Source organism: Helianthus annuus, chromosome 13 (genome assembly GCF_002127325.2).
Source record: "Helianthus annuus cultivar XRQ/B chromosome 13, HanXRQr2.0-SUNRISE, whole genome shotgun sequence".
In the NCBI taxonomy this organism is placed as follows: Eukaryota; Viridiplantae; Streptophyta; class Magnoliopsida; order Asterales; family Asteraceae; genus Helianthus; species Helianthus annuus.
The window spans coordinates 104,995,322-105,067,410 of NC_035445.2; the positions used below are offsets into that span (position 1 = coordinate 104,995,322).

The window sequence follows — 72,089 nt, forward strand, 5'->3', positions numbered from 1 at the left end:
GCAAAGGTAAATACTTTTAACTTATTTTCCGTTATACGGGCTTGGGTTACGGTATTTAAAATACCGCTTGGTCGGGCAATTGACCCCAACTCATTAGTAGTTGGGTATTATCAATGTGACCCGTTTAAAAACTTGTTTTGTTGGCTTGACGCCTTTGGGGGCTTAATGACCATGTCCCGGATATCCTTGGCAGCATTTATGAATGGCCACGACCTTGACATCCCGGTGTAGGCATACACCCGGCATTATGTCTATAACTATAAAAGTGTAGCTGTTGGTTACCCGCCACGGTTTTACACTATGTGGTGTGTCTATTAAACTTTAACCCGATATGACTCGGGCGACCGAACGCATAGTAACATGTAATTCTTTACAAGATTTGATTATAAATTATCCCAAGTTATAAAGAGTTTGTGCCTTGAGCATTTAAACCAATTTTATTAAACATTTTACAAAAGTGTCAGTTGAATGTATTTACCAGTGTAAACTGACGTATTTTCCCCAAAAAGACTAAATGCAGGTACTATGCGTAATTGGCTGGGATTTCTCCTTAGCATCATTAGAAGTCTCGCAAGCTTAAGATGCCTGAAGTCTGTTGAACAATACTTTTGTTATCATTACTTGACCCCTGTGGATTATTATTTCAACAATGGTGATACATTGATATTACACTTAATGTTGAAATATATTTATCTTTATGCTTCCGCTGTGCATTCATATATATTGTGTGGTTTGACTATAATGTTGCCAACTACGTCACGGTAATCCCCCACCGGGCCCACCGGTGAGACACGTGGAAATCGGGGTGTGACACTCGTTTGGACATTGAACATGTCTGAAGGTGCTCTCTAAACTCTCGAACCATTGCAGAAATGCAGTCGCTCCTTGAGACCCAGAAAACTTTGATCGCTTAGCTGAGTTGAACGTCTTGAAGCTGCAGGGGGCATTATTGTTGTTGAGGGCTTGGTTACATTGGGCAACGATGTTCGGGATTGCAGCAGTTATTTGCTGTGTAATGACAGCTGCCAGATCTTCAATAGATACCGGATTTTCGCGTCGTGGAGGCATTCTACAAAGGGGAAACAAGAGAGAAAACAAATGAAATGGCATGGGTGATGGTCATTTGTTTGAACCACGAAGCAAATAAGCGACACACAAAGGCTGAATCAAAGCAAATAGATCCTCATAATGCATCGCGAAGACATGCTCGCCTATAAGTGGACACTCACCCCAAGAGTTCCCAGGTAAGAGTGACTGGTCCGATTATGTGGATTTATACGAACACTCTAGCCTTGGACAGAAAACTCAGGGTACAGGCATTCACTCTTCCAGTTTGCACGTGTTCACACTATTTAGGACCAAAAACCTTGACGAGAGTTTTGAAAACTCAAAGGGGTTCAAAACCTTATAATAGAGGGTTCAAAACCTAGTAATCAATCATCCTAGAACAGATGATTAGTTTTCAAAGCGGTTTTGAAATTTATGTTCTTGTTGTGGTCGTCGCCTAAGGATAGGTGACGGTATTGTTTTATGACTAAACGCAAGTAAACTCGCGTTAGAGTCCTAGGAAGGTTATAGACTAGGTCAAAGCATTACTAATAACCTAATTCCCTATAACCATTGGCTCTGATACCAACTTTTCTGTCACACCCCGACCACGTAAAACATACAAAACGTGGCGGAAACGTCGGGGAGTGTTGTAACAGAATCAATTGTTTCAAATCCATGGCAATTGAAATTTCATTTTATTAATCAAACATGAATGTTTACTTTGTTTAAACAAGAACCAAAGAGTACATAACATAAATTATCTAGTTCTTGTCTCGTTTTAAGGCACTAAGGCACAGGTCCGCCTAAGTATGTCTTGATAAGTCCTATGCATCATCTCCTGAAAACACATGTGAAAATAGGTACGTCAGCATAAAAATGCCTGTGAGATACATTGGTTTTGTGAAAACGGAATTCATGACTTATGTTTGAGAAAATGTTTAGTCATGAACCTTGTAATTTGCTTTGTCTTGTAAATCATTTGAAAAACGATATGATCAGATGATATGTATAAATAAGAGAACACTGTATGGTTAAACGGATAACCATGTAAAATGTGTTTGTATAAGATAGGTCGTTTGTGAATCAATGTCTCATGAAAAGTGTGTTATTTGTATAAAATGTTATATGTCTCAAATTGTAATGATTCAAATAACGCTGCGATATGTAATACCATACAAACACTTATATATAGGAAGTACCAGCGACGTATCCACCATGCTTGTATCATATTACACACGCCTCGTTACTTAATCACTTACTCAAACCAAACCATCAAGTTGAAATGTTTAACAATTGTGGAAATGTTTATGTATAGTCAAATGTCTATTGTCAAATGTAAATCATGTCAACGGATACAACTGGTTTACACGGTTCAATGGTTACAAACGGTTCATATAATCGAAGGGTTAAGACGGTTCACATAGTCAAATGGTTACAACGGTTCAAAATGTAGTATAATGTGTTCATATGCTGGATGAGCATATGCAACAGAAATGCAATGTAAAGCAATGTACTAAGTACGCACACAATGGGCATACATAGCATGTAATGTAATGTAAAACAATGTACTAAGTACACACACAATGGGCATACATAGCATGAAATGTATTGTAAAGTTATGTGCTAAGTATGCACACGATGGACATACATAGCATAAACACAATGAAATCATGTACTATATATGTACTATCGAACATAGCAAGTATATGATGTGAAAACCGGAAAGCATGAAAGTAACAAGTAGGCACATGTGTTTCACCCCAAAACAGTTTGGTAAAAAGTAAAAGATGGGGTTCAATGTACTCACCTGAGATTGCTTTGAAGTTCTTGTGTAATAATCACACAATGTTAGAGATCACGGAATATCAAACGGCACCTAATAGGTAGCTATATTAATATACCGGATCTAAATCGGAAGGATCGGATAGTATGCGGGTTCGTAAACCAAACGAGTATGGAGACTCGTGTAATATGGTTTAACAAAGCCTACATACTAAAATGAAACCTAACCTAGGTGCTTATGACCCATTACGACCCGTTTAGGTAGCTTATGTTACCTTAACGCGACGTTTACGTAGAACGCGTTGGAACGCCTAACATCATGACCACGAGGTATAACCTCGGAAGGTTACAGCTATGGTCACCTATTGTGTTTGGTCGGATCCTAATGATCGACCAAATGGGTCGGGTTCGAAAGTATAAGCGATTGTTTAGATCGCTTACCTTACGACCCTGTATATGCACTAAACTAAAAGTGACGAGCTAAGCATGTTAGAACATGCTTAACTAAGTTTAGAAAACAGGTTTGGCATCAAAACAAACGGCTTTGATGCTCACGAGTAGTTTGGTTACAAAATACGCAAGAATGCGCATTTTGGCCGAAACTACGACTCGTCACTGAGCCTAGATAACGTGGTAATCAGTAGGTATAGTCACTATGGACTATAACCATCGTGATCACGCTCACGTTATGAAGTTCCAACGAACTTCGTGTTGACCATAGGATGCTCAACACAGAAAGTCAAACAAAACGTTGACTTTCGGACTCGAAAAGCGAATAAAAGAACGAAAGAACACTTACGAAGGGTCCCCGAAAGCTAATCTCGATCCAGGAGCTCAGGTATGAAGCAAAGGCCTCAACTTAGAGCTTTAGATCAGATTTTGTGGGTTTTTAGCCAAAAGGGGGGGTATTTATAGGAAAAGCAAACCCGTTAGGATCATTTCTTGAATAACGTGCCACAATCTAACCCGTACACTTGTCGAAATGTTGTGGTGGCTTATTTTGCCCCCACCATAGGGTTTTGACACGTGTCGTTGCCCTTTGGGTGTTCGAAAGGTCGCTGCAAGTGGATCAGAAAACATTGAATCTGGTATGTATGTCTGACGCGGCCCGCGTGAGGGTGCAGGCCAAACTAATGCGGGCCGCCTGAAGGTGCAGATCAGACAACAAGTTTCAGAATTTACAGTTTAGGTCCCTATTGCATGTTTAAGCCATTTCCGACACTTCTAAGGCCCGTAAAGCCAACTTTAAGGCCCTAAAATGATGCCTAAACATTGTGGACATGAAACATGCTCAAAAAAGTTCCGGATGTTGGTTCGATTGGCCGTACGATCGCGATGTTCGCTTAATTACGACGGAATGCGCATAAGCGCGAAAGACGATCCAAATGACGCGACGAATGGATTTTTCTCATGCCAAACACTAAGGCATAATATAAGGATGCTTACATAAATTTTTGGATGTCCGGATGTATTCAGAACGTAAGTTATGCGCGAAAGTGCAAACTTGTGCACTTTTTGACGCTTTTAGCCCCTGAATGATCCAAAAGTTTATTTTAGCATACCAAACCCCTCAAAGCCTATTTCTAAGCTATGTAAAGGATATTTAGGGTATGTTTAACTTATGGACATGTTCCGGAATGTCTGTTTTAGTACGAATCGTCATACTTTCGCAGTTTGTCAAGTTTAGTCCCTGTAAAGGTTCTTTAAGGTATGTTATTTAAGGTATGTTAAGTATATGTTGATGTTCCGGAGTATTTTTCGCATTTAAACTGAGTACGGTTACGCACCAGTTTGCGTATAATTCTCCAGAAAGCGATATAAAGTTTGAAATTGAACAAGAATTGATATGTGCAAAAGATACACATATTTATACAAGATCACAAGTATGAAATACAATATTTCATCGGCTTGGTATTTGTTTGATGGTCGCGGTGACACAGGTGTCACATAATGATTGTCGGGTGGTATCAAACTTGAATGCTCGTAACTGTGGAAATTCTGATATAAAATAAGAGATGGCAAGTATCGTTAAGAAATGCTAACTTTGATGCTCGGCTTGTTGGCCATGTTCATTTGACCAAGATATAGTAGAAAAGATACGCATGGCATAAATGACAATAGTAACCATGGAAATAATGCTTAGTCTTCGTGATTTAAGTGCGGATAAGTAAGTTTAAGATGGGTGATTATAGTTGTAATAATAAGTCCCTGAATGATTAAAGTATGCGTCTGGTAATATATCGAACCCTCCTATAAGCTTAGAGGTAAATGGAAGTAATGATAGTAATGGAATGTTTAGGATGGCTCATAGCGAACAAAATGAAAGATAGCATACGGTGTATGAGTAGAATGAAGTAAATCGATTTGTTTCGATTAGTAAATATATGAATGTAATATGCTTAAATAGGAAGTTAGAAACAAGCCTTAGACTTGGGTTAGCACGATTAATAATCGTATACATTTGAAATAAGTTCAATGAATGAAATGCTAGTGATAGTATGTACTAGAAACTAGCAATATAAAGTGAAAGACACTAATAAGAGCTCTGGATCAGACCCTGACCCTCGTGTGATTATGAAAGTAAATTACTAATTTAAAAAGATAAGGACAATGCCTACGATCATATTTATTCATGGTTAAGACTTTTGCTAAGACCCCGAATGAATTATGTTGTAATGAGCCCATTGAATGAGAACAATAGAAAGGTAAGAGTAGGAACGAAAAAGGTTTCAGGGACGAAACCTTCTTTAAGGGGGTAGACTTGTAACGCCCCAAAAACCGAATTATTAAATTTGTTACCATGTTACCATGTTTGTAAATGATATACAATAACTAAGTTAATAAACCTAGTTAAATGCCTATTAGATAAGCTAAGGGATGAAACTTGTGGCAATTATGATAATATGTTATACTTGAGGGACTTAGGGTGCCAAAATGGAAATATGATTTATTAAAAAACAAAATATCACACACAAGGTGTGTGTGCGTGACAACGATCAGAGGAGAAGGAGGGAAGGGTGCAAACCCTAACCCTCAAGAAACCATCAAATTGGGAAGAAATCTGGAGGAAGATCGGATGCATGAACCTGAAATATTGACCATTTAAGTGTCTCTAACACAAGGTAAGTCGAATTAAGTGTTTTGGTGATGTTTGGTTAAGTGGGTTATATGTAATCCGTGAATGTCTATTGAAATTGAGAAGGAATTCTAAACAATATGAGTATATAGAGGCAATAGCATGCTTGATTTCGATTATGTTGATGTTTTGGGAAAAACCCGTTTGTAGTAGTAGTAGAATGAGGTTGATGATGTCTATATGTGTTATGTTCTATAGAATTTTGATGGGTGAAGTTAGATGTTGTACAATGTTGTTGAATGAACCTAATTATAATGAAAATTTTGTGGTAATTGTTGAATCAATGATTTTGATTTGAGATAGTAAGCTTATGTACAAGATATTTGTACATTGAGCTTAGATAGTAGTACGCTCACAAGGTGTTTGATGAAATGTCTAAGTGATGTTATGATATGAGAGTTATATGAAACATCTTGAGAATTATGAATGAATTATAGAAAGACGAGGTTAGTAGTAAACTAAGTTGAATAATGTGCCTTGGATAGAATTCGTAGGAGTATTCGGAGGAACTATGCATAAGATTAGAAGAATATGAATAAATTAGTTGTACACTATGCTTAGGAGGTAGTAAATACGCCAAGTGAATGATGAAATGTATGTAGTGTTGTCACAATTATAAGATTAAAGTAAATTATACGGTGCGTGTTAGACGTAAGTGTGTTTAATGCGATGACGTGATGGATTACACGAGATGGAAATGATATGAAATTGGTTACATGTATTATGCTTGTTAGAAGTGACTAATGAAAGTCAACCGTGAATTATACGATCGGTATGATCATTAACATGTACAATTGTGTATGCTAATAAGAATGTGATTTCGATGACATGGAAGTATAGGAATCATGTCAAGACGGAATCAAGCACGGGAGGCTAACGGGTCAAGAAGTAGCGAGGAAACGGATATGAACACGGATGTATGAGGTAAGTGATCTCCGTAATCACTTCTTGGTTTGTTTTAAGTAATATAATGTTTTAATCAATTAAACATAACGTTTGAGGTCAAATATGTGTTGAAGTCTTTCATCGTAAATGATGGGGCAAAGTTGACAAAAACGCCCCGTGCATTTTTCAAGTTTGCCCGACGCCTTAAGTTGCTGTCTACGCGAAGCCGTCCGACGCGAGGTATCGCACGGTCGTGCGGTTGGACGCATGGCCGTGCGTTTCCGAGTAAACCAGTGCACTAGCTTGTGCACTACCAGTACCCCCGACGACTTAGGATCCGCACGGTCTATGGGATGCGGTGAGCGGTTTTACCTACATGATTAGTAAAGGGAATCCATAGGCAAATATGTCTAGGAATGTATGTACGTGAGTAGGTATGTGTGTATGTTGGTATGTTCATATGTATGGGTGTATGTACGCATGTAAGAATGTATGTATGCATGAAACGATATGTTAGAGTTTTAATGTTACTAATTATGCGTTTGAGGTTGGTATGTAATGTAGGAATGAGTACATCGGATTCTTATGAAATTTAAGCCGAACCCGGAACAAGAGAATGAGAAAGGATAGTTGAATGAACTAATGTTACATTATCGAACGTTATTCAATCTTTAATGATATGAGATTAATGTTATATGATGTTGTCGTTGACTAATGGCTAAGTTGTATGTGATGCCCACAGGTGATACACGGACTTCTTCTGCTACTAAGGAAGTGAAGCGGATGTAGATCGAGTCAGGAGCAAGGATTGTACGGAAAGATCGGTCACATAGTTGAAGTATATAACATCTAGAAGTCTAAATTTTAGTACGAATGTTGTGAATTCTTTTTTTATAGAACGTTTGACATTTTGAATTTGGAACCTTCTTGTAAATAATGTCGTTAATAAGCGAAGAAATTTTAAGGCACTTTTTCCGCTGCGTTATTTTTAAGGTTAAACGTGTTAGGGTGTTACAGTAGTCTTGCTGAGTCGACGAAATTGTAAAATTCGATTTTGACAGCTTTTTATTTGGATAATCGTAACTAGGGTTTACCCCCCCCCCCCCCCGAGTTTTAGGGGCCCTGATCCTGATTCTGATTATTATGAAAATTTTAGGGTTTATGCAGAATTACTTGGGTTTCTCAATTAGGGTTTCCTTATTGGACAATTAACATAATAAGTAATTAGTTTAGTGAGAGTTGTTTCATCCTCCCCACCTTAAGAAAAATCTCATCCTCGAGATTTACTGGAATAGATGAGGATATTTTCGCTTCATTTCTGATTCCAGCTCCCAAGTGTATTCTTGTCCTCTTTTTGAATCCCACTTGACTTTGACTAATACTAGTCGTTTGTGTTTAAGAAACTTGATCTTTCTATCTTCTATTTGTAGTGGTTTCTCCACAAATTTCAACTTTTCATTCACCTCTATATCTTGAAGAGGTACTACCAGGGATTCATCCGATAGACATTTCTTGAGGTTGGATACATGAAATACGTCATGTACTCCAGCTAATTCTTCTGGTAGTTGTAAACGATAAGCAACTGGTCCTATTCGTTGGATTACTAAGAATGGTTCTACGTATCTTGGACTCAATTTTCCTTTCTTACCGAATCGTACTACTCCTTTCCAAGGAGAAACTTTCAAAAGTACTTTGTTTCCGACTTGAAACTCTAGCGGTTTGCGGCGATTGTCTGCATAGCTTTTCTGACGATCTCGAGCCGTTTTCAGTCTTTCCTTGATTTGAGTTATCTTGTCAGTGGTTTCTTGCACAATTTCAGGACCTGATAATTGACTTTCTCCTATTTCTGCCCAACAAACTAGAGTTTTACACTTACGTCCATATAGTGCTTCAAATGGGGCAGCTTCAATGCTTGAATGATAACTATTTTTATAGGAGAATTCAATTAAGGGTAAGTGGTTATCCCAATTACCACCAAAATCTATCACACATGCTTGGAGCATGTCTTCCAGGGTTTGTATCGTCCTTTCACTTTGTCCGTCTGTTTGAGGATGATATGCAGTACTTAAATTTAGTCGGGTTGCCATTGCTTCCTGAAAACTAGTCCAGAAATGGGAAGTGAAACGACTATCCCTGTCCGATACAATGGAGAGCGGAAATCCATGTAAGGATACTACTTCGTCTACATACAACTTTTCTAACCTTTCCATGCTAAAGGTTTCTTTCATGGGTAGAAAATGAGCTGCTTTGGTTAATCGATCCACAATTACCCAAATCGCATCATTACCTTTTCTGGTTTTGGGTAACTTAGTAACAAAGTCCATTGTTATGAGTTCCCATTTCCATACAGGCATTTCTAGTTGTTGAAGTAGACCTGAAGGTTTCTGGTGTTCTGCCTTTACTTGCGAACAAGTAAGACATTTAGATACATATTCAGCTATATCCTTTTTCATTCCTATCCACCAAAAATTATTCCTTAAATCTTGGTACATTTTATTGTTACCTGGATGCATGGTATACCTAGATTTATGGGCTTCTTCTAAAATCTTATTTCTTAATTCTCCTTGCTTAGGTACCCAAATTCTTTTCTTATGGAATCTCCAAATTCTATTATTTCCTTGTTCTAACTCTTTTATTCGTCCTTTCATTCCTTCAGCATCGTCTTCGATTGTTGTTTCTTGAATTTTCTTTAGTTGTTCCATTAAATCTAACTGCAGATTTAATCTAAGAGCATGGACTTGCTTTTTCTTTTCATGATACTTACGACTTAGAGCATCAGCGACTACATTTGCTTTCCCTTCGTGATATTGAATATCACAGTCGTAGTCACTTAGGATTTCCATCCATCTTCTTTGTCTCATATTCAACTCTTTTTGCCCAAATATGTACCTTAGACTTTTATGATCTGTATAAACAGTAAACTTACTTCCATACAGATAATGTCTCCAAATCTTAAGGGCAAAAATTATAGCGCCTAATTCTAAATCATGAGTCGTATAATTTTCCTCGTGTTTCTTCAATTGCCTAGAGGCATACACAATTACCTTCTTGTGTTGCATCAACACACATCCAAATCCAAATTTTGAAGCATCACAATATACTTCAAAATCTTCAGTTCCTTCTGGCAAAGCTAAAATTGGAGCATTTGTCAACCTTTGTTTTAATATCTTAAAAGCTTCTTCTTGTCTAGGTCCCCATTCAAACTTAACTGCTTTACAGGTTAGCTTAGTCAAGGGTACATCTATCTTAGAAAAATCCTTAATAAATCGTCTGTAGTATCCAGCTAAGCCTAGAAAGCTTCTAATTTCCATAGCTGTTTGCGGAACCTTCCATTTGGTAAGTGCTTCTATTTTAGAAGGATCTACGTGAATACCTTCATGATTTACCATATGTCCTAAGAATTGCACTTCTTGCAGGCAGAATTCACACTTCGAGAATTTAGCGTAAAGCTTTTCCTTTCTTAACAAAGTTAAGAGTGCATGCAGGTGCTCACAATGTTCTTCTTGACTTTTGGAATAAATAATTATATCGTCGATAAAGACAATTACGAATTTATCCAAGTATGGTTTACAAATCCGATTCATCATATCCATGAATGCTGCAGGAGCATTTGTTAGTCCAAAGGGCATGACTGTAAACTCATAATGACCATACCTAGTTCTGAAAGCAGTTTTAGGTATGTCTTCCTCCTGTACTTTCAATTGACGATATCCGAAGCGTAAGTCTATCTTAGAAAAATACCTAGCTCCCTGGAGTTGATCAAAAAGATCATCAATCCTAGGTAATGGGTATCGATTCTTAATTGTAACCTTATTCAGTTCCCTATAATCGATACACATTCTCATCGATCCATATTTCTTTTTCACAAACAACACTAGTGCTCCCCAAGGGGATGAACTAGGTTGTATAAATCCTTTGCTTAGTAATTCATCTAACTGCTTTTTCAATTCTAGCATTTCAGTGGGTGCTAGCCGGTAAGGTGCTTTGGCTATTGGCGTAGTTCCAGGAATTAGATGAATCCTAAACTCTACTTCTCTATCAGGTGGTAACCCGGGTAATTCTTCTGGGAATACATCGGAATATTCTGAGACTACTGGGATTTCCTGAAGTTCCTTATTCTTAGTGTTAATGATTACTGAAATCATGTACATTACTTCTTGTTTTCTTGAATAACTAGCTAACTTCATTACTGAAATGAATTTCAGTGGTTTTCGAGGTTTATTTCCTATGATTGAAATTACTTCTCCTGTAGGTGTCTGGATTTCTATGGAATTTTTATCACAGAGAATTCTAGCATGGTTGGCTACTAACCAATCCATTCCTAATACCACATCGAATCCGGCTAACTTCATAGGTAACAGGTTTGCAGAAAATTTATGTCCTAATAGTTCTATCTTTCCTTCTTGCAAAACCTTATCTATGTTAATAGAATTTCCATCTGCCGTTTCGATTGTAAAAATCTGCTTAAGGGTGGTTAAGGGTAAATCAAGAGCTTGGCAGAATGAGGTATTAATAAAACTTTGGTTTGCACCAGAGTCAAATAATACTTTTGCAAACACGTCGTGAACTAAGAACGTACCAGCTATCACATCTGGAATGAGTTCTGCTTCTTGAGTGGTCAGCTGGAATGCTCTGGCATTCTTTTTGGTAGTTCCGTCGGTCGTTTTAGCTTTGTTGTCTGCTGGTTTAACCAGTTTAGGGCATTCTGTCTTGAAATGTCCGGTTTCTCTGCAGTTGAAACAGACTGTTGTCTTCTTTCTGCAATGTTCTTCACGATGTCCTGCAGCTTTGCAAAAGTTACAGGTTTCATTACATCTTCCAAAATGCTTCTTTCTGTAATTCCTGCAAAAAGGCGGATTTGAGGATTGTCATGTTCCTCTCTTCTTAGCATTGCTATTATTACCCATACGGAATCCTTGGGTAATTTTCTGAGCCAAATCCTTCTTCCGGTTTTCTTCTCTTGTACGTACCAGTTCGTCAGTTAGGGTGTTAGCTAATTCTACCGCATCGTCAATAGTGCTAGGTCTCGCAGCCTTAACGATATTACGGATTTCGCCAATCAATCCCCAAATATAACGGGAAATAAGCACCGGTTCTGGCGAAGCCAGGGTTGGTACCACTCTCGCATATTCGAAGAATGTTGAAGTATATCCTCGACAGTCTACACCCACCATACGATGGCTCAAGAACTTATTTGCCATTTGTTCCTTTTCATACTCGGGACAGAATTTTCTTTCCACTAACTGCTTAAATTCTTCCCATTTCATGGCATATACCATATTTCTTCCTTTGGCTTGGAGCACCGTATTCCACCATTCTAGTGCTCCTTCTTTAAAAAGATGCGAAGTATACATAACCTTGTCTTCTTCAGCACATTTACTTATCATAATTACTGCTTCGGTTTTTTCTAACCAACGCAGTGTCACAGTCGCCCTTTCATTGCCTGCAAATTCAGCTGGTTTACAAGCAAGAAATTCTTTGTAAGTGCAACCAAGCGTTGCAGCTTTCATTTTCTTAGGGAGTGGGGCCTGCAGTGGATTATTGTTATGATTATTATGATTGCCGCCTCCGTTTACGCTATTACTGAAATTAACTTCCTGAGTACGTTTACTAGGAATGATTTGTTGAGGTTCAGCAGGTTTTTGGGCAGCAGCCAGGATTGCTGGAATAGCATTGGCTTATCCCTTGAGCAACGATATTCTCAATATCTTGTCTAGTCATAAATTGATTTTCATGATTTTGCTCACATTGATTCACTTTATTAATTGGTTCATTACCAGCGTTTTCCATCTGATAATTATTATAGGTGTAAATTATTAGAGTCAAATAATCAATATGCAAATATACAATTTAATTACACATAATCACACAAACTTTTACAACACATGTATAGCCAAAATTGTCGATTTCTCGACTTCCATTTTTATAGATTATATTAGGCATCCATACACACTGTTTATCTTACAAGGTTTTATTCCTGAGCTATTTTACAGAGTTATATTTTTTTGCTACTATTGTTATTATACAAACATAACCTCCCAACCCCACTATTCCTTTGTCAACTGGCATTTTAGTAGCGATGTTCCCTCTCTTCGTATTTCCAGGAGATTTGTTCTCCCATTTCCCGGATCCTATTCCCTGTACCTATCAGTTCTTCGCCAAAATGGCGGAGTTCGGCTAGGTTCTCATTACTCATCGGTGGGTTTGGTATAGGTTCTGGGTCGAACTGAGGGAAAAAGTCATAAGGATTATTAAGAAGGTTTTGAAATTCCCAGTCGTTAGTCCACCACTCATCCATTTGTCCTAAAGGTCGGGTATGGATTAGAGGGTCTGGAATAGCTGGTTCCAAATTCATTGGAAGTTGGGTTACAACAGGATAAGGTAGAGATTGTTGGTAATAGGTCTAATGACATCACAGCTTGTCAGTAGATGATCTAATTCCTCCTGGAATGTAATTTCTTCAGTTTGCTTAGAACTTTCCCTGATTTCTATTCTCATTTGCCTAGAATTTTCCCTGATTTCTATCCCTGCTGGCCTAGAACTCTCTCCGATCTCGATTCCTTTTCCTTTATCCATAGGATTTTCTATTTTGGGGATTTTCCTAGTTGCTGGTTTCCTCCTGCGTACTTTCCTCCATCCTACATATCTTCTTCTTTTCTTAAGCTTTGCTTTCTCCGGAGGTGGAGCTTGAAATTCCATAAGTTCCTCCAAATCAGCAATGTAACCACTGAAGTCGTTGGAAACTTCTATTGGTACAGGATAGAGATTGAGATTCTGAAGGGCTTCAGATAACTCATTCATGTTGTTTAGCATATATGCAAAATGCACACAAAATGCTAAGTTAAAATTTTATAACAAAATTTCACAAATAACATTTAAGTATTATTGCATACCGTGTAATTATTTTAATACAAAGAACAACTGAAATTTAAACACACTAGGATTTATTGTAACTTATTTATTTACGGGATAATTTTTCTTTAGAGCTTCTGGCTTGTAGGTACTATAGGTACTAATACTGATTTAAAGGTTTGCATTCACTGCTACAGTGGCTAACATGTAAAGATCTGCCCATTTTTCATCTAATTTGTCTTCCCAACGTGGATTATTGCCTATTTCCTAGGTTTCCGGATTAAACCTCACTTTCTTTGGTTGGGATTTCTTTCCTTTCTCTTGACTTTTCCTAATAATCTGTTGGACCGATCCGATGACCTTAAATGTCAGTTAAGGTAGTTCATCTTAGTTTACAGAGGCGGAATCAAAGTAAACCAAGTCAAAACAGCTTGTTCCTTTCAATTTTTCTTTCTATTACTGATTGCGAGCCTTTACAATGAATTTGACAGAAATCCGGCAGCACCTTCGCTCACACACACATACATGCATCCTTGACCGTTTGAAATGAACACCTATTTATAGACCCAAGCCCTTTCGTTTGAACGTGACATGTCTTGTTCAAACGGACACTCCTCAAACGACCAGACATGTTCAAACGGTCAACACTAGTTCAAACGGCCAGGGTGTCTTTCAAATGGATTACTCTCCTAAAACCTATACAAACCCTAATCTAATCACTATTGTTCACTCGTTTAACCTATCTAGACATAAGACTCGATAAGACATAGTCAGCAGACACTCAGTGCACCAACAGACTCCCCCTTGGATGTTGACGAAGTCTTCGGCGTCGAGTCTTCAGTCTTGGTCTTTTCTCCAACTCTTTCTTCACAGGTTCAAAATCACAACTTAGCTCTATCTTCAAACTCCATTTGATTGTTGATCCAGACTCCCCCTTTCACAGACTCCCCCTCTCGATATGCTAGAATCTGAGATATCTGGCTCAAGCTTTTGACAATTTGATTCCGTTGGGAATAGCGAAGTCCAAACCTGTTACTCAACCAATAACATTACAATTCTATCTTTTCAACAATAAATCACAAACTCAATCAGCTTTAGAAATCCACTCAAGTATTCAGGTCCAAATTAATGACCCTGATTACTCAATTAATCTATCAAGTTCAATTTAATGACCTTGGTTGATCATTTGACGAATCAAACTGATTTTGTAAAAACATTTTCACTTTTTCTAAAATCAATGTAACAAGCATCAACTCAATGAACTTGTTTTATCTTCGAAATCATCTCAATCTCTGACAAAGTAAGCTCTCCTCATTCTTCAGCTCAGAACTATCCTGCATCTGCTTCAAACTTCAAGAATCCAATAATCAACTCTCTACTTTGGTTTGTCAAAAATAAAACAGAATTGAAAAATATTTTTGGATTTTTAATGTATTCTAAACTAAAAAATGAAATACAGAAAACTTAAATTTCAGAAAAATAAAGAAATTGAACTATATACAAACTTATTTTTGGCGAGCGTGTCAGGGAATCATATCAGCTTTTCAGACAAATTACTAGTACCGTTAAGCTTAATTACATGCTCAGACTTAAACAATTCACCTCGATTGTCGATATACTGATCCATCTTAAATTCTCATACAGATTTCAACCTATTCAGGATACGATTTATATGTCTTATGAACTTAGCTCAATTCATGTGTCCCACCTCTTGAATATACTCCCGTATCTAGAATCCCAGATATTCAGTCTTACAGGTGAGTATACCACAGATGATATCTGTTAGGAGTTAAATGCGAGGGCCATGAGAGCTCAGGTCGATACTTCCGTATACACAGAGAGATGACGGCTTCGACTTTCTGGTGTGTCCCCTTTAGAGGATCTTTTAGTTACAACAGCAGCGACTATCAATTTTATTGTTTCATCAGCTTGCTGAGGGCGATGCTATGTTTCAAGCATTTGCAGAAAGTATTATTCGGGGACTAGGTCAGTACTTCCATACAGCAGAAGTCCCGGAATAATACCCCAGATATCATTGAGTATAAAGACCTAGTATCTCAGAATATGGGACCTTTCAAACGAGATTTCAGGGGTTACCTATATATCCAAGTAGTGTTCCCCACGAATTTCACAAGTTTGAAATTTTAGGTTTATATCCCAAATAAATCTACTAAATGTGTGAAAACCTATCGACACATCATCAGTGAGATTGTTTAACTCATTTAGACTTTACAAACCTTTAGCATACTGTAATTGTCTAGCCGATGTACTATAATTTTCCCTATATACACAAGCTCTTTTTCAATTTTATCATGTTTTTGTACTTTTTTTCATTTTTTTACTGTTTTTGTATTTTTCTGAAAATATATCTATTTACAACTATCTACTCCCCCTAAATACCAAAACACGTAAAAAAGCAACAAACCATTGCAGATTGTTTCTCGTCTTCATCCGCAACAGTACTCTCATCAACGCTCACAATTCCATCCGACACCGAAAGCAATTTCATACCATTAAGTTTTAACAAATATTCAAACCGATTTTTATCAAAAGCTTTGGTATGCAAATCAGCTTTTTGTTCGTCAGTGTGGATTTTCTCAATTCGTATCAACTTTTTCTCGAAGCAATCGCGAATAAAGTGATGACGAATTTCTATATGTTTAGTTTTAGCGTGATGTACTAGATTTTTTGTTATATTTATTGCGGCCTCATTATCAACAAACAGAGGTGTGTTAAGAAAGTGCAAACCGTAGTCGCGCATCTGTTGCTGTATCCACAGGATCTGAGAGCAGCAACTGCTAGCAGAAACGTACTCCGCTTCACATGTAGATAATGCCACAGACGTTTGTTTCTTACACTGCCAGGTAACCAATCTAGGTCCAAAGAACTGGCATCCTGCAGTTGTTGATTTGGTATTGACTTTGCAGCATCCGAAATCCGAATCGGAATACCCTTTGAGCGTAAAATCGCCTTTTCTAGGATACCACAACCCCAATGTGGGTGTTCCTTTCAAGTAGCGTAATATCCTCTTGACAATGATCATGTGCGAAGCTCTCGGGTTAGATTGATATCTTGCTGCGAGGCACGTTGGGTACATGATATCAGGACGTGAAGCAGTTAGATACATCAAAGAACCTATCATGGAATGGTAGAACGTTTCATCAGCCCTGTCTCCGATGAGATCTGGGTGAATCCCATGATTAGTCGCAAGTGGGGTAGCAGCTGGAGTAGAACTTGACATTCCAAATTTCTCTAGAATATCATGCACGTACTTCGTCTGGTGAATGAAAATTCCCTCAGGTAGTTGTTCAACTTATAAACCCAGAAAGAATTTCATCTCCCCCATTGATGACATTTCGAATTTCTGCTTCATCACCTGTTCGAAATCTTTGCACAATTTCTCATTCGTTGACCCAAAAATTATATCGTCTACATAAATCTGAACGATCAGAAGATGTCCGTTGACCTCTTTAGTGAAGAGAGTGGCATCCACTTTTCCACGAATAAACTTGTTAGCGAGTAGGTGTTGAGATAAAGTCTCGTACCAGGCTCTCGGGGCCTGGTGTAAACCATACAATGCTTTGTCCAGCAGATAAACTTTGTTCTTCTGGATTGGGTCAGTAAAGCCTGGCGGCTGACCGACATAAACCTCCTCTTTGACCTTACCATAAAGAAACGCCGATTTTACATCCAACTGATAAACTTTGAAGTTCTTCCAAGACGCAAATGCTAGGAAAATTCTGATAGCCTCTAGTCGTGCTACAGGAGCATAGACTTCTGTAAAATCAATCCCCTCCTGTTGACTAAAGCCCTGAACAACGAGTCGAGCTTTGTTCCTTACAACCACTCCTCTGTCGTCTCTCTTACACTTGAATACCCATTTCGTATTGATTTTCCTTTGACCATCCGGCAAATCCACTAACTTCCACACTCCTAACTTTTCAAACTGACTTAACTCTTCTTGCATTGCTATGACCCAAGAGTCTTCAGTAAGCGCCTCTTTGTAAGTTCTCAGTTCGACCTGCGAGATAAAACAACTTAATGAAAATTCGGTTTGTAAAGGTGCTACTGTAGAATAAAAACATGTTAAGCCCTGGTCTATTTGACGTCTTGTGCGAACGCCGGAATGCAGTTCTCCTATGATCAACTCCTCTGGATGATAAGAAACAGTTCGCGGCATCACTTCGCTTGGAACATCTACATTTCCCTCCAGATTAGTAACATTCTGTTCTGCATCTTGTTCACCAACTTGGTTTGTTTGACTTGAAAACTGGATCTGCTCCCCCTCAGAGTCTGAATCACCATGATCAAAAACTGGCATGTTGTCAGCTTCTTGATTATCATTCACCTCCGACTGATTACTAGGAGCAACTTCATCATCATTTTCACCAGCATGACTAGGACCTGCTTCATCATCATTTGAAGTTTCCTGAGGTCTTCTAGAATACTCCGCTGGGAACCTGAGCTGCGACTCATACTCTCGCAAAATATCCAGCTCATCAAAGAAATCTTCATCTTCCTCTGATTCTTCTCTCATGTGAAACGAATCCCAAAGTTTGTCATAATGATAACGCCATGAATCACCAAGATTCTGTGGCGGCATAGTGTAACCTTGACATTCAACATTTGCTGCTTCAATAATCCGCTTCTCACTTGGAACGAAGACACGTCGCAATGGATTGGCATAACCAACAAAGATTCCCTCGATGCTCTTCGGACCAAACTTTCCATGAGGCTCTATAACTATACAGGGTGACCCGAACGGTTCTAGATACTTCAAATTCGGTTTGCGGTTATTGATTAGCTCAAAACACGTCTTGTTGAACTTCTTAACAGTAAGAACCCTGTTGAGAGTATAGCATGCGGCGGAAACAGCTTCAGCCCAGAAATTAATTGGTAATTTTGAATCTGCGAGCATAGTTCTAGCCGTCTCGATTAGCGTCCGGTTTTTGCGTTCTGCGACTCCGTTCTGCTGCGGAGTGTACGGAGCACTAAACTCATGCAGTATACCTCTTTCATCACAAAATTCTTCCATCTTACTGTTTTTGAATTCAGTACCATTATCACTTCTAATTCTACTGATAGGCCTTTGGTACAGATTCTCAATCCTTTTAAACAACGCCATTAAACTGTCAAATGTTTCGTCTTTCGTTTTCAAGAATGAAACCCACGAAAATTTGGAATAATCATCAGTTACGACCAAACAGTAGTAATCTCCTGTTATGCTCTTGACATTCACCGGACCAAACAAATCCATATGAAGTCTTTCCAATGGCCTTGAAACTGAATTGACTTGCTTTGTAGGGTGTGACTTTTTCTTCTGCTTGCCTTTAACACAACTTATGCACTCCCCTTCCAGATGAAAACCTTTGACATGAACTCTTGTCACCAAATCATTATGCACCAAGTGATTCATCTTCCTTAGGTGAATATGCCCCATCTTTCGGTGCCACAATCTTGATTCTTTCTCAGTTGCTCTGGACACAAAACAATGAGCCTGACCCGTGGTTGTAGTAGCTACGCTCATGTCCAACATGTACAGATCATTGACTCTTGGTGCCCTCATGATGATCCATTCCTCAGGTATCACAAATCCCGGTTTCAAGATCAAACATTCTTTGTCAGTGAAGTGAGTAGTATACATCCTGTCACATATCTGGGAGATACTCAGCAGATTATTCTCCAGCTCAGCGATGTAGTTAACTCTCTCAAACGTTACGATTCCGTTGGATAACGTTCCTTCACCTATAATCTTTCCTCCTTGATTACCCGCAAAACCAACGTAACCACCATTAATGTTTCTCACATCATACAGTAACGCGGTCTTCCCTGTCATATGTCTCGAAGCTCCACTATCCATGATCCATCTGGATACAAGTTTTGGAAGATCCTGCACATAACAAATTTTGATTTAAACAACTTCAAGAAAAATGCCGATTCATGTTTCGCAATCCAAGAAGCTCCGACAATTCAAACTGCTTAGTCAAACATCGAGTCCACCCAGGCCTCATCAGCCTTAGGTGTAACCTTGACTCTTGCAATTTGAATTTTGAAATTTTCAGCCTTAAGAGGTGGAAAATTTGCATCATAATCAACCGTAATTGATTCTTCAGCCTTTTTCACCTCAGAAGTTGAAATTTTCTTCTCAACTTTTGGTTTCCAAACTTGTTGAGATATTGCAACCCTTTTGTAAAATTTGTCGTTTTGAGTTACCAACTTCTTTACGGGTTCATTTTTCACATTCTTTTTCTCAACAACAATTGGTGTTTTACCCTTCACATCAACTTTCTTCTGTTGAGTCTTCACAGTTTCAGTCTTAGGCTTCACATTGGTAAACTTTCGTGCAATGTGACCAACTTGATTACATCTAAAGCAAGTTCGAGTATCAGCCACTCGACTTGTGCCTTCAGACTGAGACTGAGAAGCTCTTTTCTCAAAAAATTCTTTGTTTGATTTTGAAAAAATTTCTTTCTCTTCATCAGCAAGCGAACTCGAACTATTGATAAACTTTTTCTTCTCGACAAACCTCTTGTTTGTAACATTTCTTTTCTGATACGATTTACCCCCTGATAACCACCCGACCAGTTTTTTCTGTTGTTATTATAAACACGTGGTGGATTAACAGATTTCTTGTTGTAAACCTTTTCTTTCTCAAATCTCATTTTACTTTTCTTTTGACTCAGATTGTTCACTGCTGACAACTCCACTTCGACCAATTTGAAAACATTTGTCAATTTGTTCATATTTACATTCTCGATCGGAAACTCTGAATCCGAAAATAACTTATCCAATCCTGACATCTTGTACATGACAAAAGTAGGTTCATCATTTAAGTTGTTCTTAGACTTTTGTTTCGGAATGTATTTGTCCAAGAAACACCCATCTTCCTCAGTAGTGTCACTATCTGTTTTAAGCACATTTTCAACAACACCTTTTACATTATCATTTTGGATACTATCGTCATTGGAAGATGTGAACGTGACATCAATGTTCTCTGGAAGTTTAACTTCACTTTCTTCCTCAAGTTCAACCAACCCAGATTGTTTTTTCGTGTAGTTATCAAGAACAGGTGGTGGAACTCTATGAAAACCCACCCCGGTTCCATCAGAATACACGTCTTCGCCAGCTTTGTTTTTCCCGATGGGTTTAGGAACAATGTGCTGCAACACAAAGCTTGCGGAGCTATAGCTGTTAAGCTTCAACTGGATTCGCTCGTTTTCAATTTCAGCTTCTTGAACTTTAAGTTTCAAATTAGCGATTTCATCCAGTTGTTTGTTGATTGATTCTTCTTTTATTCTCAGCACTGCTTTTAGATGCTCGTTTTCTTTAAAAGTTTTATCATTTCGATCATCACTATCTTTCACTGTGCTTTTGAGTTTTTCAAACTTTTCAGACATTTGACGGTGTTCAAGAATTAACTTTTCATTTTCATTTTTAACTTTTTCATGTTCAATTTGAGTAGTTAATTCTTTAATCCGTTCAGTTGAAGCTTTAACGGTTTTGTCACGCCCAAGAATCTGATTCTCAACGCTTCTGACCTTTGCTGTCAGATCTTTAATTTTCTCACCGTTGAGATACGTGACAGTGTTACAAAATTTGCACTCTTTGTTGAAATTTTTGCAATCAGCATTTCCTTCGAACTTTTTACCTGACGCATTTGTTGACGAGTTTGGACTGACCTGGCCTTTTGACTCAGACACGGAGTTAGAGTCTACCTCAAGTGCTTTAGCAGCTAGCACTTTGTCAGCCATTTTTTCCCAGGTTCTCTGCCGTCAACTCATGCGTTGTATCGATAATGCCGGTATCAATCTGTTTTGCTTTCTCGATCTCTTCTTTCTCCTTTTTCTCTTTCTCTTCTTTCTCTTTCTCTTCTTCCTTCATTTTCTCGGTTGGAGTTCCCCACCATTTGTGTTGCCAATACTCATCATCTTCTTTTATCTCCTTGATGATGGCTTCCAGATCAAGCGTTTTGTCATCAATCGCAATATTTCCATACTCATCAAGATAACACTCCCTGTCCGGATCCCATCTTCTCGCTCTTCTAGCTTCCAGATAGATACGAGAAATTCTGATGATTCTGTTTTCAGCAATCATTTTCCGATAGCTATACTTCTGCTCTTCAGTACGATCATCTTTCCACGGAATAGGTTCATCGTTTTTCGCCATGAATGCGTAACCAACCGCATCTTCTTCCGGTAAAACATCTTTACTCCAATCATACCCCTCATCATCGTAGATCACTGCAAGAGCTCTAGATTTCTCTCTGTTATCTTCAGACTGCTTCAATCTAGGCGGCTTAGATTTATTCTGGTGATAAATCGCCTTCTTGTAATAATCATCTCTGAAAGGGTTTTCCGACTCATCAGCATAAGCATTTCTGCATTCTCGTTTAAAGTGACCCTTCTACTTACACTTGAAGCATGTCACCTTGGATTTGTCGAACCCCAGCTTAATAGATGGACCACCAATCGTCTTCCTGCCGGTAATTTCCATGAAGCGCTGAGCACAACGAACAGCACTAGCCATAGCCCAACGAATATCGATTAGCTCCATTTCTTCAGGATCTATTTGGTCATTCCTCTTTCGTTAGGTTGGTGTTGCCGATCTTCCCAGCTACTAACCCTTCATATGATTCCAACACTGACGCCAAGAAGACCATTTGTTGCTTGGCCGACTCCTCGTCAAAATTCTGAGCATTCTTCAAATCTATTGCAATGTTGCACTGAAACTTTGCATCAGAATGACTTGCAGATGATGAAGATCCACTGTGATAACCACTGTGACTTCCACTGCTTTGACTGCTTTGACTTTCTTTGCTTGCTGTCGACACATTCTCAGCAGAAAATGCAGTTTTTGGAGAAGTTGCTTTTGGCATCATGCTTTTCGGATAATAAAGATCCAAATTTTGCTGGTAAGATGAGTGATTGACTTTGTACGTCTTCTTCAGCTCTAACTCGTGACTCTCGAGTTTTTCAATCAACAAATCTAACGTCCACTTTTCTGGTGCCTTGATGGTATTCTTCAACATCAGCGCATAGTATGTCCAATCCATCTCGTCCGGTAACGAATCGAACAATTTGTCGATAAGCTCATCCTCAGGATATGTAATGTCATGTCGTGCTAATTCCAGCTTCAGATGACCAAATCTTTCTATCATTTTACAAACCGACTCGTTCTTTAGACATCCAAAAAGATCAAATTCTTTTCTAAGAAGTTTTCGTTTGTTTTTCACAATTTCCTCGCTTCCTAAACATTTTGCTTTAAGTTTGTTCCACAGATCTTTTGCGTTTGAATAATCGATCAACGCAATGATGTCTTCCCGAACAGATTGAAACAACAAAGCTACACACTTTTGCTCGGCTACAAACGCATCAATCTCTTCAGCCGATCTTAATGCTTCACCCTTTTTGTTTCCATTGGCATAACCGTTCTTCAAACTTTTCCAGCTGGGAAATGCGAATGCCATCGGCCAATCTTCAAACTTCCTAGACCACCGACTGTACTCCTCGATAGCCATAAGCTTTGGGGGTCTATTGAATGTTCCGAAGGCACTTTCCGATTCCCAAGCTTCCTTTTTCTTCTCTTTCGGCGGATTCTAATTTTCTTTGCTTGACGATGTATCATCGTTTCCGGTATTTCCTGCAAACGCGTACATATCGCTGAATGGGTTCAAAAATATATCATCCATCGTGAATGTACCTGCAAAATCAGCCAACACTTAGAAAATTTTCGAAGGTTTGAACAATAACAAATTCAAACAGAATAATTTCAAACGGAATGGTTTCAAACGGTAGTCTTTCAAACGAAATGGCTTTCAAACGAAATGGCTTTCAAACGAAACTGTTTGAGATAACACTAGTTTCAAACGAAACCCCTTCAAATAATACACTTTCAAACGGAAACCACTTTCAAACGGACAACAGTTTACAAACGAAATAGCTAGCTTCAAACGACATCCTCAAACGGAATGCATGTTTTAAACGATTGTTCAAACGAAAGTAACAATTTCAAACGAAATGGGTCAGTTTTCAAACGGACCACCTATGTTTCTTTCAAACGGAACCCTGTTTTTAGTCCATTTTTACCAATTTTATGTCGAATTTTGATTCCAAACTTTCAAGGATTCGTTAATAGTGTATTTCGTTTGATATGTGAACGTTTCAAGCCATTTTAACCGTGACAACTAGTTCAAATCAGAAAAGAAAGGTAGAAGTGAGATAATCCGGTGATTTCAAGCTGAATTTTGTATGAACTCCTCGTCCTGAGCTCTGATACCACTTGTTGGACCGATCCGATGACCTTAAATGTCAGTTAAGGTAGTTCATCTTAGTTTACAGAGGCGGAATCAAAGTAAACCAAGTCAAAACAACTTGTTCCTTTCAATTTTTCTTTTTATTACTGATTGCGAGCCTTTACAATGAATTTGACAGAAATCCGGCAGCACCTTCGCTCACACACACATACATGCATCCCTGACCGTTTGAAATGAACACCTATTTATAGACCCAAGCCCTTCCGTTTGAACGTGACATGTCTTGTTCAAACGGACACTCCTCAAGCGACCAGACATGTTCAAACGGCCAACACTAGTTCAAACGGTCAGGGTGTCTTTCAAACGGACTGCTCTCCTAAAACCTATACAAACCCTAATCTAATCACTATTGTTCACTCGTTTAACCTATCTAGACATAAGACTCGATAAGACATAGTCAGCAGACACTCAATGCACCAACATAATCAAATTTCTTTTACTGGGAGAAAGTGGCTTTTTCAAACTGGGCTTTACGGACAAATATTCCTTCATCCATATCTGCTGGGTATTTTGAGGAAATTCCTTTTTCTTTAGGTGAAGTATCTAATTTATGATAGATAGCCGAAAGTCTTTGTTTACCCATACCATAACTAACAAATAATCAGTTAATAAAACACATAATCACAGAATGAAAATCAGAAATTTAAGTATTTCCCCAAATACTTTAATAGGCTTAAATCAGTGGCTCTGATACCACCTTTTCCTGTCACGGCCCTAGCCCCGGTTTGACCCGGTCAAGAGCCGCGGGACAGGAACCCCGTGGTACTTAATTTAGGCGACATCGGAAGTCTTTAATACAAGATCTTTTAATACTAAAAATGCCCGTTTACTTTATTACATAAGTTGGGGATAAAACCCTGTAATTTACAATAAAGGGATTTCACTGGGAAATCTTTATTTTACAAAACATGTTTCTTTATTTATTTATATTGAGCCACTTCCTTAAGCTTGTAGTGCTTCACGACACTTTTCCTGGATCACAACAGATCACCTGAAACATGTTTGAAAAAGGTTTTGTCAGCGGTGAAATACTGAGTGAATCATTCTTTTTGTTTAAAACAATGTTTGGTTATAATTTACAGTATTAAGAGCGATTACAATGTTTATATGTCAATCAACTACCCACAGTATTTGTCACTCGACTCGTTTCTGTGACTGTGGTCATATCACTGTTGGGTTCGTTCACCCACAAGTGACGTGTATCACTATTTAGGTCCGTTCACCTAAAAGTGATATGTATCATGATTTAGGTACGCCCACCTAAACTGATAAAAACAATAGTAATGTGCACAATACCCCACATACCGGCTGTAATTGAAGACTACAAAGACTTAATCCCTGTAATTACAACTTTGGAAAATAATTTGGAGTATTATAAAACAATTGATAAAAAGAGAATGACTCACATTGCAGATTTATGCGGGCAGAGTTTAATCTATTGATTAGCCTGTTTAACCTAATTTAAATAACAACGCACACGAACTGGGTTAGTAACTAATACAACATTTACGACAATTCACGAGATTAAACCCTCACAACAAATGACAAAGTGCAATACTTAAACATCCATCGAATTAACGACGAATGACAAAGTATAAACTCAATTTGAGCGGCACTTAAACATTCGTTGGATAGTTTCAATCGATCGGACGTTGAATCGTAATAGCGATCGAGTTGTTACCCTGTTACTACGGCAGCGTTTCGTGATTTGTGTGTGCTATGAAGTATTCGGACTATAACTCAGCGTATATTTGGAATTTGAGCGTCGTTCCAGCTCCAGAATTCAAGTCCCAAACACCCCTATTTATACATAAAATTTGACCCGCCTCGCGTGACGCGAGAGGTACCCCTGTGGGCGTCGCGTGGCGCAAGGGGTCACTACCTACCATATGGTAGCCCCGTGTGTTTGTAGGCTTGTTGAGTCGATGAAACTGTAAAATTCGATTTTGATAGCTTTTTATTTGGATAATCGTAACTAGGGTTTACCCCCCCCCCCCCTGAGTTTTAGGGGCCCTGATCCTGATTCTGATTGTTATGAAAATTTTAGGGTTTATGCAGAATTACTTGGGTTTCTCAATTAGGGTTTCCTTATTGGACAATTAACATAATAAGTAATTATTTTAGTGAGAGTTGTTACAAGTTCCATATGATGATCAATCATCATATTACTAGTAATCACCAAGTAACATCATACATACTCAATATAACATCATTCTAGCATTATTTCATCTATGTAAAGCTTATGTTCAAGTTTTATGTTTATGATCTTTAGTGTTCATATGCTTTCATCAAGATATAGCTATTAACCACTAAAAACATGAAGTATCAAGAGTGTATAAGAAGCTTACTACTAGCTTGCAGCTAGGGGAAGAAACAAGTGAAAATGTGGAGGATAAAAGCTTGTGAAGGAGGTCCTTCAAGTTCCAAGAACACCAAGCCTCCTAAAACACCTCCTAGCACCTTGAAGTACACTTGGATTGGAAGATGGATGATTGAAAAATTGTGGTGGTGTAAGGGGGTGCTCGGCCGAAGCTTGTAGAAAGGGAGAGAGTGGGATGTGGTGTTGTGATAAGTGTTGAAGATAATGGTTAATATAAACACACTTTCTTTTATCCAATGGTCATAGTGTTCATGGAAGTACATACAAGATCTACATAATCCAAGAAGAAGATATTATATGGGAATTAGGGAGATCATCAAATCTTGGTGGTGATTATGGTGGGGCCACTCTTGGGCCGGTTCTAACCAAGGGGGGGGGGTTTATTTGTAAATTATTGGTAAGTAGGTGATTAGTAGGGTGTTAAGTGTTATATCTAGTGTTTAGTGTGTAACAAGTTTTATGTAGTGTGTTATAGTGCTCGGGAACCATAACTAGCTCAGAAAGATAAAAACAATATTTCTTGCAATATTTTAGTGTGCCGGGTAATGTCCGGTTGTTCGGTTAGATACCGGTTCGTTAAAGTGCTAAGTTGTTCCGTATAGTGTCTTTTATGTAACTTTTTGTAACACTTTCAATTCCCAACACTTAGGAAAACATACAGGACCATTTAGTCAATTTTCTGCACAAGACTAGTATGTTAAAAAGCACGTGTAAGTATGACACAGTAATCAGAAAGCAGTTAAGTAATTCAGCACAGTCATCAAGCACTTTAATTAACATTAATAAATCGTACGGATACATGTAATTATGAGGGTTGTCACATTCTCCCCCTGTTAAGAGAATTTCGTCCCGAAATTTAGCGCGTGGTTACTGAGGAAGCTAATTAAGTTGCGTGGTTTCTTGGTTCTCCTGGGGTGTCACAGTCACTCCGGTCGCCGGTCAGAATCGAGAGAGCCGAGGGGGTTTGGGGTTGTTGGAATCGGGATTGTGTGCATTTAAGAGTGTTGGATTTTGGTGATTTGAATGTGTAGATTGATTAGGTCTTGGTTGGGGATGATGATGATAAATGGGTTGCTGAATCTGTGTGTGGGTATTTATAATGAATCTTATAACGTTTCACGATATATGTATATCACATAATACAATACATCATCAAATCATAGTTAGCTCAAGTGGTCAGTGTGTATTTAATGGGTTCTTAGTTATACGGACGCGGGTTCGAGTCTTGTTAGTCCCATTTTATAGTTTTTTGGATCCATCAGCATGTTACGTCAGCAAATTTGGATCCATCGGCATGCCACATCAGCAAATGTTGGCCATGTCAGCAAAAAGAACTAACTCAGTTAGTGTTTATTTAACGACGGGGTGACACGACAACCCAAGTGTTAAGTAGAGAGTGGTGTGAGGCAAAGTCAAAGTTGAGAGTGCCAGCGGCCAAATGGCAATAGTTGGGGATGTTTAAATCCATTAACCCTTATAAAAATTATATTATAAAAAGTGGTTGTGTGTAGATGAGAAAGAAAAGAGTAAATTACAAAAATCGTCCTTTATGTATGTTGCTTATTGCAAAGTGTGTCCTTTGTCTTCAATAATTACAGAAAATGTACTCGATGTTTGCAAACCCTTGTATGTTACGTCCTTTAGTCCTAACACAGTTAGTTTTCATGGTTAAATTTGACTAAGTCAACCCTACATAAGGGTATTTTGATCAGTTTATCCTAAATGTTAAAATAAATAATTATAAAAACAATAAATAAAACAATTTTAAAATTATATATGTATATATAGTTATAAATATACACAGATACGTAATATCTTACCCTTCTCTCTCTAACTATCCTACCCCCACCACCACAACCTACCTGCCACCACCGATCTGCCACCACCACCACTTCACCTGCCACCACCACCACCACCGATTTGTCTCCTCTCTCTTATCTCTTCACACACAGAGCACCACACTCACAAACAAACAAACAAACCTTGATCATATCGTCACCGGTTGAAGAAGTGATGAAAACATTGTCATGTACGTCCGTCAACACAGGATTACCAAACACATTGAGCTTCTGATCAATTACAGATATACCTGCTCCAACTGTCATTGTTATTCAACCGAATTGAATGTAACAGAAAGCTGTTATGAACTGGAAATCTATTGTGAACTGAACTGATGAAGTGAAAATGTCAGATCAGATCAAATCCCTCGAATCAGTTTTCTGGCTCGTTGCTGCTACACCACCCTAAGAAACTCAAAACCAAATCGAAACCCCCAAATATGATGATGCTGAACTCTGTTTCAAACCCCTAAATCTGTGCAATAAATTATGTTTCGAAATCCCTGAATGATGTTAGTTATCGTCGGTGCGGCAGCGTACAACGGAGAGGCGGCGGCGTACAGCGGAGGCGAGGAAGAAAGTGGCCGGTGCAATGGAGGTGATGCAGCCGGCGGCACGGTGGCTTTGAGGAGTAAAACCCATGTGAGTTGTTTGGCCTTTTTGTTGTGACCCTTTGAAACGCTGTCGTTTAAGAAGTCATCTTCTGTTGGGGATTGGAGCTCCACCATTGAGTAGTTGTTAGGGTTTTCCATTTTGACCACGACCGGAGTTTCATGGTGGTTGTCGCTCCGCCACCGGTCGTCGTCATGGGTTTGTTAAATCTTTAAGGAAAGGTGAAAACTTTGAAGCAGAAGATCAAAGATCATAGATCAAAGTTTGATGTTTGTTAAATGTTAAAGAACTAGAGAGATAGAGAGAGTTAAGAGAGAGAGAAAGATAGTCTAGGGAGGTGAGAGATTAACTTATCTACTTATGTATTTTTAATACATCACAAATATTTTTTTTTGTTTTATTCATTAAATAGATTTTAAATAAATGAGTAAAATTACCAATCTACCATGATTTAACAATGAAATAACTAAGTTAGTGATACATGACATAATGTGAAGGGATTTGCAAATATCGAATACGTTTTCTGTAATTAATGAAGACAAATGACACATTTTGCAATAAATGACATATATAAAGGACAAGTTTTGTAATTTACTCGAAAGAAAATGTTAATTTCGTTTGTATATCTTATATTTGAGAGACACCTTTTCACACTCTATAATTTGAAAGTGATTGTGAGGTGAGGAGAAAAAAAGGTAATAATAAATGTATAAAACTATTATTTAATTGAAAAAAAAAAGAAAATTTAATTGTTTATGGTGAAAAGGATGATGAATGCTTTAGATGTTTCAATATGTTATTATTATTATTAAATATTTAGAATCTTATGGGTATAACTCAATCTTCATTTTCTTTATAAACAAAATTAACAAAATGATTTTCTCCAAATTGGTTAGTTGTTCATTTTTTTTGTTGACGTCGATGATACTAAAGTATGGCCTTCTAAGATAACAAGATTTCTTCAAAGAGTAAAATGCCGGCCACTTTTGTCACTTTAACTAAAAAATGAAACTTTTTGTATTTGAATTCCTTAGGTTTTATTTTTGTTGTCAGTTTCATCCAATTGACAAATTAGGTTAGAATTTTTTGTTAACTTCTCTTTACGACAAAAAGGGGAGAAGTTAATAGAAAATTCTAACCCAGTTTACCAATTGAATAAAAATGACAACAAAAATGAAACCTCAGGAACCCAGATACAATATGTTTCATTTTTTAACTAAAGTGACAAAAATAGCCTAAACTCATAGACATTTTTACATTTTACTTAGAGTAAATTGTCATTTTAGTCCCCGAGTTTTGTCTAAATTTGCCATTTTAGTCCAAATAGCTTTTTTTTGCCTCTGGGTCCCTGACTTTTCCCTTTTTTGCCATTTTGATCACATACACTAACTCCATCCAAAAACTCAATCTTTAACCAGGGGTATTTTGGGGATTTTCATTTTAAATGTTTTCAATTGCCATTTTGATCCAATTCCAAAAAATCAAAAAAATTCCAAAAAGTAATAAAAATTCTAAAAAATCATAAAAATTCTAAAAAAATCCGTTTCGGCGCGAACCGTTTCAACGAACCGTTTCAAGCCGAACCGTTTCGAGCTGAACCGTTTCGACGCGAACCGTTTCGACCCATACCGTTTCGACCCGAACCGTTTCGAGCTGAACCGTTTTGACGCGAACCGTTTCGACGCGAACCGTTTCGAGCCGAACCGTTTCGACGCGAACCGTTTCGACCCGTACCGTTTCGAGCTGAACCGTTTCGACGCGAACCGTTTCGACCGAACCGTTTCGAGCTGAACCGTTTCGAACCGAACCGTTTCGAGCTGAACCGTTTCGACGCGAACCGTTTCGACCCGTACCGTTTCGAGCTGAATCATTTCGACGCGAACCGTGCCTTATCGACGCGAACCGTTTCGAACCGTACCGTTTCGATGCGAACCGTTTCGAACCGAACCCTTTCGAACCGAACCGTTTCGACCCGAACCGTCGAAACGGTTCGGTTCAATAAGGCACGGTTTGGTTCGAAACGGTACGGGTTGAAACAGTTCGGCTTCGAAACGGTACGGGTTGAAACGGTTCGACTTGAAACGGTTCGGCTTCGAAACGGTACGGGTCGAAACGGTTCGCGTCGAAACGGTTTAGCTCGAAATGGTATGGGTCGAAACGGTTCGCGTCGAAACGGTTCAGCTCGAAACGGTTCGGGTTCGAAACGGTTCGCGCCGAAACGGATTTTTTAGAATTTTTATGATTTTTTAGAATTTTTATGATTTTTTAGAATTTTTATGATTTTTTAGATTTTTTATTATTTTTTGGAATTTTTTTGATTTTTTGGAATTGGATCAAAATAGCAATTGAAATCATTTAAAATGAAATCCCCAAAATATCCCTGGTTAAAGATGGAGTTTTTAGATGGAGTTAGTGTATGTGATCAAAATGGTAACAAAAGGGAAAAGTCAGGGGCCCAGAGGCAAAAAAAAACTATTTAGACTAAAATGACAAATTCAGACAAAACTCAAGGACTAAAATGACAATTTACTCTGTTACTTAATCTTCTACTTTTGCAAGTAAGATCCCAATATAGAGTCATATAGAAACTTTTGTTAGAATTTGGAGGCCCATGTCTTGTGGGTGCCTTAGACAGTGGCCTAGTTTCATAAAACAATGGGTTTGCCCGTATTGTTAGCCTCACTAAAGTGATATATGAGTAAATTTTAGCGTCATGGGAAGTATGTATTTGAGAGATATCAGAGATAAAAGTAGAGTGGTTATAACATTTCTCCTAGATTGCAAAATATATATTGTTATTCAGGGCACAACCAACAAAAAACCGTCAAAGACTATGGGGTATGGGGCTTGGGTTGGGGCGTGGGTTGGGGAAAAACGCCCAAGCCACCACCCCGGGTGGGCTTGGGTTAAGGCGTGGCCCTTGGGGCTTGGGTTTGAAGCCGGGCATTGTCATAGCGGGGTGTTTGAGTTTGAATTTTAAATTGTAACCGTTTGAGGCTTGGGTTGGGGGAAAACGCCCAAGCCACCACCCCGGGTGGGCTTGGGTTGAGGCGTGGCCCCTAGGGCTTGGGTTTGAAGCCGGGCGTGGGGCGGGCTAGCGGTCCGATGTGCCGGTCTCCTATTCGCTTTGTTGGCCATGTCATAGCGGGGTGTTTGAGTTTGAATTTTAAATTGTAACCGTTTGGCCAAGCCAAGCGGTCACCCCAACCCCCAACAGTCAACATCCCCTATAAATACAACCCCAACCCCACCGGCTACCCCAACCCAAACCATCACTGTCCAACCCCAACCCCACTTGATCCCACGAACCCGCTACCCCAACCCGAAGAAGATGGCCTCTTGGACCCATGAAGAAGAATTAGCTCTCGTCACAAGCGTCTTGACGCAATGAAAGGGCGACAACCCGGTCAAACACGATATTGGCCGAAGCCTTCACAAGCTACCGACATAACGTCGGACACGACCGGCACAACTTAAACGCGTGCCAACATAAATGGCGCGAGCTACGGCCGAAGCTTGATCATTTCAAGACCTACTACGAAGCCGTTCCGAGCGGTGAGTTAAGCCACAAGGACCGGGTGGCTGTGGCGAACATTGAGTTTCGAGGCAAGGAGCGAAAGGCATTCGACAAGTTCGTGCTTTTTGAAATTTACCTAACGCTCTAGATTTTTTTTATTTTGTAATCGTTTTTAGGTTTTTTTTTTGTAATTTTTAGGGTTTTTTTTTATTTTGTAATCGTTTTTAGTTTTTTTTTTTATTTTGTAATCGTTTTTAGAATTTAATAAAATTTTAGGCTTTTTTTTTAATATTGTGTGTATTTTTTTAATAAACTGCCAAGCCGGACACGTCATACCCCAACTCAAGCCCCGCCATACCTCACGGACACGTCACTCAGCGGTGGAAGAGCTCAAACTACACGTGTCAACTTATGCACCTAACCCAAGCCACACCATACCCCACGATCTAAATATGTCTCGTAGCTACCATCCCAACGGTGTATCTAAGTTGGGAGTACGGGTGTGGGCGTACCATTTTTTTCTTTTTTTAATTTTGTAGTATATGCAATTTAATTAGTCATGAACGACGAGAGTCCTGAAAAATTGATACTGACTCTCAAACTTTTATTACTTAAGAATAAAGTTATACAAACATAGCTGTATAAACATATTATAAACTAATTAACAAATATATAACAGCTAAGCACATTTTGTACAACTAAACAAATAAGCCTATATGAAATTAAACCCTTGATAATTAAACCCAAATATCTAATAACGAGTTTAAACAAGTAAGCCCTAACACCATTTAGTTCACCTATTTTTTACAATAAAAACTAAACATACTTAAAAAGTGAGATAGCGATATTTTTTTATTAACTAAAAACTCAATCGACAATTCTATCAAAACACTTACTAGTATCAGTTAGGGGTGTTCAGAATTCGTTTCGAATTCGAAAAATTCGAAATTCGTTTAAATTCGATTCGATTATCAAAAATTCGTTTCGACTAAAAGAATTCGAATTCGAATTCGATTCAATTCGAGACAAGTAAATCGAATACGAATCGAATACGAATTTATAATTTCAAATTCGATTCGATTCGAAAATCGAATAAAAATTATACATTTTTATTTATTATTTTTATATATAATGCATATATAACTTTTATTAAGCTATACTATATTATTATAGATTATTTTCAGTTTTTTTTTTCCAAGTATTAAAATTACCCATTACCAAACCCACTACATGACCCATAACTAAAACCTAAGTAACAAATCTATCAATAGATTTATAACCCTATAAATATTAACTTTCAATGTGGTGTGGTTATTCCCGACTTCTCGTTTTGAATTTTAGACTTATGATATTTTATTTGGAACTTTTTAATGTGATATCGTACTTTATGGCTCCTTTAAAATTTATGTTTCATTTTGATAGGTTTTATATGTTTTAAAAGAATCTGAATTAAATCGAATTTATTCAAATTCGATTCGAATTCGAATTTTTAATCGAATACGAATCGAATACGAATTGAGTTTTTTATTCGAATACGAATTCGAATCGAATTTGGTAAGTTTTAATCGAATTCGAATCAAATACGAATTCATGGGAAAATAAAAATTATTCGAATAATTTGATTCGAATAATTCGAAAATTCGCTATTCGATTCGATGAACACCTTTAGACTGTCAGTTGTAGGGTGTGTATGGGTTGGTTCGATTGATTTTGGGCTTAGACTGAAGCAAAATCCAAAAATTTGGTTTTTAGTTTTTAAAAAACCATTCGGTTTCAGTTTCAGTTTTCATGAAAAGTTTAGTTCGGCTTTGTTTTGATTTTGGCATTACCACTTGAGCTTAATTTTTTTTACGCCAAAAAATCTTAATCTTATCTTTTTTATTTATGTAATCCTACCCAAACAAAGGAAAAACATATAGTAATAGACAACTAACATTTAGGTGCTGTTTGTTTTTTCTGCAGGAAAACCTCTTCTGCTGCAGGCCACATCTGCAGACATCTGCAGGAGAAGAGGTGGACCAAACATATAAACCATATTTAACGGATTACACTAATAACATAAATAATTTATTTAATAGAGAAGCTGAATTTATTTATTACCTAAATAATTTATCTCTTGTTTCTTCTTCTTCACAACAGAAACAAAAGAGAGTATATACAATGGAGCTTTTATGCACAGCCCACTCCGATGGAAAACTAGAACTTTAGCTAACAAATTCTTCTTTTTCTTCTTTTTTCTTTTGAAATTATATTAAAGAAATGAAACTCATAAATGAAATCGCAGAAGATGAACAAAGGAGTTCAAAAAAATAAAGAATGAAACTTACCTGGTGGCGGAGGGAGGAGGAGGAGGGAGCCGGCGGTCTTGGTGGCGGAGGGAGGAGGAGGGAGCCGGCGGTCTTGATGGCCTTGGTGGCGGAAGGTGTGGTGGCTGCTTTTGGAGAGGATGAACCCTAGCAAAAAGGGGGGAATAGAAATATGACGGGAAGAGGTAAAAAGAAGTGGTTTATCTCTTCCTCAAAAAGAGGGTGGGGAGAGGTAAAAAGTACTTCTCAAAAAAAAAAAACAAACAATCTTCTGAGGGTAAACCTCTTCTCACGTCTGCACGGTGCAGACAGAAGAGGCCAAGAAGCTCTTTTTGTAAAAAACAAACACCACCTTAGGTGCTGTTTGTTTTTTCTGCAGGAAAACCTCTTCTGCTGCAGGCCACATCTGCAGACATCTGCAGGAGAAGAGGTGGACCAAACATATAAACCATATTTAACGGATTACACTAATAACATAAATAATTTATTTAATAGAGAAGCTGAATTTATTTATTACCTAAATAATTTATCTCTTGTTTCTTCTTCTTCACAACAGAAACAAAAGAGAGTATATACAATGGAGCTTTTATGCACAGCCCACTCCGATGGAAAACTAGAACTTTAGCTAACAAATTCTTCTTTTTCTTCTTTTTTCTTTTGAAATTATATTAAAGAAATGAAACTCATAAATGAAATCGCAGAAGATGAACAAAGGAGTTCAAAAAAATAAAGAATGAAACTTACCTGGTGGCGGAGGGAGGAGGAGGAGGGAGCCGGCGGTCTTGGTGGCGGAGGGAGGAGGAGGGAGCCGGCGGTCTTGATGGCCTTGGTGGCGGAAGGTGTGGTGGCTGCTTTTGGAGAGGATGAACCCTAGCAAAAAGGGGGGAATAGAAATATGACGGGAAGAGGTAAAAAGAAGTGGTTTATCTCTTCCTCAAAAAGAGGGTGGGGAGAGGTAAAAAGTACTTCTCAAAAAAAAAAAACAAACAATCTTCTGAGGGTAAACCTCTTCTCACGTCTGCACGGTGCAGACAGAAGAGGCCAAGAAGCTCTTTTTGTAAAAAACAAACACCACCTTAGATCATAATTGCGTACCCATAAAAATTAAAGAAACGGCATGTGATGTTTTTATTATTTATTTATTTATTTTTATTATGTAAAGGAAGTATAGTCATGAACAAATTTTATGTAATTATTTTGTATTTATACATTGAAGGAATGTGTTATCAAATATTATTTTATACTTGATTCGGAATGACAAGTCGGATCCTAGTCCGACCCATTATATATCTGCCACGAGATATAGCTAGTGCCATTTGAGATATAGCTGGTGAATGGTGATGGGCTCAAGAATTTTCTATGTAGGTGTCAGAAGTGTTTAAGGTGGTGTTTGTTTTTTACAAAAAGAGCTTCTTGGCCTCTTCTGTCTGCACCGTGCAGACGTGAGAAGAGGTTTACCCTCAGAAGATTGTTTGTTTTTTTTTTTTGAGAAGTACTTTTTACCTCTCCCCACCCTCTTTTTGAGGAAGAGATAAACCACTTCTTTTTACCTCTTCCCGTCATATTTCTATTCCCCCCTTTTTGCTAGGGTTCATCCTCTCCAAAAGCAGCCACCACACCTTCCGCCACCAAGGCCATCAAGACCGCCGGCTCCCTCCTCCTCCCTCCGCCACCAAGACCGCCGGCTCCCTCCTCCTCCTCCCTCCGCCACCAGGTAAGTTTCATTCTTTATTTTTTTGAACTCCTTTGTTCATCTTCTGCGATTTCATTTATGAGTTTCATTTCTTTAATATAATTTCAAAAGAAAAAAGAAGAAAAAGAAGAATTTGTTAGCTAAAGTTCTAGTTTTCCATCGGAGTGGGCTGTGCATAAAAGCTCCATTGTATATACTCTCTTTTGTTTCTGTTGTGAAGAAGAAGAAACAAGAGATAAATTATTTAGGTAATAAATAAATTCAGCTTCTCTATTAAATAAATTATTTATGTTATTAGTGTAATCCGTTAAATATGGTTTATATGTTTGGTCCACCTCTTCTCCTGCAGATGTCTGCAGATGTGGCCTGCAGCAGAAGAGGTTTTCCTGCAGAAAAAACAAACAGCACCTAAATCAGATCCCAACGGAAATTTCATGTTACCCCCACCCCACCCCGCCACTACCACCAACCTGAATATATTCAAAATTTCCCTTTAAGCAACAAACAAACAAATCATGTTTTGTCCCTTTTTCCTTATTTTTCTCAAACCCCCCATTTTTCAAATCACCCCATCTTGTTTTCTCACCACATAATTCCCATTTCCCCCCTTTAATCCTCCTTTTCTTCCTCTCTTTCTCACCCTAATCCATCTTTCTTCTTATGTTTCTTCAAGTTTCTTGTTTCAAGACTGCAAATTTTACTCATTTAGTCCCGTTTTAGCACACAACCCACTCATCATTTTGCTTGTTTTTTGAAGATTCGTTATGTTTGGGTTCATATAGAAACATGGGTTATGATTGCATCTGTCTTTTATAGCTCATGCTTTTGTTTATTGTTGGTTAAGTTTGCTTACATTCCGAATTATTATTTGCCCCCAAATTGTTAGGGTTAGGGCTTCTTTTTGGTAAAGTTTTGATTTTTTTTTTGTATGGATTGGGTGAAATTTGAATTTGATGTTTTTGGAACATGGGTTTTGGAAATCTTGAATTTTTGATGTGATTTGGATTAGGGTTTTGATTCGGGTGGTGATAAATTTGGGGAAGATGATATCGGTTTCTTCGCCTTCGGTTGTCCGGAGTTCGTTGGAGGAAATGCTGGAGTCTCTCCAGCGGAGAGACGAGATCAAGAAGCCGTCGGACTTGCCTCCGGCGTTGCCTGCACGCCCGGCTTCCAAGGCGCGGTTAGGAAGGCGTCTGCTGCCCGCCGTGTTTGGCATGTCGTCGGAGGATGGTAACCGTAAGATGCAAGATGTCGGTAATAGTAGTTTTGGCAGGAGGAAAGTTTTGGAAACAGAGGAATGTGTTGAGTCACCCTACACCATGGCAGCTGTGCATGAACATCGATTGGCGGAGAACGGTGGGGCCGGTCTTGCCACTGCCCCTTCCCCTGCATCGTCGGGTTCGGGATGGGATACTAGCATCGATTATTACATCAAGAAGGTTCAAGTTCATAACTTTTTAGTCCATAAGTCACCTATTACATTTAGTAATTTTGAGCATCAAATGGATGATGATCTTATCTTTAAGATTGATTAAAGTTGCTGGAAAAAGTTGTGGTCATGTTACTTCTAAAAAGCAAAGTTATATAAAGTTGCAGGAGAAATCATTACACACATAAGTTGTATTGGTAACTGCACACACAATTAGTAGGTTTGTTGTTCAACATTATTACAGCATACATTAAAAATGGATTAGCTTATTTTTTAATAGGGTTGTTGGTTTTATACATTACCGCTTTTCGTGAGCGAGACGCAAAATTTTTGTGTAATTGTTATATATATATTTTTCATACCTTTCTAGCATCGCTTACCTTAAATTTAGACAAAATTAAACTCTATATATATATATATACACCTATATGTACAACCTAAAAAAGTATATGTACAACGTCTTGATGCACAAAACGTTCCCCGTAAAAGAGGTACCTCAAGCTGCATGCGCCTCGCTCGCCTTTTACTATGAACATATATGTAAAATTACCAAACTACCACTGAAATTTGTTTTGTTTCAGCAACTTCGAGTGTGGTGTCGGCTCCCGACGGGGCAGTGGGAATTGGGAAATATACAATCAGCTGTTAACGGAAAAGCATCTGTTACACTGTTGGACGGAACGGTGAGTTCTGTTGAATCGAAAAAATTGCTTCGCTTCAAGCTAACATCTGTCGAAATTTGAATAAGGCGTATATAATAATATAAGTAATATTACTGTTTGTAATTGCAGGTCATGACGGTGTCTACAGGAGAGCTGGTACCTGCAAATTCTGAAATCCTTGATGGTGTTGATAATCTTGTCGCGCTTGGTTATGTAAACGAGCCGTCAGTTCTATGTAATCTCCAGTATAGATATAACCGCGATGTAATTTATGTATGTATATCTTCCATGTCTTAACTCTTAATCCATGTCTATATAATAATATTCGTTTCCGGATTATTTTTACCTGTAATCTTGCCTACAGACTATGGCGGGGCCCGTTCTGTTAGTGATCAACCCCTTTAAAGATGGCTTGATTATTGGAAGTGACGTTATCACGGCTTACAAAAAGAAGATTTTGGATAGCCCGCACGTATATTACGTGGCTGACACTGCCTATAGTGATATGATGAGAGGTGAGGTATATGTATATGTATATGTATATGTATATGTATATGTATATGTATATGTATATGTATATGTATATGTATATGTATATGTATATGTATATGTATATGTATATGTATATGTATATGTATATGTATATGTATATGTATATGTATATGTATATGTATATGTATATGTATATGTATATGTATATGTATATGTATATGTATATGTATATGTATATGTTTGGAAAATGTCTATATCTATATTTAGTCATTCAACCAAAGTTTGATCACTTTCATGATGATACTTACAGATGGTCTAAATCGGTCTATTATTATCAGGTTAGTTAACTTTAATGCAGTCATAAGCTCATTTGTTGCTTCTTCGTAAATACACCACATCAATTTTTTCGTCTTTTTAACTTTTTCTTTTGATTTAGTGGGGAAAGTGGATCGGGAAAGAGTGTAACGGCAAAATTAGCGATAGAGTATTTGGTAGATGTTGGCAGTGACAATAGTGAGATAGCATGCAGAATACGTGAATCGGGATTTATACTGGAAGCTTTCGGGAATGCAAAAACGTCAAGAAACAAAAATTCTAGCCGATATGTGCGTTCGGAAATTTTTTAGCAGATAACGAATTTGATGTTCATGCAAGATGTCTAACTTGGATTAAAATGTGGTGCAGGGAAAATTAATTGATTTTAATTATAATGCAAAGGGTATGCTTCACGGGGCTTGTATCCATACACGTAAGAATTTTTACTTTTGAAATAGATAATTTATATTGGGAAAATATTATTTGCTTTTTGTGTTACTGACTGACTTTATTTGTTCATGGTAAATGTCAACTTCTATGGGATTGTGAACAGTTCTTCTTGAAAAGGTACTTCATTTTCGTATTAGTGTATTTTATTTGTCGCATTTTAAGAGTGACACAAATTGAAGTGATTTTTGATGTTCTGAGCAGTCGAGGATATCGCAACTCAGTCGAAGTGAAAGGTCATACCATGTCTTTTATCAATTGTGTGCTGGGGCGTCCTCTGATATGAGAGGTTTGTTTTACACAATTAACACACATACGTATACATATACATACAAATTTTATTTACATATATTTTTATATTTAGAACTCCTAATAAACAATCATTATATTTATATATTTTTATATTTAGGGCACTTTTATCATTTATTATATGTATTTTTATGATTACATACATGCTAAGAGTAGTTTACATATGTGTAATAATCAAATTATATATATATGTGTCATAATTAATTTACATGTATGCAGTGTTGCAATAATCACTAGTCGGTAGTCGGGCGGTGGGATGGGGACTAGCGATTAATCAGGATTAATTGGAATTAGTTGGAATTAATTGGGATTAATCGGTGCCTAGTCGGGATTTTTACAACCATGCATATATGTAAAAAAACTAATTTAAATATGCGTAATCATAAAATCACATATAAAAAAATGATTAAACTACTCTTAACATGTATGTAATCATAAGAATACATATAATAAATGATAAAAATACCCTAAATATTAAATATATAAATAAAAAAATTGTTTCTTAGGAGTTTTGAAAGTTCGGCAATTATTTATAGTTTTGAAATGAAATCCACCCTACATATACATATACATATAGGTAAACATTTATTATTTAATATTTATAGTTCTAAAATGAACCCCGCCCTACATATACATTTAGGTACACATTCATTATAGAACCATTTTTAAGTAATGAACTTTATAATGCACTTATAGCGGTTAAAGTACAAGTGTTTATGCGGTTCTCGTAGTTCTCTACTTAAAACCGGTTCCGTAATGAACGTGCCCCTATATGTATGTACATTAATCGCACGCTTGGCAAAACTTAATTACCTAAAGCTATATATTTTTTTTTATTTCACAGATAAACTCAATCTAAGAATGGCGAGCGAGTACAAGTTCCTTAATCAAAGTGGATGCTTAAAAATCCATGATGTCGATGATGCCCACAATTTAAAAAAACTGATGGTAAACTTGAAACCATAATTATATCGTGTATTATTATTAGTTGAATCAAGAACGAAGTACTTTAACAAGAATATATACTGGACCAGGAAGCCATGGATGCCCTTCAAATTTCTCATGAAGATCAAGAGCGTATATTCAAATTACTTGCCGCAATTTTATGGCTAGGGAATATTTCATTTGAAGTAACCGACAATGAAAATCATGTCACGGTTGTTGTTGATGAAGGTATGTCACGGTTGGTAGCTATGCAGTTAATATCGGTGATATATCGGTTATCGGTACTTACGTAAAATATCAGTGTCAAATATGGGTCAAGATATCAGCACTAGAGGTGCACAAACTGGTTATTTTGTCTAACCGGTTCGGTTAAGCGATTCCGTCGGTTATTTTCTCATTTATGCTTTAACTGGTTTGGTTAATAATTGGTTATTTTTGGTTAATTAACCGGTTATTTTATTTTATTTCTTTTCATTTTTTTTTCGGTTTTTTTCTCGGTACGTCGGTTAAAAATAACCGGTTATTTCTATAAAAATCCCTTACCGGTTCCTAATTTACGGTTAAAAATAACCACTAATTGGTTACTCCTCGATCGGTTATTAACCGGCTACGGTTTCGGTTAACAACCGTTTATTTTGTGCGATTATTGACCGATATATCACCGATTTTCCTGATATCAGTACCTTTCTTCTTAGTTCTACCATTCATCCAATCGTTCTTGGCTTGCGTTAAAGTTTTAATCTTTTGACCCGTTATGTTATCACTTTAAATAATTCAATGATTATGAAAGTTATGTGGTTTGACAGCTAGTCGAAGTGCGGCTAGGTTGATGGGTTGTAAGATTAACGACCTCACAGTGGCTCTATCTACGCGTGAAAATCAAACGTTGACGCTGCAGCAGGTAACACGAAGAACTCATATAGCACAAACCGCACGTTCTTGGTTGAAAAAATTGAATGTTTATTTATTATTATTATTATTATTAATATTATTTATATCAGGCAATTGATACAAGAGACGCGTTGGCAAAGTTTGTTTACACAAGCTTGTTCAGTTGGCTTGTAGAAACGATTAATAGATCACTCAAGGGGGACAAAGAGGTTACCGGAAGGTCTGTAAGCGTTCTTGACATCTATGGATTTGAGTCGTTTCAGGTATACAAGTGATTTGACGTTAAATATTTTTATTTTTATTTTATAAAACTTCAGCATCCTTTATATTTAATTTTTCAGAAAAATAGCTTTGAACAACTGTTAATAAATTATGCTAATGAGAGGCTTCACCAGCACTTCATTCGACACCTATTTAAGCTTGAACAAGAGGTGAGAACCACAACTCTATTTTATGTTTTCCCCTACAAAATCATGCTCATAATTTCTAGGGCTGCAAACGGACACAAACAAGATGTCAATATTTTATGTTCGTGTTCGTTTGTTAGTTTTAAGTAACGAACGCGAAAGCAAACGAACACAAACAAATGCTCATACACAAATGAAAACAAACAAACAAACACAAGTGTTCATGAACATAATATACAACACACCGATGCTTCTTAAATATTTTATTTGTTGAGATTTGAATAAAAAATATAAATTAAAAATGCTAATGGACTATCGAAGTCGAACACAAACGAACATGTTACCGCACGTTCACGAACATAAATGAACGAACGCGGCCTCCGTTCATGTTCGTTCATCTAACTAAATGAACGGAATTTCTTGTTTTTTTTCGTTCATTCATTAAACAAATGAACTTCCCGCCAAATGGTTCACAAACTGTTCGCTGAATGCTCAGTTCGTTTGCAGCAATTTATTTCTCTCTAATGCCTATCATTTATTATACTTCAGCTTAGACTGTGGGGTATGGGGCGTGGGTTGGCTGAAAACGCCCAAGCCACCACCCCGGGTGGGCGTGGCCCAAGGGGCGGGGGTTTGAAGCCGGGCGTGGGGCGGGCTAGCGATCCTATGTGGCGGGCTCCTATTTGCTTTTTAGGTTTTTTTTTTGTAATTTTTAGGAATTATGTAATTTTTAAGAATTTAATAAAATTTTAGTTTTTTTTTTAATGTTGTGTGTATTTTTTTAATTTTTTGTAATTTTTTTTTAATAAACTGCCAAGCCACGCCCCAACCCAAGCCCCGCCATACCCCACGGACACGTCACTCACTGGTGGGGGGGCTCGAACTCCACGTGTCAACTCATGCCCCCAACCCAAGCCCCACCATACCCCACGGTCTTAATCCTGGAAAAACGGGTGGGCCGGGTCAGCTGGGTATCAGGTGAAAATGGGTTTGGGTCGGTACTGTCTTTTTAGAAAAACAATTTGGTTCGGGTCAAAATGGGTTTGATTGAAACGAGCTATTTAGAACAGTATCAAAGGACTAAGATTAGTAATTTTACCAACTGTATTTATCATCGGCAAAACCAGTGGGAAGGGTGATGTTGATTAGTGGTTCGAAACGGGTTGAAGTTCAGCGTTACGTTTATCTAATAACGACTACTCTATTTTTAGGAGTATGAATCAGAGGGCATTGACTGGAAAAAGGTCGAGTTTGTAGACAACCAAGGTTGTTTAGATCTCTTTGAGAAGGTAACGATTCCATTTTTAATTTTATTTTATCCCACTTTTCTATATTATTATCTGTTACGTTAATTTTTGCAGAAACCCGTGGGACTATTGTCTACATTAGACGAAGTCTCAAATGATTCCGAAGCCACCAGTTCAACCTTCGTTAACAAGCTCAAACAACGATTAAGTTCCACTTTATCGTTTAACGATGAAAAGGGAGCCTTTAAGGTTCACCATTATGCTGGCGAGGTTCAATACGAGTCAACCGGGCTCTTGGAAAAAAACCGAGACGAATTAAATTTGTCGGATACCATCCTATTTCTCTCGTCATGCTGCAAGACTTTTTTAACCGACGAGTTGAACTTGTCTGAAACGGATAAACTAACCGTCGCGACAAAATTCAAGGGCCAGTTGTTCAAACTACTTCAAAGATTAGAAAATTCAAAGGCACATTTCATCCATTGCATGAGACCGAATGGTAAACAGCTTCAAGGAATGTTTGAAAAAGATATCGTCTTGCAGCAGCTGAGGTGTAACAGGGTTTTGGAGACTCTGAAAATGTCGAAATCCCGATATGCTACGTGTATGACGCATCAAGAATTTGCCACTAGGTGAGTAAAAACTAATAATTTCATTAATCTCTCATTTATTTGTTGGAAATTGTTTTGAAGCAATAATTAGGGGTGAGCAGAAAACTAAAAAAACCAAACCGAAACCGAAAAAAACTGAAGCGAAATTTACGGTTTGGTTACGGTTTTGCATTTTATGAAAACCGAACTAAACGGAATAACCTAAAAAGTCATTTTTTTAAATGTTTGTTATATATATTAACTTAGGAATTATATTAATTTTATTCTTGAATCTTAAGTATTTATAATAAAAAATTAACATGTTTATTTATCTTTGAAATAAGAGTAAACTTCCGTTTTGCTCCCTGTGGTTTGGTCACTTTAACGGTTTTGCCCCAAACCTTTAAAAATAGTTTATCCATTACCTACGAGAAATAATTTATCCATTGCCTACAAGAAATAACGAAATTTAAGCTAAAAATTAAATGTTTTTCAAAGTATCATAAAAGAAAATGTCTTGGTAAAAACTTTGGAGAAACATAAAAATAGATTATAAGGTTAGGTTTATGTGAACAATATTAATTAAAAAGGTTAAATATAATAATTTAAATGTAAACATCTAAGAAAGATTCTTAAATCTTAGACTATACTTTTCAATTTTTGAATCTTACATAATTTTGTTCCAAAAAACTGAACCGAACCGTTGCTAAAACTGAAACCGAACGGTTAAAAAACCGAAAACTGAACCGTGCACCTATAATGGATTGTTTTTGTTATTAATTTATTATCATTATTACTAGGTTTGGCTGCCTTCTTTCGGAGAATACTCGTTGTCAGGATTCATTGAGTGCATCTATTGCTATTCTGCAACAATATCGTGTTCTTCCAGAAATGTACCAACTTGGATTTACAAAAATATATTTTCGAGCGGATCCGGTTAGTGCATTGGAGAAACTTAGAGAACAAGGCATGCACAAGGTGGAAAACCAGTTTCTTGGCGGCAGAGTTGTCTGTGGCTTCCGTGAACTATCGTCAGGAATCGTCACATTGCAATCATGTAAGAAAGTCGCAACCTTTTCTTTCAAAGATTAAATTGCCCGTCTAATTCTTGAGTAATCAAAACTTGTTGCAGTCATTCGGGGTGAAAATTCAAGGAAGGGCAATGCTCTAATAAAATCTAGTCACGGGCTTACACCAAAATCACCCGATAATTTGACAGCGGTTGTACATATACAAGCGGGTACGTGCTTTTTTTTTTTTTTACCTTTTGAAGCTCAATGATTGTAAAATAAACAAATCACGACGGATCATTGTACGTGACGATAAAAAAAACCATGTCACGGCTATATATTTGAAAGTCATGGAAAAGTTATCCGTTCCATCCGTTACGATATTCAAAATCCACGAAAAAGTTTCAGCTTTGTTTGTTACGATATCGACACTCGTTATAGCTATAAAAAACGAATGCCTACTGCGGCAGGTTTGGAATGTTGATAAAATAACATGCTTGGTGCATACAGAATATAGAAGAAAACATTATGTTGCCATAAAACTAAAACGAAATGACAAAAAGTAAGCAAAAGGAAAAGAAAACTGAAGTTCAGGGTCTAAATATTAAGGATTATGAAACTTAAAAAGAGAAAACCTTATCAAAGATAAGGGGCTAAACACGTAGTTAATAAAGTTGAAGGGCCAAAGATATTTGATGTTTACAAAATAGCCTTTTAATATATCTATATCTATACTATATTATAATGCATGAGGGGGGGGGGGGCAGCATTTTAAGATACCCAAAAAATAAGAATTTTTTCCCTCTTAATTTATAAATACAAACCTAAAATAAGGGTAAATTGGTCTTTTAAACAATAATTATATTTTAGTCCCTCATCTTATTACACTTAAATCCCTGAGTTTTAACATAATTATGGGTAATTAGTTACACTTTTCTCTCCTCACCACAAACTTATAATTCTTTTACGTAATCTTTCCATATCTTATAAACTATAATGTTTTTAAAAAATCCAAAAGCACCATGACGACATACTCTTTTTTATCGACGTTTCGATAGTTGTCTTGGTCAGTATTGACGTATGGATTAAAAGGTACAAGTAGAGGATGCCTTATGTACAAGTGATTAAAGTCCAACGTACTTGGTCATAATTCCAGAATGTTTAATAGCTATAAAATATCAAGTGATTACATACCTTCAATTTAATCCTCTCATCTAGATTACACTTTAATCCCTCATCTTTAACAAAGTTATAGATAGTTACACTTTATTCCCTTATAAAAAACTAACTCCCCCAATGATTTTTAAACAGTCATAAATTTTTGGTTCGTTAATATTTTTTTTAAAATTACACCACGTAAACGAGTATTTTATTCTCTTTAATTTGAGTATAGTATTGCTATAGTTTTTTATTCAAAAAAATGATATGTTACGTGATTAACAATGTCTAAGGGAGAGTAATAACTGAATCGTTAACCGAAACCGAACCGAAATAACTGAATTAACTGAAAACTGATTAACCGAAATCCCAATTAACCAAAAACGGTTATTGATTTATTTGTACCCTCATTTAACCAAAATTAGCTGAAACGAATCATTCATATCTTCATATATTTCTAACTTTTATACCTCCCGTTCATGTATTTCATATTTATACACCCCATTTTATGTATTTATACCTCCATTTCATGTACCTATACATACATCCATTTCATGTATTTATACCTAAATTTCATGTATTTCTAATCAAAAGTTTTAGCCAAAGTTTGGTTTTGACTATCAACCGAAATTAAATGGACCAAACCAAAAACCGTCAATCTAACTAAATAAACCAAACCGATTAACTGAAAATGGATTGGTTAATAAAATAGACTAATTGATGACCTCCATTTCGGTTAAGGATAATAATCTAACCAACCGAACAATGCACACTATGGCAATGTCTGTGTTTCTCGCCGCATCACGCGCGCACCTATCGGTTATCGACGGTGAGCAATAGCTAAATAGCTAAATCGTTAACCAAAACCAAACTAAAAACAGGCGAAACGGAACCGAAATCAACCAAAAACTGAATTAACTTAAAACTGAAACCCGAATTAACACAATGAAATGGATTACCCGATTATTCTGGTTTTGATGTATATCTCACAGTGACGCTACAATAAATATTGTATGAATAAGAAAACTACAAAAAAACGAGTATCTCAATGCGATGTGTCGCTCCCGCCGCATCGCGCGGGCATCCAGCTAGTATAGTAATAAACATTTTTTTTCTTTTTCAGTTACTCGTGGGTGGTTGGCGCGAAGGTATTTCCATCATTTATGCAGGTGGAAGAAATCAACCAGGCAAAAGGTATTTTAATTCTTTTTTTACAAAAAAAAAATGGTTTTGAGAATTAATTCTGGTTTCTGTATAGGATATTATGATACAAGAAAATAGCTCCTCGGATGTTGAAGAGCTGCGGAAGCTAGTTAAGAATGCGGAAGTGTCAATGAGCGAAAAAGAGCAAGAAAATACGGCACTAAGGGAGCAATTGAGACAATTCGAAGCGCGGTGGTCAGAACATGAAGGCAAGATGAAGACGGTTGAGGAAACATGGCAAAGGCAGATAACTTCTTTACAAGTGAGTTTACTCTTTTATCCTACATACTTGATTAGCCATTAGTACATTGCTACGCTGAATTAAAAAGTGCATCGTGTCAATTTGGACTAATTTTTATATATCAAAGTCTCTAAACTTGTTAAAAAATGCGTGTACCTGTGAATTTCTTTTTAAAAAATGCATATCTAGAGGTTCCGACGTAGTACAGGATTATAAAACTGTCGTTTTCATTGCAAGAAACCAAGTATAATTGTGGTTGGTTTAACGGTGCAGAAGAGTCTGTCGGCAGCCAAGAAGAGTCTTGGTGCAGGCGAACCCGGGGATGCTGCTTCGGGAACTCAAAATTCCGATGGTGGTAGTCTTGTGGATAACCTATCCAAGGAGTTGGAACAAAAACAACAGAATTTTGACGACGATGCAAAAGCCATTGTTATCGAAAGAAAAATGTCATATTCTAAGCAAATAGAGGAATTCAGAAAAGTGAAAGAGAGATTCGAGGCGTGGAAGAAAGAGTACAAGAATCGGTTAAGGGAGACAAAGGCAAAACTGGCAAATAGTGAAGGCGGAAAGCAGTCGTGGTGGGGGAAGATAAGCAAGAGATACACTCCCGCTTAAGCCAGTAGTTTAGGACCGCGGTTTTGTGTGATCATGTGTAGCCACATTGTGTGATCACGGTTTTGTTCAAGTCGACCATCAAGCGTTAAGGAAGTTGACTGGTGGGATTCCGACGGAGAATGCGCGGTTTATCTACTCTTTTATGATATCAGGGTTTACATATCTGTAAATGTTTTAGCATGTGAGTTTTGAATTTCTTGGAATATAGAACATGATGGTGTCAATGGTGAAAATTTATGAAAAAAGCAAACTGTTTTTAGTCAATGAAGTTTTTGATATGTTTAAACTATTTCATATTTATTACTGTACCATATTTGGTCCATTGTTATTTAAACCGTTTCTTGGTTTTTTTTAAACATGTTTTATGTGAATAATCTTTATGGAAATTTTAAAAAAATCATGTATGCACACATGTAAATAATTTGTAAAGCTTATGTAAAAATGTCGGGTATTAATTACGAGACTTTTCTTTACACATGTGTAAATTTTTGCATACATTTTTTTTTTCTATAAATGTTATTTATACATGTTAGGAAAAAAAAACAAGAAAAAAATATCATTGCATGGCGTTCTCACGTTCAACTGGAAGGAACTTTCAGAATATCCAGTATCCTGAACCTTTTCATATAACATATGCATTCAGAGATTGTATCATATATTAATAAGTTGCACATAAAGTGAAAAAATAAAAGACTAAAATACATCTCAAGTAACAAAAAAAAATGTTGTAGTCAATTGGTTTGAAGTGACAACAAAATCAAACCACAGGGTGATTTTGACCAAAAATATAGCAAATCTGATAAACTCCAATAACTAAGAGCATTCGCATCCTATACCCAAAATTCTGTGAGAGGAGTTTTTATATGATAAAAAGTGGTTGGAAGTGGTTGTGAGTGAAGAAAAGAGAAAATGTTACTTTTCACCTTGTATATAATTTTTTTTAATATATTTTGAAAGTGGTTGTGAGTGAAGAAGAAAGAAAATGTAATGATTAAAGTATAAAAAATATTATTTAATTGAAAGGATAGAGAATATGAAGTTTTTAGTGTAATTATAAGGTAGAGAATGATGGATAGGATGTGAATACTCTAAAACCTTAGGGTGGACGGTATGCATGCGGAGAGTGGGGCGGAAAGTTGAGTTCACCGAGTGGTGATGTGGTGCCGGGGTGTTATCGGTGATCAGGGAGCGGGAGAGAGGTGGTGGGGGCGGTGACTTCTCACCGACTCTCGGTGAAGAAGAGAATGGTGGGAGAGAGAGGGTGAATGGTGGGCCCCAACCCATTTCAACCAATCACATTTTTTTTAAAATTCTTTACCACTCTCCATGTGTCTGACCATTACCAGTGATTGCGTGCAAAATGGGGAGTGAAGTGAAGACTTGACATAACATGATATTATTGGCTAGAAAATAAATTAAACACTCACCAGTGATTAACCACTCCTTCCATTCTTAGTGTCCTTCTAGTAAAATGTGTGGTTATAAATAGTGATGTACATGCCCCTTGAGTATAAATCCTTAGAAGACTTTGTGTTTTTATTAAGATTTAGTTTCACCAGACATTTTTAATTTATTTAATATTTTATCGACAATTTATTTATCATTTTAATTGGTCTTTTTCTCTAATAACCTGCTTTCAAAAAATTAATTATGCAGTTATGTAAAAATATTTTGTCAATCTTTCAATATAAATTTTATTGAAAATAAAGTTGTATTAGAAAAGTTTTTTTTTGTAAACTATACATAGTATTGGTACCGACCGGTATCGGTATTATCGAAATTCTCATCGGTATTTGATTATATAGTTTTCAATCAATGAAGAAATATTTAAACATGCTTTTAGGCGTATTACAACTTTATTTTTTTAGGTTATACGAGACAACTTTTATATAACCTTTTCAATCAATGAAGAAATATTTAAATATGCTTTTAGGCGTATCACAACTTTATTTTTTTAGATTACACGAGACTACTTATCAGTAAGTGAGTGGCCAATTGACATCAATCATACAACTAATTTTAACTAGAATTACGACGGCAGGGATTCTATAGTTATAACTAAGTCGATTTAAGACGCACACGTTATATTGAACCTGTCAAACGGGAAAAAATAGATGATGTAAAAACGTTCACCCACACACGCACGTTGCGTGGTGTTAACTCGTAAAATTTAGAACGAAACGTAAAAACGTTAAACCAAAGACGCACGTTCCGATATGTTAAGTCACAAAATTTAGAACGAAGTATAAAGCGAAAAATTTGCGGAAAACAAAAACTATAAAGGACCAAAGCTGAAAATAAAAAAAAAGTTGTGAGGATAGATTGCAAAAGATAAAAAGTTTTGTGTTAAAAGTAAAAAAAAAACAAATAGTTTTGGGTTAAAAGTAATTTATGAAATACTTTTGGGTGAAAAGTAAAAAAATCAATTTTTTTTTAGAAACCCCCAAAAGCCAAGGTTTTAACAACCATATGCATAACCATTTTTTGTTTGAAAAACCCCCAAAGCCAAGATTACCACACATAAGTAAAAAAAATCAAAGTGGTTAAATTGCAAAAGATGGAAACTTTTGAATTAGAAGTGAAAAATCAAATTAATCAAAGTGGTTAAATCGTATAAGATAGAAACTTTTGAATTAGAAGTGAAAAATCAAATTAATCAAAATGGTTAAATGACCATAGATTAAAACTTTAGGGTTAAAAAGGAAACAAAGATTAAACTTTAAACTTAAATTGTTAAAGATAAAAACTTTAGCGTTAAAAAGGAAAATTCTAGTTTTTTTTTTTTGAAAAAACTCCCTGATGAAACAATGGTTAACCGGGCGGGGTTAACTCACTGGTTTCGTCAAGAAGGGTTAATCCCTTCCTCTCGAGTATCGCTGGCTGGATCACCGGTGGGTCGATCTCCTGCACAAGGAAACAAACCGTGACTCGTAACAAGGAGGATGAGGTGGGGGTTGCTCCTTGTTACCACTCTCCGGCGTGAGAATCAGTAGTCTGCTTGGGAAGTAAAGTATGATAGTAGTAGTAGTAAGAGAGTTGTGAAGAGATACCTCAAACCTGGTTTGGGGTTGGTATTTATAGCCGAGGAGTGAAGGAGGAGGTAGATGGATAGACTGACGGCATGCTGCACCTTTGCAGGTGTGTCAGACATGTCGGCCGGGGAGGCGACGCCACGTCAGTCTGCTGCTTACGTAGTCCTGACAGGCGGCTGCCATTGGTGCTACTTGCTCTATGGTGTCAGTCCCACTTGATGAGTAGTCAGGGTGCAGTGCAAGCCGCATCGCTGTCTGCGGTAACTGTAGATGTTCCCGCGTCCTACTCTTCTGATCAAGAAATACGCGAGATGCGGTGCCAGGCCGCATCGTCGGCTGTGGTGACTGTTGCTGTTATCCAGCTTCTATGTATTGATAGAAGTGTTCACTGGATGTGGTGCCAGGCCGCATCGCTGTGAATACTTCCGTTTTCATACACCAGATGCGGTGCCAGCCGCATCGCTATACCGTTCTCATATTCCAGGTAAGTCCTCCTCCATCACTGGACAGATTGGATTCAACCACTGTGTCGATACGTTCCCGCACGGACATAAGTAGGTTGTTAGCTAGTGGGGGTTTTGATAAGGGTAATGGTCACTCGCGGTCGATGCTGACACGAGATCTGGGACCATACCCCTTCAAGTCCCCCCAGTCTAGTGTTGCTGCCATATGCAAGTTGCATGTGGGAGGAGTACTGGACTATGGTGTTTAGAAGGTAGTTTGGAGTCTGGAGAAGATCCTAGGCCATGTAGATGGTCTTTGCTTTTTGTAAATCAAGCTGGAGGTCTGGAAGGGTCATTTGATGCCTCTTCCGTACCGGTGAGCATGTGTCGTTTGATGCGAAATTCTCAGCCTCGGGTTGGGTGCCACCTGTTGGTGTGTCGAACCAACCTTGAGACCTTCCTGGGCGTATGCACAAAACTTCGAACCAATCTCTGAGATGGTGGTTGAAGGTGTGCACAAACTTCGAACCAACCTTTTAGGTGGTGAATGAAGAAGAGAGTTTTCTTTTGTTATGACTGGACATCGAATGATGCTCCCTTTTGCGGGGTGTTCATGTTCTTCCAATTAGCTCTCTAGTAACCGTACGTCCTTTGCGGTTACCTCGTTGCTTGACATTGTTGGCCACAGTTGTGGGAACAATGTTGGGTACTTGCGTCATTGTTGGCCATGTTTGGTCGAACAATGTGAATCTGGATAATGGTCAAATAAACATGGTCATAGGCATGGTGATGCCCATCATTGTTTATTCTATCCGTCTTACAAGTAGGGTAACAAAGTCATAAGCAGACTTGTTACCGCTGTTCGGCCGCTTGTTGTTCGATGAGATCTCGCATGAGCATTGGGGATCTCGTCCGCACCTCTTCCTTAGCCACTTTCCTTCACGCTCCAATACCGAGGAGTTTTCCTTGAAGTAGCTTCGTTCATCTATGTGATGACTTAGTTGTGGCTCTTCCGTAGCAACCGTTTGCGGAAGCTATGGTTGTGTCCGCGGTGACTCATAAGTGTCTGCGGTTTTGTCACCCCATACTCGCTTGAAATGGATGTGTTACTCGGATGTGGCTCTTGAAGGATCAGGAGTCAGGGTTGCTGATGTGCGTGCGCGTACATTCCCTTCCTTCTTCTCGTTGAAGAAGTCGTTTATGCACCCTCTGTGGTTGTGAACCGGACAGGAGGGATTTGAAGCTTGAAGAGAATGAAGGCAATGCGGTTTACCTGTTTCTGAGATGCGGTTCAGTCCAAAGAACAACGCTGGTTCTGAGTATCTGACACACCTGTATGGGCTCGTGTGTGTTATCTCCGCATATTCCACGTGTGCTCGTGGGTATGTGCGGATATGTTTATACCCCCTTAACCATGGAAAGATATAATTTTTGGCTATTTTATGGGGGTATGTAAAAAAAACGACATGTGGTATGGGTTATGGTGCGGTATACCAGAGAAACCGCATGCCGCTTGTATTTGTATAATGTTGTCGCTTTTTGTTGTATACGTGGCTGAGCGCACGTGTGAGTTGGTGGAAGTTGGTGAGATTTTCTGGCATGTGCTGAAATGAAAGGACATTTGCACTGCCCGAGGTCATTAAATGCAATGTAGCAGGAGTGTAAACGTCTCCTTTGTCAGGCGCGTGGGCGGCCACGCGCGCGTGGTAACCGTTAGCGGAAACGTCGCTTGACACGTGGTGCCGCGTAATTCGCTCTTTTTTGGACGTGATGATTCAGTTTCCATGCTGCATTTATTGCGGTGAGTATATAAGGGGAAACCGTTCGTGGTTTCCCCTCACTTGTTCAAAATTTCAAAAATTTTCGGTGAGAGAAACAGTTTCCTCTTGTCTTCTCCGATAAGATTTTCTGAAATTCCGGTGAGGTAGTTTGAGTTTTTCCACTCATGTTCTTCCCTTTGTCCATATTTCTGAAGGCTGAACCGTCGAATGTACACAATGTGGAGGGTGAAAACCCTGAGCAGCCGCTGGCAGGGGCTGAAGAAGATGAAGATGATGATGGTGGTGCCGTCGGTGGTGGTCTACCGGTATTGAAGTGGACAACAGTTGGTTTTAAAACCCTGATGACCACTATTCAGATGGCCGACGATTGGAAGGCCACTTACCCACAAGAGGGTGATACTGGTGCCGATGCTCCGGCCGGTTATATCACCCTGTGGGCTGATTTTTTCACTGAGGGCAATCTTCGATTGCCGGTGACAGTGTTCGTTGCTGAGGTGTTAGAGTACTATCATCTCCATATTTCCCAACTAAGTCCATTTGGGATGTTCCGGATTAGGAACTTTGAGTACACCTTTCGTGCCCATGGGTTGGACGTTACGGTTGAGAACTTCCGGCGGTTTTACCAGTTAACGGTGAACATCGGTTTTTTCTTTTTTAATCAACGACATGGGAGTTTGAAGTTGATGACACCTCCCAAGGGTGTCTCGAAGTGGAAGACGAAGTTTTTTTACGTCAAAACTTGTGCGGTCTATGCCCATATGACTTTCCGGGACGTAAATGTGGGTGTCACCGATGAGGATATTCCTGTTGCCACTGCGAAGACTGTGGATTGGTTCTCTAGGCTGCGGCCTATTGAACTCAAGAAGTTAGACAACAACCAGTTGTGGGTGTTGCGGATGATGCTCAGTAGGCCGGATAGGAAGGCAAGGCTCGTTCTGCGGGAGAAGAGTGGTGGTAAGCCTGTTACTCTTGATTATTTTCCTTGCTTTTTTATCCTTTTAGTAATGTATGTGTTTTATCAGTGAATGCGATTGGCCTGTGGAGGATGTTTGAGCCCGATTTTGAGGGCAAGGTTGAGCTAATTCCGTGTGAGGTACGGGAAGGTTTCAACCTGAAGATTGTTGGCAATTTCCGCGTTCCTACCCGTGATGTGTTGAAGGCACCCGTGCCAGAAGGCCCAGGTATTTTCTAAGTTGCTCTTGTTTTCAAAGATCACCTTTGTAACTTGTTTGCTTCATTGTTTCAATGCAGGTATTCTTGGGGATTTGGGGAAGTTTGAAAAGCGTATCCCCAAGAAACACGTGGAGAAGAAGCAGGTGAAGAAAACCGTGCGGGGCCGCGGTAAGGAGAAAACTGAGGGTTCTGCTGCTCCTCCCTTGGTGCCACAGGCCGCAGGTACCTATCGTTCTTGTTACCGCAGATATACCGATTACGTGGTAGTATCTGACACCCTTGAGGGTTTGAGTGTTCCAGGTAGTGGTGCGGCTGTGGGTGGAACCGCTGCGGGTTCTACTGTTGCCGGTAAAAAGAGGGAACCGGAGCAGACAGCTGTTGGTGGTGGTGAATTGAAATGTCGGAAGCTGCAATCTAAAAGGGCTGCTCCGACGCAAAAGAAGCCTGCGGTCGCTACTGGTAAGTATAACTGTTGCAAGTGTTTTGCGAGCACAACTTGTTTATTAATAGTTATTGCCTTGTTTGTATTGCAGAACCCCAAGATGCGGGATATTCTTTCTTTGATGCTCCTTTGTCTCCCTCGCATACCACAGCTGCGGATGCGGGGGTACCAAAGGAGCCTGCGGCACCTTCTGTTAAGGTGGTTCCTGATCCCCCCGTGCAGGTGGAGAAAACGGTGGAGAAGACTGCGTCCCAGATTTTTGATACTGTGGATTCCTCCAACAACCTAATCAGTCCAAATGATGGTGAAAGATTGGACTTGAGGTTTTCTGATGTTGGACCGCAAGAATCTGGGGCTGGATCGCAGAAGTCTCCCAGTGCTGAGAAGGTGTCTGGTTTCGCGTCCGGGGGTGCGGGTTATAAAGGACCTCCAATTCAGCCTGGAGAGTCTGAGTTGGAATATTACTACCGTACGTACACCCCGGATCGGAGTGCGTGTTATCATCGACCCCGCTGGACTGTTTTGCAGGGGGATGATATTTCTAATGATCCTTCTGCATGTAAGGAAATTCTGGGTGGTCTGGGCACCCCATTTGAAGTTGAACGTGCCCGTTTCGCACCCCGTGAGCTGCGCATCAACCAACTTTCTACCATGTTAGTAGGAAGTTCCATAGTGGCGAACGCCATTCTGAAAGATTACAAGGTGCTAGGCCGCAGGGAGGAGGAAGCTGCTCGCTTGCGGGCCGAAGCGGAAGAGTTGGTGAAGGCTGCTCGTGCGGGTGCGGAGCAGCTTGAGAGGGATAGAGCTGCTTTTGAGAAGCAGAAACAGACCGCAGAGTGGGCTGCAACTGCTGAGTTAAAACAGGTTCGTACTCTTGCCAAGTTACTTTCTGAGGAGCGCAAGAGTTGGTAAGAAACTCTTTCTAGTGAGCGTAAGTCGTGGAAAGAATCTTGGGCCAAGGTGAATAAAACACTGTTTCGTGTTCGTCAGGAGTTGATGAATGCCAAGGCCGCGAATGCTGCTCTGGGCAAAGAGAAAGCTGCGGCCGAGGTGATTGCGGTTAAAGCCCAACAGGCGGAGGCCCGGGCTGTAAAGGCGTTTGAAGAGGCCAAAGAGGCGGGGGCTCGTGCTGCAAAGGCCCTTGAGGAGGCCAAAGAGAGGGAGAGCCGTGCTTCTAAGGCTCTTGAAGAAGCGAATGCTGAGCGGACCCGTTTGAATCAGGTTGCTGACAGCCTTCAGGTATGATTTGTTTGACCTGTTTTATCTTTCCTTCTGCCTTTCAAGAATGTTTACCAACTTTGTGTAACATGCTTCTTGCTTTTTGAAAGGTTGAGGTTCAGTCATGCGAGGCTAAGCTCGCAGACATTACTGCCCGCTTGACTGTAGCGGAAGAGCGGGCAAATGCGGCTGTCGAGGCCAGAGATGCCTTGACCTCTTCGTTTAACAAGCTTGAGGCTGACCGTGAATGGATGCGGAGTCACGGTATTGCACATGTAAGTACTCCATGCCTTTGTGTTTACTTGGATTAGCATGTGAGTCTTATCATTCTTTTATTGCAGATTCTTCAGGCTATCATGGATGCACTTGAAACCGCAACTGGTTTAGACTTGGTCAAGCAACGTGCCCGCGATGCCGGTTTTAAAGCTGGTTATAGCCGCTGTATCGGTCATATAAACGTCATGTCTAAAGGCAGCTATACTGAACAACGGTCCGGGTTCCGCGATGTGGACACCGAAGCGCTCCTTGATGCGGCCGTTGCCTCCTTTTATGACACGTCTCTCTCTTGTGTGGAGAAGTTGGATGAATGTTTAGAGGCCGCGGATTATGTAGACCGGTTGCGGATGCTATATGCCGACGCAGAAGAGGAAAATCCTGCTGGTGGCGGCTAAGATGGCGCGGGTACCAGTGGTACAAAATAGGACTTAGGTTGGCCTGTGTGCCCCTTTTTTGTTTTCCTCTTGTATATGTTGGAAACTTTATGTAAATCCATTATGCACCGCGTGGGTGCCTGGATTTTTTGAATATAAAGTTTGTTGTTCAATTTGTACAAGTGTTTCTATTTCTTGCATGATTGAGCATGTGTATGTGGGACTCTACCAATTGTGAATGGGGTTGAGTATACTCCATACTGTTGTCGTATGAGTATGCGTCAATTCCATTGTTTGCCTTATTAGGGTTTAGGAATTGTGTAAGTTTTGTAAAAACTTGTCCGGAACTCTACCCATTGTGAATGGGGTTGAGTATACTCCATACCGTTGTCGTATGAGTATGCGTCAATTCCATTGTTTACCTTATTAGGGTTTAGGAATTGTGTAAGTTTTGTAAAAACTTGTCTATCCAGCTGGATAGACACTTAATATTCTGCCTTTTGCTGGCCTATTACAATATTTGTGTGTGGTTAGCACTTTGTGTGGGTATCGCGAATGAAGATTTTGCCAATATGTTTTTGCGGATACCGCAAAGTGGAACACGTATTTGCAATAGTAGTAACAAACAATATTGCATTGAATTGCTCGTTTATTTATTTGCAAATGGCCTGCGGCCCGATAGGTTACATGAAAATGTAAAAAACATGGCTTACATGTAACAGCGTCTAAGCTGTTGTGCATTCCATGTACGTGCGATAGGTTCGCCTTCTAACGTTTGTAATTTATACGCGCCTTTGCCCAAGACCTCATTGATGAGGTAGGGTCCTTCCCACTTGGGGGCAAGTTTTCCTGGGCGTTCAGCATTAGATGCCTCGTTGTCGCGGAGGACGTAGTCTCCCGGGTTGAAAGTACAAACGCGGACGCGTGAGTTGTAGTACCTTTCAAGTTTGGATTTGTACTTGGCCTCATTGATGGCTGCGTTTTCACGCCTTTCTTCCAAGAGGTTCAAGTCAATCCTGCGTTCCATAGTGTTGTCTATTTTTTCAATAGCCAACATTCTGGGAGAAGGGATGCCTACTTTCGCGGGGATCACTGCTTCTGAGCCATAGACCAGGCTGAAGGGTGTCTCCCCGTTGCTTGTTTTTGGGCTTGTGCGGTGAGCCCATAAGATGCTTGGGAGTTCATCGACCCAGCCACGCTTGGTTGTTCCCAACCTTGCTTTGATGCCTTCGACTAGACTTTTGTTGATACTCTCAACCTGGCCATTCCCTTGCGGATGCGCCACAGATGAGAATATGTGTTCGATGTGTAGTTCTTCTAGCCATTTTTGAAATTCATCGGCAGCAAAGTTGGTGCCGTTATCGGTAACGATGCACATTGGTAGACCGAAACGGCAGATGATGTGTTCCCAAATGAATTTCCTTGTTATCATAGCAGTGGTTGAGGCGAGCGGTTTCGCCTCTACCCATTTTGTGAAGTAATCAACCGCTACAATGATAAATTTGACCGCACCTGGTGCGTCTGGGAAGGGTCCGACCACGTCGATTGCCCATTTCTGAAAGGCCCATGCGGTGGTGACCGGGACCAAGTTGTTCTTGGGGCGCAAAGTTTTTGGAGCATGTCGTTGACAGTTAATACATTTGCGCAACTCTTTGACAGCATCCAGGTGCATGCCGGGCCAGTAATACCCATCATTCATGATCTTGGCCACTACCATGCGTGGTCCTGCGTGTATGCCACACATTCCCTCGTGTATTTCTCTGATGAGGTATGTGGCATCCTGGGGGTTGACGCATCGTAGGAGTGGCCCTAGGTATGATTTACGGTATAAGATACCGTCTCCCATTTGATAATGGCACGCTTTGTATTGTAGCTTGCGTGCCTCTGACTTGCTTTCGTGAGTCACACCTGATTGCAAATATGCAATGATTGGTGTCATCCAAGAAGTTGTGCCGTATTGGATGACATTGACCTGGCGCAGGGGTACCGAAGGATTCTGCAAAATTTCGATGCGTATCTCCTTTGCCAGGTGTTGGAAGCTGGTGGATGCAAGTTTTGAGAGTGCATCTGCGGATTTGTTTTCACTTCTGTTGATATGTCGGATATTGAATGAAGTGAACTTTGGTGTTAGTTGCAGGGCTTGCTCGAGGTAGAGGATCATGATATCCCCCTTTGCGGCATAGTCGCCGCGTATCTGTCCTGCAACCAACAAAGAGTCGACGTGTGCTTCCAAATGTTGCACGCTGAGTTTGACTGCTAAACGTAGTCCTGCCAGTAAAGCCTCATATTCTGCCTCGTTATTTGTGCTTTTGAAATCTAGGCGGATTGCATATGTAAGTTCTTGGCCATCAGGGCTGACGAGTCGCAGACCTGCGCCTGCACCTTCTTCGTTGGAGGCACCATCAGTAAAAAGTGCCCAAATCTCCGAGGAAGCTGGTGTTGGCGTAGGATTTTGTGCTGCTTCGCATTCTTGAATGCGATTGGCCGGTACCTCGGCGGCGAAATCAGCTAAGACTTGGCCTTTAATCGCGGGCGCGGTTTATAGTTCAGTGTGTGCGCGCCCAGCTCGATTGCCCATTTCGCTAATCTCCCAGAAATGTCAGGTTTGGATAGGATCGGGCCGATCCTGTAATTGGTTAGCACCATGATGACATGGTTCGCGAAGTAGCGTCGCAACCGTCTTGATGCGTGCACTAGTGCTAATACCAACTTTTCCATTATTGCAATACCTTGTTTCTGGGTCGTTGAGCATCTTGCTGATATAATAGATGGGTGTTTGAACCCCCTCACGCTCCACTATCAGTACCGCACCTACCGCGTTGTCTGTGGCAGATACGTATAATATGAGTGGTTCATCCTTGCGTGGTGCGGTTAGAGTTGGGAGTTGTATCAAACACTCTTTCATTTCCCGGAAAGCATTTTCGGCCTCTACGGTCCACTGGAATTGCTCTTTCTTTAAACAGTTCCGCAGGGTCTTGATGAAAGGATATGACTTAGCTGCATGGTTGGCTAAGAATCTATTTAGTGCGGCTAGCCTGCCGGCCAGCCGTTGCATTTCTTTCATCGTTGAAGGCGACGACATGCGCTCGATCGCCTGACCCTTTTCCGGGTTTACTTGAATCCATCTTTGGTTACGATGAATCCAAGGAATTTGCCTTTTTCCATTCCAAACGAGCATTTCCCTGGATTGAGCTTTATGTTAACGCTTCGAAGAGTTTGGAATGTACATTCAATATCAGTGAGCATGGTATCTTCCTCCATGCTCATGACGACTAGATCGTCCATGTAGATTTCGACACTTTTGCTTATTTGCCCGCGGAAAGTGTCGTTCATCAGTTTTTGATAGGTTGCGCCCGCGTTGCGCAACTCAAACGGCATTTTTGTATAACAGTAATTCCCGGTGGGAGTGCGGAATGCCGTTTTGTCTTCATCCTCGACTGCCATCTGTACTTGGTGGTAGCCTTTATAACAATCGAGGAAACACTTCCATCTGAAAGGTGCGAGGTTATCGACTTTTTCGTCGATTTCTGGAAGTGCGTAACAATCCTTGGGACAGGCTTTGTTGAGGTCTTTTTAATCGACGCACATGCGCCAACCCCCGAATGGTTTCTCTACCATTACTGGGTTGGATAACCAAGTCTGGTATTTAACTTCCCGCAGGATGCCTGCGGAGAGCAGTTCTTCCACCTGCTCATGCATCGCCTGGTTTTTAGCGGATCCAAGGTGGCGTTGGCCTTGGATCACCGGCTTAATACCTGGCAAGGTATTTAAGCAATGTTGCGCGATTTCACGCGGGACCCCGGTCATGTCTGCGGGTGTCCACGCGAAAATGTCTTGATTCCTGAAGAGAAGCTGCTTCAGGTGCGCTTTGGTGTTAGCGGACAAGGCGTGGCCCAACGTAACCTTTTGTTCCGGGTATCTCGCGTTGAGAACCCATTTTTCTGGTTGATTGTTGGGGGTAGGCCTTGCTATCTTGGTCGGACGCATTTCGTCCGACATCATGACGTCTCTGCGTGCATAGATTATCGCGACCCCCGTTTCGGTTGGGAAACCGATAGCAGAGTGGGGTATGGACATAATCATATTGAAATCACCCTGGGATTCTCTCCCAAGGAGTACATCATATTTGGAAGTATGAGGTAAAACCATGAAGTTTACCTCTTCTGTTCGTCTGTGTCTTCCGCTGGTAAGACGCACAGGGAACGTAATTTGGCCTAGGGGAAAGACAGTTTCCCCTGCGAACCCGGCCAACGGGTAGTCCACTGCTTGCAACCGATCTTTATCCTCTTGATCGAACTGGTTGAAGCATTGCTCATGGATGATATCAGAAGTACTGCCCGAGTCGATGAATAAACGCTCGGTGCAGTAATGAGCCAGTTGGCCTGTAATAACGACGGCGCGTCTGTCGCGCGGGCCGCCTCGGACTTTTGGAAAGACGACTTGCTCGTCTTTCCAGTCATTGTCCGGTCTTTTCGCCGCCTTACGCGGCCTGCCTTTTCCTCCGTTGATCATGTGGGTTGAGGCCACATACATGGTCCTCTTCCCTGAGGAGGTGCCTTCGCCATGAGGGGTGATGCGCTTGGTGGGTTTCTGCCCACCTGGCAAAAGATGTTGCAGTTTCCCCTCTTTTAAGACTCGTTCAATCTCCAGTCGGAGACTGATGCAGTTGTTTGTGGTGTGGCCCGCGTCCTTATGATACTCACAATAGAGAGTGAGATCCTGATTTTTCTTGGACTTCATTGGTTGGGCCGGTCGCAAGAGCTGTGCATCTGTAAGAAGGACTTCGCTTGGCGACGCAGTGATTTCGGTCCAGTTGCGGTCCCGAGAATCTTTCTTTGGCGCCCGGTTATCCCGTTGGGGATTGTGGTTCCTTGGGTCAAACGGGTTGGTCCGCGGGAAGTATGGTTTGGAAATGCTGTCACGATTTCCAACGTCCCGGTTGCGTTTATTGTTACGCTTGGACCCCTGGTGGGAGTTTTCGGCTTGGGGCTGTGCCTTTGCCATATGCGGTTCAAGGAACCGCTGTGTTTGGGCGTATGTCTTGACTGCGGCCATGACATCTTCCCATTTTTTAGGCAAGCCCTCCTTGCCAGAGATGGTCATAACCATCTGTTTGTCCCTGACGGCCTTGATGAAATGGTTCCGTGCCATTTGGTCTGCCACGTCACCTATTTCTAGGCACTCTTTATTGTATCGGACGACGAATGCTTCTAGAGATTCGTCGTCCCTACGCCAGATATTCATGACGTCTAACGAATCACGTTCGTGACGTCGTTGCTGGCTGAAATGAGCGAGGAACTTTGCATGCAAGTCCTCGAATGAGGCCAGTGACGCTACTGTTAGAGCTTATGAGATCGTTGGTACTTGTGCTGGATTAGTTTGATAATAGTTTGTATGCATTTTGAATGTTTAGGGGGTTATTTTGTATTTATCTAGAAGTTGTATTCCTGACTTAGTGTAGTTAAGATTCCAGCAAATTTATAAATTTGCTGGCAAGTCAGGAGGCTAGTATATATACCCCAAGCATTGTAACTTATTCAAGCTTTTGGCTCTTGGTGGAATCAAGTGTTGTTTACATTCATATTGTGCTTAGATCTGATTTCCAAGGTTATTCATTGCTATATCTTACTGTTTGGATTAAATACAACACTAGTTGTATTCATCAATCCATTAGCTTCATCTTCATTCTTGATCTTTCTTGACTCTTCATAGTTCAAACACTTAATCAATAGGTGTTTTGGACTAAAACAACCAACCACTGTGATCCGGATACGTTTTGGGATCTACAATTTGGTATCAGAGCCATTGTGCTCTTGGTTGTTGTGTTCTTGTTGAGATTTTTCATTGTTTTGAAGGTTTTTCAAAGTTTCAAGGTTTTTCAAAATTTTGGGGTTAAAATGGATTGATTTGGTGCGTTTAATCGATATGTTGTTGTTAATACTTGATTAGGGAGTCATTTTGGTCATTTTGGTGCATCAAAACATGGTTTTTGGGCTGTTTTTGAGTGATTAGAGGGTTTTAGTTCGTGTTAAACCCTCTGTCCAGCGAAATTATCTTGAAGACAGCGAAGAATATTTGAATACAGCGAACTTATCTTTTGAATACAGCGATCTTGGCGTTGAATATAGCGAACTAATTCAAATCGCTAAGTGTTTTATCGCATAATCAACAAATTCGCCGACTATCGTTCGAGCGAATTTGCTGATCATCAGCGAAATAGCACCATTTGTCCCTTGAGCGAAATTATCGAAGGCGACTTTGAGAACCGTGCTAGCGAATCACAGTGTTCCTATCACGGTTTCCGGCAAATTTAACCTAACTCTGTTTATGTTTGATTTGTCAGCGTAGATAAGTTGATTGCTCGTGCAGGATCCACAGCTTATCAGCGAAGGTAGCGAACCAGTCAGCGAAGATCATCTGTCAACATTGCTCACCGGCGAATTTTAGGTTCTGTCGGCGTATTTAAGTCTGTTCAGCACTAGTTTGTCAAAAACAAAGAAAAATGTCGCTAAATCAACTAAGTCCAATCGCTCAAGCGGAACTCGAAACTGGAACCACAACTCGCCCACCAAAGTTGAAAGGAGCGGAAGATTTTAGCACTTGGAAAACGCGCATTCAATCGTTCTTCGAGTATACGGATTACAATCTGTGGCTCTCTGTTACCGCCGGACCTCACGTTCCCACGGTAGTTAGAGGAGATGCGGTAGTTACTAACAACGATGCTACTACCTTCACTGACGAAGACAAGGCCCTCATTCAACGTGATCGTCGTGCACACGCCGCTCTAACCATGGCCTTATCAACAAACGACTGCAACATGTTTGAAGAACACCGAACAGCAAATGCACTCTGGAATGCATTGATCGAGTACTATGAGGGAAATGAAGAACTGATCGAAAGCAAGAGAGATATGGTTCAGAAGCAATACGACATGTTTTGCGGAGTCCGTGGAGAAAGCTTGTCTGATCACATTAGCCGCTTCCTAAACATGATGACGAAAATGAAGAAAGCAGGAAATCCTGTTACCAATCGTGCTGCAATAAAGAAACTGCTTGATTCGCTCCCCAAGGAATGGAGCCTGCAATGTATGATGATCAAGAAGGATTTCCTCAACAATCCTAATCCTGTTACTTTGTCAGATTTGATCAACACCCTAAGGGCATTTGAAATGGACGTTAACAAGAGAGAGATGAACACTGCTGGATATCAACCTAAAGCAACTCAACCTTCAGCTGGATTGAAGAATGTAGCATTTCTCGCTTCAGGGGGCATCACTCCACAAGCTTCTGACCTAATTTACGCAAATGCTTCCGCAAGCGCATCTAAAGCCCCACAACTTGTCGAGAAGACTATCACTGTTGATACTCAAGCATTGAAAGTTTCCACTGAGAATGTGGCTCTCTTCAACACTTTTCTGAGCAGCTATGAAGCCCTAATGTCTGGGGAACTGAAGAAGGAGATGTTTACTGCCGAAGACATGTATCAGGTTGATCCAGATGATATGGAAGAAATGGATCTGAAATGGCAAATGGCCATGATCACTCTGAGGTTAAAGAAATTTCAAGACAAGACAGGCAAGCGATTGGGTCTTGGAAAAGCTGGCTTTGACAAGTCCAAGCTGAGATGCTACAACTGCAAGAATCTTGGACACTTCAAGCGTGACTGTCCGTTGTTGAAAGAGGGAAACAGTGAAACTACTCCTGCTGTTAAACAGATCACTGTTGAAGAGAACAAAAGCAATGCATCTCCCAGCACGCCAAAGGCTTTAGTTGTTGAAGACTATGATTGGAGCGAAGAGATCACTGAAGCTAAGGAACAAGTCAGCAAAGCCCTGATGGCCAAAATCTCAAGTGAGTCATCTGCAAGGAAGTTTGAGAAGCAGACAACTGGAATCCCAACTGGAAACAATGATGCTGACAAGGGATTGAAAGGTATTCTGCCTTCAGTGAAGTCTGGTGATCAAACTGAAAAGGATGCTGAGAAAGGAAAGGATAAAGCTCAAGCTACAGCCATGAAAGCAGATGCATCAAAAGAGAAGGCTGACAAAGACTTGGTAAATAGTATTCCACTCAGTTTTAAGGAGAAGTTATGCTCCGAAGCATGCGTTGATGTCGTGGCACATTATAAACTCTTAAATTTGGAGTTTGAAAGGCAAAAGGACAAAGCTTTAAAAATTAATAACGAGCTTAAACAAAATGAGGCTGCATATCAGAGAAAGTTGAACTCAACTTTGGCTGAAATGCAAACTCTTAAAGAATTTGTGTTTAGAAAAGATTTTATCATAAATGATCTTACAGAAAGATTAGAAAAAGCTTTGAATGAAAAGAACAAACTTCAAATTATAATAGATAAATGGAATGTCAGTCAAAAGGCCTTTACTGACATCAAAAATTGCCAACGACCAACGTTTGTGAAAGACGGGATTGGTTATAAGGATAGGCACGGAAATGAAAGAAAACTTTTCTTTCCGCCTCACAGCAAAAACTACGTGCCTATGCCTACTCCTCATCCCGAAAATGATCTCATAAATGAAAAGGCCTCAGTTGAACAAAATGAATTTTATGAAAATGAGACAATTGCTAACTGTTCTAAAAGCAATGCAGATTCCATTGAGTGTAAAGAAGATGTGTGCGATGATGATGGAGACTGCGGAGGGTCAAAAATAGGAATTGGTTATTCAGGCGACAGTTATTCCACCGTTAACTGGTTCGTCTGGAATTGTTCTAAAAACAATGTTAAGGATGAATGTAATAGTTTAAGTAGGATGGATGACTGTAATGGCCAAGTGCCTAAAACTAAATCTGTGGATGACTGTAAAGGCCATGTGCCTACATTTGAGACCCGTGATCATGAACCTTATGTGTCTGAATGTCATGGTTTGAATTATGCGTGTTGTGATGATAATATTGCTTGTGAATCTCCTGTATTTGTGCCAGAATTAAAAAGGAATAGTTTTGGAAAATTCCTTACAAAGGAAATTCCCGAATTTATTCCTTCCAGAACAGGTATGACAGAATCGGAAAAGAACGCTACTGAAGATCAAGATAATGTAGATTCAAGCGCCATTACCACAGAAGACGAACAGACATCAGAAAGTTCGCATTCAGAAACCTCAACTGAAGATCAAGCAACTAGTGATGAAAGCTTCGAATGTTCAAGTTGTGAAGCAAGTGAAGAACAAAATTCAAGCGAGGACAACACGTCTGAAAGCTCACTCGATTCAGACAGTGATGAAGAATTTCCCGAAGATGAAAGCAGAGTGGACAAGAAAATGAAGAAAGCAGAAAGCTCAAGACTCTCATCACATACATCATCTTCTCACACCAAAAGACCCAGACATAAAAGATGTTTTCGCTGTGGTCATTTAGGACATACAGCGAAACATTGTAAAACCAAAAAGTTTCCTAAACCAGAGCATGATTTTATTACAAACGTCACGCAGCAACTAAATTATCTTAAGAAATCTGTTAAAAATCTGGTTGATTCAACTGCGTATCTTTGGAAACAAAAAGAGGTCAAAGTGGGTCAAAACCACGATAGATTCGAAATCAAACAGATCTAGGTTCCTAAATCAAACTAACCTGTATATTTGTGTATTTGTGTATGTCAGAATAAACTCCAGAAATGGCTTCGAATGCTCATGGAATACATCTGGCACGTAGACAGCGGATGTTCAAGACACATGACTGGATTGAAGGATCTACTGAAAAACTTCCGCTTTATTGATGGTGACTTCGTGTCTTTTGCTGGCGATGAAAAGGGAGGAAAGATTGTTGGAGTAGGAGATGTAGTGTCCGAAGCCCTCACGCTGAAAAATGTCAACTATGTTCCTGAGCTGTGCTATAATCTCATGAGCGTTTCTCAAGTGTGTGATAAAGGGATCTCGGTGCTATTCAATGACATGGAATGCTTGTTCTTGAAGCCCGGTTATGTTGTTCCTGCAGAAATGATCATGCTCACTGCTCCAAGACAGAACAACACATATGTGCTCAACATGAAAAACGGCAAGACAAACGACAACTTGACATGCTTAATTTCTAAAGCGTCAGAATCGGAGTCACTGCTTTGGCATAGACGACTGGGGCATGTTAACTTCAAAAATATGAATAAACTATCTAAAATGAACTTAGTTAGAGGTCTTCCAATCAAAGAATTTCCATTTTCTGAAAAATGTATTGCATGCGCCCAGGGAAAGCAGCATAAGAAACCACACAAGTCCAAAGCAGTGAACACGATTTCTGCACCACTTCAATTGTTGCACATGGATCTTTTCGGTCCTATCAGTGTTAAAAGTCTTGCTAAAAGCTCTTACTGTTTGGTTGTAACAGATGATTACTCTCGGTTTTCATGGGTATATTTTCTTGAAGCAAAGAGCGAGACTGCTGAAGTGTTAAAAGCATTCATTCCCCTGATAGAGAACGTAATCAAGCGGAAAGTGAAGTCCATAAGAAGCAACAACGGGTCTGAATTCAAAAATCAGACCTTCATATCATTCTGCGCAGAAAAAGGAATTCATCTTCAATACAGTGCAGCCAGAACTCCTCAGCAAAATGGAGTCGCTGAACGCAAGAACAGAACGTTGATTGAAGCTGCAAGAACCATGCTGGTGGACTCCAAGCTTCCAATTATCTTCTGGGCTGAAGCAGTTAATACAGCATGCTACGTTCTGAACAGGGTGCTCATCGTGAAACCTCATGGAAAGACAGCATACGAGCTTCTCTTCAAAAGAAAGCCTCTTATAGATTTCTTCAGGCCATTCGGATGTTCGTGCACTCTGTTGAACACTCAAGAAAATCTCGTCAAGTTTGAAGCTGTGGGTGATATCTGCTACTTTATGGGGTATTCATCCACTCAGAAGGCTTATCGTGTTTACAACAAACGAACAAAGATGGTGATCGAATCGTACTACGTGGACTTTCAAGAAGGAAATTACACCAACACTGGTAGCACTCCTGACTGGTTCTATGATGTGAGTGTGATCTTCAATAACTTTGAAATTCCGGAAACTGCGTCTGACCCTGAACCAATCGAAGACGCTCAAGTTGAACCTTTGTTTGACTCGTGTGACATTGGTTTTACTCCTTTCACCACCCGATTATCTCCATCATCTGCTGATCCGATTATGGCTGTAAATGAATCAAATGGTGACACTTCGCCTGAGAACACCCAAGACAATGGTGCTTCTTCTTCACAGGCAAATGTGAATGAGCCAACTCAAGACGATGATCCACCAATAATTTATGTCGACGAACATTTCACCAACCTTCCGCAGCAAATCGAATCTCTGACAAATGCAGGTTACAAGACAAATAAAAATCATCCTCTTGAAAATGTCATCGGCGCAGTAGAAGAAGGAGTACGCACTCGAGGGCAGTCAGCAAGCATCAACAAAGGTCTCTTCACAGCTTTTCTATCACAATCAGTTCCACGTGACATCGAAGACGCTATTCAAGACTCCAGCTGGGTTCAGGCAATGCAAGAAGAATTATCCCAATTCAGGAAACTCAAAGTGTGGGAACTTGTAGATCTACCTGAAGGAAAGTTTCCTATCGGCACTAAATGGGTCTTTCGAAACAAGATGGATGATCGTGGGGTGGTTATCAAGAACAAGGCTCGATTGGTGGTGCAGGGTTTTCGACAAGAAGAAGGGATTGACTACGAAGAGGTTTTTGCTCCAGTCGCAAGATTGGAGGCAATCAGAATATTCCTGGCGTATGCCTCTTATAGAAACTTCAAGGTCTTTCAAATGGATGTCAAAAGTGCGTTTCTGTACGGGAAAGTCAAGGAGGAAGTTTACGTGTGTCAACCTCCAGGGTTCGAAGATCCTCATTTTCCAGGCCGATATTTCAAATTGGATAAAGCACTTTATGGCCTTCATCAAGCTCCACGCGCATGGTATGAGACTCTGTCCACATACTTGCTGGAATGTGGTTATAACAGAGGAACGATTGACATGACACTCTTCACCAAGAAGATAGGGGAAGATGTCATGCTAGTCCAAATCTACGTGGATGATATTATATTCGGGTCAACCAATGAAGCATTATGCAGAGAATTTGAAACCATCATGAAAGCAAAATTCGAGATGAGCATGATGGGAGAGCTGAATTTCTTCTTGGGTTTAGAAGTGAAGCAAAGGGAGGATGGAATTCTGATTCATCAGGCTAAATACATTCGGGACATTCTCTCGAAGTACAACATGAATGACTGCAAAGTTGCAAGCACGCCATTCGCCTCCCAAACAGAGCTCACTTTAGATCCTCAGGGAAAGTCAGTGAACAAATCCTTCTATCGCTCAATGATCGGTTCTTTGATGTACTTGACAGCCAGCAGACCTGATATCATGTGGGCAGTTTGTCTTTGTGCTCGATTCCAAACAAATCCCAAGGAATCCCATGAAATTGCTGTAAAGCGCATCTTCTGCTATCTCAAAGGAACTCCAAAACTAGGGCTTTGGTATCCTAAAGATAGTAATTTTGATTTAATTGCATATTCTGACAGTGATCATGCAGGTTGCAAAGTAGATCGCAGGTCGGTATCAGGAGGATGTCAATTTCTGGGAAACCGGTTGATTTCTTGGCAAAGCAAGAAGCAAACAACAGTGTCCACGTCAACAGCTCAAGCGGAATACACTGCGGCATACAGTTGCTGTTCACAAGTCCTTTGGATACAAAATCAGTTGCTGGATTAAGGAATCAACATCATGAAGACTCCGATATTCATCGACAATGAAGCGTGTCTGGGAATTGTGAAGAATCCCGTGCATCACTCAAGAACCAAGCACATCGAAATTCGCATTCACTCAATTCGAGATGCTTATGAAAAGGGATACATTCAAGTGGTGCCAGTGGATACAACACAACAACGGGCCGACATCTTTACGAAAGCGTTTGACAAAACCCGTTTTAACCAGTTGGTAACCTGGTTAGAAATGGTTAATTTCCTTGACTGGAAATGAATCTTGTGTTGATTAAAAAAAAAAAACTTTTAATTAAAATCAATATAATAAAGTTTTTGCTTGTTGAAAATAAAACTAGTATTGAAAAATGTCGCCCACCAAAAAGATTTTCTGGTTAAAATTTTATTTTCGGGCTAATGGACTTACGAAAATAAAAATTTTAGGGGGGATATTCAGAAAATCCTTGAAACAGATGCTTATGTCAGACTCCTGTTAGAAGAAGTGATAGAAAATTGCTAACACTTTGTCATCTCTTTGAACAGAATACAATATACAATCAGGGTACCAAGCAACGACGTGTCGGTAGATTCAGCAACACCGACGAGTAAACTGCTGGTAGGGAGCCGAACATAATATCTACACAAGAATTCTGGCTTTTCTCAGGCATTACGCACCTCAGTGGGTAACACGTTGCGACATATGGCTTAATGGTCTTGAATCTTGCGTTGACGGATTGCCAAAGTCTGAGATTTCGGGTCTTTATATTGGTATGTCATTCGGAGGATATCATAGTTGCTCTTCTGCTGTACGGTGGTACTGACCTAGACGCGATGCTATGATATTCTCTTATTAATAAGTGCCTTAAAAAAAAAAAAGGAGGCCAAACCCTGTATAATAAGCGCCATTATTGGCCAAAATCCATAATAAGTGCCATCTTTGGCCAAATTCTCTGATAGATCAGTAGGCAACTCTGCTGTACGGTAGTACTGACCTGTTCGCCGAACCATCTATCTTAACCCTCGATAGTTCCTGGAATCTCTGTTGTACGAAAGTACAGACCTGATCTCCGTTCTATCGTTGAAGAGAATGAATCCAATATACTCACCCGTTATGAGGAATCTTTGTGCATACCTTGATCGCGGGGGTATGTCCTGATGTGGGACTCACGAGGGCGTAATGATTCTATTTTCAGTAGCTTGTGTGGGGGCCATCGAAGACTTGTCAAAATTACCGAAAACATGATAAAACACGCTCTCCGAAGGTACGTTGAAAGAAGGATGCATGGATTTAAGCGGACAAACATACTGACAGTTTTTCTTGTGCCCTGGTTAGTAATATAATAGTAATAATATATAAAGAATGTGGCAAGTGTTGGCAGTATGATCCTCTGCAGGTAAGTTCGGTAAGTGTCGGACATATCAGGAAATTCTAAGTTAAATGAATCCTCGCAGAGCAAGAAATTTGAAGTTCGGAGTCAAAATGGCCCAAATTTTAGCATTACTGTGAATATTCCGAAATAAACTTGTTTTTAAACAAAAATGGGCACGTTTTTCGAGAACGTTCGAAATCATCAAGCAGAAACCAAACCTCTTTGAAAATAAGTAAATGTCGGCGAAATTAAGATGCCAGCGAACTTACAAGTTCGCTGGTTACTTTTTTTAACCGTACATATATATATTTTTTCAACTGTTATTTTTCAAATTTTCACTTCTTCACCATTTCATCGCCGGCATTCTCTCCCCTTTCATTTCTTTATACTTAATCTACATACAATCATCAACACAAGGTTCCTTTCAATCAAAGAAATCAGGTATGTTTGTCTGCTCAGTTTGCAATTAGTCGATTTGGTGATTATCTGTTTAAATGTTTGATCGTAGTGGATATTATTGTGTTGTGTTAGTTTGAGGGTTTGGGTTCTTGTTGAGGTTTGTTTTGATATTATTGTTTTGTCGGTTTAAACAGAAATCATTATTCATGTTCTTGTTCGCATAAGTCGTTTTTGATATCGTTCGAGTCGGTTTTGTGTAGTTTAATCAAAAGACTCTTAAAAGGAATCGATTGGTTATGAACAGATAAGGGTTTTAAGAGGGTTTTGTAATGAAAAACTTGAATATAGCGAAATTATCATGAGGCCAGCGATGACAGCGAAATTAGGTTAGGGATAACCAAAAGTCTCGAACGCGAGTTCGAGCGACCAGCGAACGATCTATTTCGCTCGGGCAGCGACCTAGATCATCATGTTCGCTGGTAAACCATTTCCGGATATGAAGGGCTGTCTTCGCCATGTTCGCCCAGCGAACATAGCGAAGTTAATAAAAATTACTGGAGTTTGTTGTGCTAGCGAAGA

General features: G+C 39.3%; 2 protein-coding genes across 2 annotated transcripts; both read left to right on the plus strand.

Annotated features, from left to right (window-relative positions):
- The first annotated feature begins 36,220 nt into the window (after window positions 1–36,220).
- On the plus strand, window positions 36,221–48,613 carry LOC110898901 (myosin-2). The gene is made up of 22 exons (XM_022145754.2): window positions 36,221–36,384; window positions 37,373–37,802; window positions 38,374–38,475; window positions 38,584–38,727; window positions 38,819–38,969; window positions 39,257–39,284; window positions 39,383–39,551; window positions 39,631–39,694; window positions 39,815–39,828; window positions 39,913–39,997; window positions 40,862–40,965; window positions 41,052–41,190; window positions 41,769–41,863; window positions 41,964–42,116; window positions 42,195–42,284; window positions 43,472–43,549; window positions 43,622–44,139; window positions 44,898–45,154; window positions 45,230–45,337; window positions 47,389–47,459; window positions 47,524–47,730; window positions 47,983–48,613. The coding sequence occupies exons 2-22, from the start codon at window positions 37,407–37,409 to the stop codon at window positions 48,322–48,324; spliced, it is 3,315 nt and encodes a 1,104-aa protein (XP_022001446.1). The 5' UTR covers window positions 36,221–36,384; window positions 37,373–37,406; the 3' UTR covers window positions 48,325–48,613.
- A 15,885-nt stretch (window positions 48,614–64,498) lies between these two features.
- Window positions 64,499–65,926, plus strand: LOC118485827. Its single transcript, XM_035982309.1, has 3 exons — window positions 64,499–64,549; window positions 64,778–65,116; window positions 65,667–65,926. Exons 1-3 carry the CDS (start codon window positions 64,499–64,501, stop codon window positions 65,727–65,729), a joined length of 453 nt encoding a protein of 150 aa, XP_035838202.1. The 3' UTR covers window positions 65,730–65,926.
- Window positions 65,927–72,089: the final 6,163 nt, after the last annotated feature.

Coding starts and splice junctions, on each gene's coding strand:
- LOC110898901 (XM_022145754.2), top strand. CDS start 37,407: ATGATATCGGTTTCTTCGCCTTCGGTTGTCCGGAGTTCGTTGGAGGAA. Junction 43,550..43,621: donor GTTTAGATCTCTTTGAGAAG/GTAACGATTCCA, acceptor TAATTTTTGCAG/AAACCCGTGGGACTATTGTC. Junction 44,140..44,897: donor CATCAAGAATTTGCCACTAG/GTGAGTAAAAAC, acceptor CATTATTACTAG/GTTTGGCTGCCTTCTTTCGG.
- LOC118485827 (XM_035982309.1), top strand. CDS start 64,499: ATGTCTGGGGAACTGAAGAAGGAGATGTTTACTGCCGAAGACATGTAT. Junction 64,550..64,777: donor CTGCCGAAGACATGTATCAG/GTTGATCCAGAT, acceptor GCTGTTAAACAG/ATCACTGTTGAAGAGAACAA. Junction 65,117..65,666: donor AGAAGGCTGACAAAGACTTG/GTAAATAGTATT, acceptor AAAGCAATGCAG/ATTCCATTGAGTGTAAAGAA.